The sequence below is a fragment of the Pleurodeles waltl genome, chromosome 10, assembly GCF_031143425.1.
Source record: "Pleurodeles waltl isolate 20211129_DDA chromosome 10, aPleWal1.hap1.20221129, whole genome shotgun sequence".
Taxonomy (NCBI): domain Eukaryota; kingdom Metazoa; phylum Chordata; class Amphibia; order Caudata; family Salamandridae; genus Pleurodeles; species Pleurodeles waltl.
Genome location: NC_090449.1, coordinates 698290625 through 698362713, shown reverse-complemented (window position 1 = coordinate 698362713; position 72089 = coordinate 698290625).

Sequence of the window (72089 nt, the reverse complement as noted above, 5' to 3'; positions counted from 1 at the left end):
TGCCTACGCTACCCCTCATAAATCAGACAATACCACCTACATATAAGGCAGGGCATTTTCAATGCAATCCTATGAGAAGGCAGCACTCTCAGCAGTGAGAAACTAAACAGGCTGTTTGTCACTACCAGGACAGGCTACCTGGCACATGTCCTGCCTTCTACATACATAGCACCCTGCCCATAGGACTAGCTAGGGCCTACCTCGGGGTGACTGACATGTAGTAAAAGGGGAGTTCTGGGCCTGGCAAGTACATTTAGATGCCAGGTCCTTGTGGCAGAAAACTGTGCACGCAGGCCCTGCGCTAGCAGGCCTGGGACAGGTTTGAAAGGCTACTCAGTGGGTTGCGCAAGCAGCACTGCAGGCCCACTAGTAGCATTTAATTTACAGGCCCTGGGTATAGAGATACCATTTTACAGGGCACTTACAGGTAAATTAAATATGCCAAATAGGTTTAAGCCAATCATACCAACTTTAGAAGGGTGAACACTTGCACATTAGCACTGATCAGCAGTGATAAAGTGTGCTAGTGTGCTAGTCCTAGAGCCAATAGCAAGAGGTCAGACAAAAATAGTAGGAAAGAGGCAAAAAGTCAGGGTATAAACCTGCCACAAGGGCCAGGTCCAACAGGAACTATCTACACTGTGATGTAAACACCCCCTACTTAGAGTACGATGGTACAGTTTGTTTTGTCTTGATGTTCAGTGTGCTCTGAAGGATAATATGCACTAATAACGACACAGAGTTGAAAGAAAATGAGTATTTTGGAAAAATCAAAATCATCATTGACACTGGAAATACAAGCACTTATAATCCTTGATGCGCATGCCTATCATATGTGCTGGTATTGATTGGAGTAGTTAATGTCATTTGTAATGTGTTTGCTGATTTAAAAACGGTTCTCTATGAGAGTTTCCTGGCAATCTCTTCCCTTGTGACGCAAGGCCGGTCAAATTCTATGGTATGTATAGGGAGGGACCATTTCTGGTCACCTTTTTTGATGTGAGACACTAGAGTGATAGATAGGAATGTAATACCATTCCACTTGTCATGGATTCTATTTAGTTTTATTGGGAATCAGGAGTTTTGCTTAGCCTTCTGGCTTGCAGGCCTGTGCCCCCATCACCTAGTGGCTTTTAACCTACTTAGCCTGCTCTGTTTTAACGCATTTATTTAATTATTTCTTCCAAGGTGGCTGCTATGTTTATAGCTAGTAAGATGTTTTGATTTTACATTATCAGTACCACTCTGTGAAGACGTCACTGTCAGCATCGAAGACAAGTGATATACGTAGGTATTCACATCATCCCCCTTCCCCACTTACGTGTGACAGGAACATAATGTACTTTTGGAGGGAATTGTTTATATAATTGCTGCCCCAAGCATGTATTCTTAAGTATTGTTTGAGAACATACCTGCATCAGGGGTCCTACAAGATCTGTGCAAATACATCTCACACAGACAATGTTATCAGAGCGCTTCCTACCAGATGCCATCAATGTTTTCTATACTACATGTTGCCGTGATGCAGACCCGGCCTTCGTGTCCCTACGGGGTCTGACCTAGAGGCCTCATTCCAAGGTAATGAGGGTTGGAGGTCGCTTCTCATGGACATGTTACTGGCAGGTTAGGTTTCTAACATCTAGCTCTCCTTAGGTTAGAGATTAGGTTCACCAAACTAGGGTGTTAAGGTATTTTACATCTTATCTTTATTGCAAGATGATGGGGGTCTTTGTATTCACGACTCTCATTTTCACAATCATGCTTCTTGTACTGTGCATTATCCTACTCATTGCAGCTCATGCATTTTATCACAGAGTGCAGTTTTTTAATAAATATATTAAAAACTCTCATGCATCCCTTTCATTGCCTGTGTGTGACTGAGACTTGCTGCCCATGTGAAAAAGGGGACTCTCTGTATAACCACGACTCCCTTGAGATGTTGCACTTCTGAGTCTATGCATAAAGGCTGCCATAAATCACCTTTTACTGCTTTTTTTTTGTACTGTACTGCTTGTGAGCTGGGAGGGTTCGGCAGACAGTTGCGACTTGTTGTTGTTTGTATAGCACAGAATCCATTATATAGTTGAGACTAGAACTACAAATCACAATAGTTTTTTTCCTTTTAGGTCTTCCTCCCTTCTTTTCCTTCCCTCACTTGGTCACCTCAAACCTCTGCGCTATTATAGCATTCAGAATTGAGATATCAAGAGGAGGACTTATTTGAGCTGTGAATTGATCCTGAGGTGTTGTCTGGCTGACTGAATCCCAGTGATCACCTGAAGTCTGTACCTTCTGCAATGGTAGATAACAAGTTGAAAGCATGCAATATCCATAGCAAAGTGCCCCACTCACTAAGTTGCAAATTTATGTCCCCAAATATCACAAGATAAATTACAAATCTTACTTGTTGGGGCTATGCTAAAGATGGGTGTGTTGACTAAAGAAATCTTGAATTTTGTGATGATAGAGCAAATCTGAGCTGTCTTAGAGTGATTATGTAGGACAATGAAAAAAATATCTGGTGTGAATATAAAGTCCAATATGTGACCTGCTATATGTGTAATCATTTTCTTAATCAAGGGCAAGTCTCTAAATCCAGAAAGAGATATATTCAAACCAGTTTATAGAAAAGAGTCCCCGGGATGACCTCTCAAGTTGTGACTTCATTGCATTAGTAGATTCAGAAGGGGCAATCTTTGAAAAAATGCTACAAGGCAACGTATATGAATGGAAATAGAACAACATTTACTAGATTTATCCCAGAAAGGTTTCTGAAGTAAATGCCATTGAACACTGACTTTGAAGTTTCTACATAGTAAAACACAAAAACATTTGAAATAAACATGCTTTGTCAATTATAGTCAAGCTTTTGATCAAATTAAACAGCATAAGCTTTAGTAAAAGTAATTGCCTGGTGAATCGAGCAATTATTGTTAAATCATAAAATGTAACTTCACATTAACACATGGATACAAATTACCATAGACAAAAGATTTGTGCACCAAAACTGCAACCCACAATGCGCTAAAATGGATGCATTTTGGCTCCATTATCGTTTTCTCTTTATGCGCCAAACTGAAATCTACCTTGAATTAAATAGAATTCCATAAATTTTGGAAATCATGCATCTAGTAGGTTAGCCTCACTAGATGTTTTGATATTACTTGCCAGAACCAGAGCTTAGTTTGCAAAAAAAACATAAGACCAGGGCCCTCATCAGAAGGCCACTGCATCCTGCACCACCCATTGGCAAAACCAACAAAACAACTACCCATCATAATCTTACAAGTGTGAGAATTCAGATTATTTTAGGTCACCCAAAGCTATAATTATTTTGGGTGTCAAGTATTAGTTATTTTTCATGTGTATTGAATTACTAAACAACAGCTGTGCTCTTCTCCTAATTGAACAAACGGCGGACTGTAATAAGTGCTGGTGTTGACAACTAAGTGCTGAATGCAGAGCACTGGAAATCGCTGGCTCAAATAAAGCACCGGCTAGGACCCTGGTAGCATTAGAAAGTCTTCTAAATACCCTTCAATAATACAATATTATAAATACATGAAACATTAAGTTAATCAAAACAAACATCATAGCATTTGGCAATCCTATTAAAGCCTTGAATTGGACAATTGACAACATTCCCATGGGCAGGTGGTCTGCTTTTTAATTTAAGAATATTGATGTATAGGAATGGAATTGACCAAAAAAGACCTGCAATGCTTCATGAATAGCTATGTTGGCAAAACAAGTGGAGAGGAGTTAACAGCTAACAAAGATAACATTAACTGTCTATCATCTTATGTGGCTCACACGTTTTTTGACAAATAAATGGAATCTTAAGAGATGTGATCACAGAAAAAGGGTGCATGATTTCCAAAGGAAAAAAAGAAGGATGCAAGAAGTACACAAGTATGCTAATTTAAGTACCAGACCTCTCTCAAGTCCACAAAGCTAAAGAATAGTGAATAGGCACCAAGTTAATTTTGAACTAGTTGAATGTAAGATTAATGAGTACTATAGTACTGTGAATTTTTGCATTACCAAAGACACATTTTGAAACTTTATTATCAGTTTTATATAGCGCAGCAGATACTTCAGAGTTGTCAGAGCACTTTACATTGTATTTTTGACTACCAATAATTATAACAATAAAAATGTTGGTGGTTTCAGAGGCGTCAAACCCAGAAACATAATAACTATATACATAGTTTTAATATAACCTTTTCTTTTATACAGATAATATTAAAGAATAAAGAAAGATTGCTTGTGTAATGGGAAGAGGGTAAGATCCACCAATATAATAGGGTGCTGATAATCCACATAATCATAGGGTTCTGATAAAATTATAAGCTACAAGGCCAGAGGTCACATGGTTTATAAAGCACATTACGTATGTTACCGTTTATATATTGTTGTATAATAATTGCTTATTTTGGGATAGTTCACTTGAAAATATGTTTTGTTCAAATAGGAAAATGTGTATAGAAAATAGTAAGTAAACTTGTGGACTATTCTTCTTGGCTGTCTTTAGTAAAGGAAAAGAACAATAGTCAAATATGTTATTAATAATGTATAATTAAAGAGAAAAAAACACATGTCCGTATTTATGGCCAAGTCCCGCAGTGTAGCGCAAAAAGTCACCTGGCTGTGCTGCACTGCGTGACAGAGAAAGGGCAAAAATGTGCCATATTTAAGGCAATGCACCACATTCTTGAACTGGTGCACAATTGGCTACCAGAGCCAAAGGAGGCACCCTTTCACCATGTGTTACATTACGAAGCCACTCAGGGTAATGCAAGGTAGCTTATCATGGCTTCATGAATATCATTTTCCATTTACTTCGCTGTTGCACCATGTTGCATGGTGTAAGATCGACACAAAGGGGTTCATAAATATACCCTACAGTGTGCCACTACTCTAAAACAGACAAAATATTGAGGCTGTTCTCTTTAAGGTATAGCAAACAAGAGACAATGGTTGAATTTAGACTGTTTTGGTTTTGTTTACCTTTCATGAATAGATATTCAATAAAGCAAAGGACAACTGTCAGGGCCAGCTATTATGAAATTAAATGACTGAGATGTTAGCTGCATACCTACAGATTTATTGCATTTGCCACATAGAAAACCTCATAATACACAGATTTCAATAGAAAGGTTTGTTTTTAGTTTAAGTGGATGAAAATAATACTGAAATAGCAAATGCAGCATAATGCTGCATCATTTTCCATTCTTGCCACACAAGTTTGATAACCCTGTTATATAATATGGACTACCATTTAGCTTATAATCCCAATGGCCCAAACAAGGGTAAAGCTCTGCAGAGCGGGTTGGCGCTGACATTATGATGATGAAATCCATAAACTATTCTCCAAGTGTCACATTTTGCTTGAAAGTATCTTTTTATAGAACTGCATTTTGTGTACCAAAAGCACCTGCACATATATACATATAAACACAAACATACTCATTCTGAAAAGTAGTGCCAAACACATAAATGAAAAAGAAAGATGCTACATTGTTGAAGAAAAGTACTATCGCCAAATCAGGAAGCATCAAGGTGGCCTAATGCATCAATCAATCAATCAATCAATCAAAAATAAATTTGTAGAGCGCGCTACTCACCCGTGAGGGTCTCAAGGCGCTGGGTGGGGGGGGGGGGAACAGGTGGGGTGCAGGGAGGGTCACTGATCGAACAACCATGTCTTGAGGTTCTTTCTGAAAACCAGGAGGTCTTTGGTTTTGCGAAGGTCGGTGGGGAGGGAGTTCCAGGTTTTGGGGGCGAGGTAGGAGAAAGACCTGCCTCCTGTGGTGGTACGTTGGATGCGGGGGACAGTGGCTAGGGCGAGGTTGGCTGATCAGAAGTTGTGTGTGGGAGTGTGGAAGTTAACTCTTTCGTTGAGGTAGGTTGGGCCAGTGGTGTGCGTGGATGAAGATCTTGAATGTGATTCTCTTGTCTATGGGGAGCCAGTGAAGGGATTTGAGGTGTGGTGAGATTTGTTTGTGGCGGGGGAGGCCCAGGACGAGGCGTGCGGCTGTGATCTGGATTCTCTGGAGTTTGCGTTTGAGTTTGAGTGTGGTGCCGGCGTAGATGCGGTTACCGTAGTCCAGTCTGCTGCTGATGAGTGCGTGGGTGACTGTCTTTCTGGTTTCTGGGGGAATCTACTTGAAGGATTTTTTTAGAGTGTGGAGTGTGTGGAAGCAGGAGGAGGTTAGAGCATTGATTTGCTGTGTCATGGAGAAGGAGGCGTCAAGGATGATGCCGAGGTTGCGTCCGTGATTTGCGGGGGTGGGTGGAGGGCCTACGGTGGTGGGCCACCAGTAGTCGTCCCATGTGGTTTTGTTGGAGCTGAAGATGATGATCTCGGTTTTGCTTGAGTTGAGCTTGAGGTGGTTAGTGGTCATCCAGTTGTCGGTGTCGAGGAGAGCGGCGTGTAGGTTGGTTTAGGCATGGTGGGGTTGCGGGTGAGGGTAAGGATGAGTTGGGTGTCATCTGTATAGGAGAGGATAGTGATTCCGTGTGCTCGGAGGATGTTGGCTAGGGGGATCATGTAGATGTTGAAGCGTGTGGGGTTGAGGGAGGACCCTTGGGGGACTCTGCAGGTGATCTTGGTAGTGTTGGAGTGGAAGGGTGGAAGGCGGACTCTCTTGGTCCGGTTGGTGAGGAAGGAGGTGAGCCAGTTTAAGGCTTTGTGGTGCATTCCTATGTTGTGGAGGCGTGTGCGGAGTGTGTGGTGGCAGACGGTGTCAAAGGCTGCAGAGAGGTCTAGGAGGATGAGTGTGACGTTCTCGCCTTTGTCGACTTTGGTCCTGATGTCGTCAGTGCATTCGATGAGGGCGGTTTCCGTGCTGTGGTTTTTGCGGAACCCGGATTGTGAGGGGTCAAGAGTGTTTTTTGCTTTGAGGAAGTGGGATAGGCGGGCGTTGACTAATTTCTCTGCAAACTTGGTGGGGAAAGGGAGGAGGGAGATGGGGTGATAGTTGGGGAGGATCTCCGGGTCGGCTTGTTTTTTTTTTAGGAGAGCAGTGATTTCAGCTTGCTTCCAGGGGTCTGGGTAGGTGGCGGAGTCGAAAGAGGAGTTGATTGTGTTGCAGAGTATGGGGGCGATGGTTGGGCTAGCTTTGTTGTAGATGCAGTGTGGGCAGTGGTCAGAGGGGGAACCGGAGTGGATGGAGTTCATGGTTTTTTCGGCATCAGTTCTAAAAGAGATGCTGGGACATGGAGCATTTTTTAATCAACATGAGGGGTTCGTTCACATGCCAAGAAGGACAGAGTTAAAATTCCTTAATATGCTTCCTGATTGTTAAAGTATTTATTTGGTCAAGATGTGTATTTCTAGTAGGATATTGTTAGAGCTTTGAGGACAACAACAACCCTTGAAACTCATTAATCTTTGTGCTAAGTATTTCAGTACACCGCAGTGCGTACAATAAAGCTCAGCTTCAAATGCACCTAGCAGCAATAGGAAGCAACTGCTTTTGATAAAAACAGGTGTTATATGCTCTTGCATTTTCTTTCTGACACCAGTCTAGCTGCTGCATTTAAGGATCCTCTTATAGATAGCAAGTCAATTTTAGGAAACCCAAAAGAAGACACTTCCGTGGCCAAGTCTAGTTTTGACCAACTTCTGAAGTTTCATTCCGGAATATGCAATTTAAACCGTTCACAAGTATTTAATTTGATGCTGTGCATTTTCAGCTTCGGGTTGATTTGTACTTGAAAATTGAGCTTTAGTCTAAGGTGCAGGCAAGGGGAGGGATTTAGAGTTATTAATAAGTAATGGTTTACAGCAATGGTTCCCAAACTTTTGACTTCTGTGGACCCCCACATTGTCGATACTGGAACCCGGGGACCCCCACTGAATCATTATTGGAATCCTGGGACCCCCCACTGAGTCATTAATGAAAGCTGGGACCTAATCTGTTAATATTATTTAATTTTCTCAGCAGTCACAGACCCCCTGAGGAGGCTTTGCAGACACCTAGGGTTCCCCGGACCACAGGTTGGGCACCACTGGTTTAAAGTCTTTATTTTTTAGAATCTAGACAAGATTTGACTAAAATGTATTAGTGAGGAAGAGGACAGAAGAAACTCTGGGGCATATTTATACTTGTTTTGCACTGAATTTGTATCATTTTTTGGCGTAAATTCGGTGCAAAACTAACTCCATAGTTATTCTTTAGCGCTAGACCCGTCTAGCGCCAAATGTTTGGAGTTAAAGTCATTTTTTGGATGTGGAAACATACTTTGCGTCAATGAGATGCAAAGTAGGCATTCCCGTGGAAAAATTACTCTATGGCCTTGGTGCCATATTTATCTCCCAATGCTAAAATCACACACGGGGGCAGGAGGGGTCAAATAATGGTGCAAAGCTTGCTTTGCACCATTATTTACCGCCTGGGTCAGGGCAGGTGTTAGGGGACCTGTGGGCCTATTTCCATGGTGGAATACTGTGGAATAAGCCCACAGGGTCCCTCCCCAGGACCCAGGGACACCCACACCTCACAAGAGGGACAGCGGAGGATGGGGGACCCCATCCAAGGTAAGTATACGTAAATACAGGTAAGCATATATATATATATATTTTTTTTAAGTGTCATTGGGGGCCCTGAAATCGGCTATTCTACATGGTACTGGGTGCAGCAATGACCATGCCCAGGGAACCCTGGTCCCCTGTGCTGGCCATTGGGGTGCTGGGCATGACTCCTGTCTTTTTTAAGACAGGAGTCATGTGGTATGGATGGTTTTGCATTTCTTTACTCTACCAAGCCTAACATATTTTTTGGTGCAAAACCCCCTTCTTCCATACCGCCAGCCCGGTTAATGTCATTTTTTTTTACGCTAGGCTACCCTTTGTACCAGCTTGCACCATTCCAAAATATGGTGCCCTGCTGGTGCTCAGAAATGGTGCAAGCCGGTGCTAAACTCTTTGGTGCAAAACTGTGTTAGTGCAGTTTTGCACTAAAAAGTATAAATCAGAGCCTCTTTTTTATAGGGATTAGGTTTGAAGTGGTGTAAGGTCATCCATGATTGACTAACATTGAGCACCTCAGTCAGGCCTGAGATATAATTAGGAGAGGAGACTTTCTACTAAATAGTACTATGGACGTATACGCGATAGGACATTTAAAGAGAATGAGAAGAAAGCCAAGGAATTTGATGCAGACATTTCATTTTGTAGAGGGCAGGATGGATCCGTTTGCTACACCTTGTTCAGAAAAAGTGGGTTTGGATATGAAGTTGCTTATTTTAATTTGTTAGTTGCTATTTTCAAAGAAAGATGATAATCATCTTAGACCCAGTCGTCCTTTCCCATGTATTCCTTAAGCATGTTTGAAGGTGAATATATCATCTAAAGGTATGTAGTGAATACGTTGTGTAGCTGTACATCTTTGTAGGATATTTATTGAGAAAGGAAAGCTGAAGCTGTCAGAACGACTAGGGCAGCTCATCAGTGTTTTAGGTGCGAGGATATTTGTCCTAGTTTTCAACATTTCAGTATCTTTCCCGTCTCAAGCATGTATAGATCACATTGGTCAATAGGGTTACTGAATGTGCATCTTTCTTGTGGATAGGGAGCCAGAATATCATGAAAATAATATTGTCTGGCATAAACATTTTGTTCTAAACATTAGTCACACAAACATTACACATTGGAGTTAATAATGGAACCTATTGGGGCAAAACCTTTGTACAAATATTTAGGATGTGATATTTATGTCAGATACATGTTTTGTAAATTATATTTTGACATACATAGAATGGAGAATTGGATCTGAGAAATGTGATGAAGGTTTAACATTGCTTATCATTTTAATCACTTAACTCACAGTACAATGCTTATGAAATTTATTAAAAGGTGACTCATAACCTAGAACCTTGATTGCCTCCTCAAAACACAGAGACAAATTCCCACATTTCTTCTTTCTGATTCTTGAACACTGGAGGAACAGAAGACCCGGTTGAATACTTTGCAGTTTAGAAGGGTTTCTTTGGCTAGATCAAATTGATTACTGAAGAAAGTGGATTTACCTCACATTCCAGCATGTGCCTTTGTCTTCAGATGTGCTTGATGAGTTGAGTAACTTTCTTAGTTCCAGGCATTTTATGCACAAAGGACATTATTTCTTGAATTTCTTTGTTTTATTTTCAGGGGTGCTAGTTAATTCTCTATTACAATAATATAGACAAAGTGCTCTCAAAGGAAAGCACTTTTTTGAAAATGCTTAGAATATTTTCTAGACACTAACCAAACAATAAGACATCCGCCCTTAAACAATAAATTACGATTTAATAAACAACTGCAGTGTATATGAACATTAGATATTGAAAAAATCAGAACATATTGAGAATGGCATACAAGTAATAGCTGTTATGCAAAAAATATATTAATTAATATGTTCTTTCAATATGTAAAAACATGTGAGTACGTCAAACAGCATCAACACATATGTGTACAGGAAATAAAAATAATAGTGTATTGGACACATGTATGGGTACGTAAATGTGCTACTTTGCACGAGTTGTGTTTTTGTTCATAGATGCTAAGAATAATATCAATAGTTATTGCATTGGTAACCCATGGTCTATTGAGCAAGATGTTGAAGAATGCATTGTTGTTTCTCGTTTAGATATAATGAATTAACAAGACCCAGAAAATAATAAGGACTAAATCTACAAGTTTGCCAACTAGACCAGTAACTCACGAAAGGAGAGAAAGGACATTGATTGGTACACCAAGAAGTTAAGAGAGTTCTGATAAATAAGGAATCTCCAGAAGTGGCATGTATACATTTGGGGCCATATTTATGGAACATGATGCACAAATGTGCTCACGTAGTTGAGGGTCAACATTTTTAACGCAAGCTACCACCATTCCCAAGCGCCATCAATGCGCCATATTTAAAAAATGACGCACAATGGTGCTAATGAATAGTTAGCGCAAAATAAAATGATGCTAGCCATTGCGACATTCCATAAGGAGAAATGACGCTAATGCTGCAAAAGTGATGCTAGACTGTTTTGCTGCACGTATTTATCATGCAGGTTAGCGCAATTTTTTACCGACTTAACATCAAAAAAACACACAAGCAAGAAAAAAACAAATTGAAAGACAAGATGGAGATTGAAGGCCAGGAGAGACCCCAAGGAGACCTCAATCACGCAAGTACCAGCCAGGTGGGTCCAGAAAAGTCCCAGGAGAAGGAGAAGAGGAAGCACAAGTGTTGCTTTAGTAAGAAGGAGCATGATTTTCTGGTCAGAGAGGTGAAGGAGCATCAACTCCAGTTCTTTGGCACCTCCAAATTACCAGTCGGTAGGAGAGATGCACTATTGCCGACAGTAACAGTCAACAGCAAGGTAGAAGTGAGGAGGATTGTCACCGATAGCTTGAAGTGCTGGCACAATTGCAAACGCAGGACTAAGGAAAAACTGGCCAGGAACCCAAAGGCAGCAGTGCTGATTGCACCACAGGCGGACCTGGATGAGCTGGGGGAGATGGTTGCAGTGGTCATCCCGGAGGAGCTGGTCACTGGAATCTCAGGACCTCGCAGACTACCAAGAACTACCACAAATGCAACATAAGTTACAGGGGGGGATATCTAGAATTCTACAAATGGCAGAAGGGGGAGGCACATAGGACACAATCAATGCAATCAATGCATGCAGTCAAAGCATTGGGACACATAGGCCGTGAATCAATACGCTCCATCACCACCCAAGCCACACATGTACTGTCGCTTTAGTTGCGCAATGCACCCAAACATATACACAACGTGGACATAAGCCACTCACTATGGCTATACTCCACCATGTAAATTTGCAGCACATTGCCTGGAAGTGGTGTGCAATTAGTGTGGCTGTGGCTGTGCCACAACAGCACACATTGGATATTGTCATAGCCCCTGATCCTACACAACTTTCACATCAGAGACTAGGACTGAAGTCAATACCACCACAGGGGTAGTGTCCCTGTGGTGTTACAGGCCAAAATGCTTCCCTCCCTCCTTGTCTCATTGCCCTTATCATGTGTGCTGCATCTTGCAGCACACATTGAAATGCCACCTTGGCAAAAATAGCTTGTACATGTGCAGGAAGGGACACCTCACTGCACATAAACAATGTATCCCATCAAGACAGGTACCCCTTCATCATGCTGCAACAATGCCTGGGTTGGTGCTGGGAGAACAAATCTGTGCATTTGCAGGGGGAATTTCAGGGGTGTACGATATTCCAGTGCACATGGCACAATCCTGCTTTTCTAAACTGGTGCAGCGTCGTGCAACACATATTGCTGCTGCACTGAGCTGTGCCACTTGAGAAAAAATCAGGCCTAAAGTGTGCAACCTATGAAATGCAAACCACACAGGGTGACCCCACAACATCTCACACACAACTACATGCGCCATTTGGGAATGGCCACAAAATTAAACACATACAACACTTGGAGCATGTCTGTGAACATCATGTGTGCAGCTGTGCAAGTAGCTGCAATCTCAACATCTGACAATATAGATTGTTGTGTGAATGGTTGGTCTACGTAATGGTGCAATCAACATGCATGAGAACTAGCACAAGTGGCATCAATATTACACTACCGGCACAATGTCTCTAGCCCATAACGCAACTGTATCATCATTCAAATATTAGCCCATATGGAACCAATCTGCACATTCCCCTTGTGCCACATCTACAAAGTCACATTGATCCACATTCAACATCTTTACACCTGCACATGCCTGTTACTGATGGTTTGTGTGCAAGGAAATGTTCCAAATTTAGGGATCTAATGGAGCAGACAATCTATAATGGTTGCACTGTCTTTCCCATAAGCACATGTGTGGGGCCTTTTACAGACAGATGGGAATATAACAAAAGCATTGTATGCAATAGACCTACCTGTGCTATGCTGCACTAGTCCCATCATTCATGGTGCCTATGCATCATTGCACCAAAAGAGTGACAGTACACATTACACTACTGTGGCAATGCCCACCATGGTGAATAGGAAGGCTAATTACATGCCACCATGGTGTCAGGGGCAGGAACAATGAGCCTGCAAGGAAATAGGTGGCGTGGGATAAAATCACAAAAACCCAGATGTAATAGGAAATGATGGTGTGCCACGCTACCCCAAATTTGATAGCATTGCATACTGTCATTTTCAAAACTCACTGATGACTCACTAGAATACAGGGCACCCATGTGTTACTCCCTGTGCCGGGGCTAAATTAGCTGACATAGGCCAACGCACCATAGTGCAAGGATGGCTGCGCTGAGGGGAAGATTGTTTTTATGAAGGTAGGAACACCTTTCTGCACAAAAACATTCTTAAAAGTCCTTTAGCTCTGTCTATGTCTGTTGCTAAATGCAGCACACATGGATCAAGTTCAAAATGAGGAGAAAATATGGCATATAACTTCATTGCGCCATGCCAATGCCACCCCTGTGGATGTGATATTTTGGTAAGGTCTCTGGTTTAGAAAAACTCATCAATCTGAGGCACTGCCAAAAAGCATTGGGGAAAAAAGCACGCGGCAAAGTGTTGTGTGTGACGGGGCCCTTCTTACAACATGGCTCTAAGCCACAATAAGTCACTTAGCGACATATTGTAAAACTGTCACAGGGCATGGGGCCACCTGAGCTTCACAAAACGTAATGCTCAGGTGGTGCTAGTGGCACCCAAATATGCCCCAAAGTACCTGGTGACCTTGACCCGTGTCTGATACACAATGCTACACATAATATACAACTACAGCTTTGGGTACGTAACACATCACTGACCCTCCAGTAGCAAGTAAATGATGTGCCATGTCAAGAGCCACCACAATCCAAGATTGACATTTCACTATCTTATTGCAGAGTATGATGCCTTACCTGTTGCCGACCTGCCTGTCCTGGATTTTACAGATGACATGGATGACCAGCTGCCGACCATTGATGAAGAGACTCTTCAAGATGTCTTAGGATCCCTCCAGACACCACCTCCTGTCACAGGGAAGACAAACAGCATTGTGGGGTCCCCACATGAACCACCCAGCTACTAACACACAGCACCAGCCAGTACAGACCATGCCCTGGACTCTGAGGACCCGGACATCACCCTCCAGAGGACAGTGGTAGGAGTCCAGCAGGAGCTAGCCAAGCAGGTGTGGGTGGGGATGGAGACCATGGCAGGCAGCCTAGAGGGACTGCAGAGGTGCCTCATTACAATTAAGGACAACTCAGCAGCCATCAAAGGCACTCACTCCCTGCTACATGGACTCCATCAGTCCCTGGAGCTGCTGTCATGAGGCAGAGACTTCAACAATTGCCCTCCCAAAGTGGCAGCGCATGATAGACAATAGGGCGGGGGCTATACAGAATACCCTGGAGTCCACTTAGCGGGAAGTGGCCTCCCTCAGGGAAAACATGGCTGCCTACCACCGTAATGTTGCTGAGATGTTGAGAAATCAACAGTTCCTCCTTGCTGCAGTGATGCCTTATGTGTTCCCAGAAATGGCAGCTGCCGGGACCTTTGACTGCACATCTCTATCCCCTGATGTATGTGTGGCCCCCTCAACCTCAACAACAGCACCACCTATGGCACAGGAGGCACCACACACATCAGAGGATGAAGATGTGGAAAGAACAACATACTCAAGGAAAACCACCTGGTAGCACCAGTCTGTGCCACTTGGACAGTATCTCCTTAGTTCTGGGCTTTAGATAATGCTAGTGTTGTGACAGCATGAAATGTGTTCTCTTCACTCAACCACTGTTGAATTGTCTGCTATGTACTGTTATTGTCTCAATTTTTACCTGTTAGCAATTTTGAGACCTCCTCACTAATGCACACTTCTAACAATGTCTCATGACATGTCCCTCATCCCTGGACTCTGATTGTACTACAAATGGCTAAGGTTCTCTCATGGGGTCTATGAACTGGGCATTATGCGGGTTATTCCAACTTTGGAGGAAGTGGTAATCCGTCCCAAAAGTGACGGTAAAGTGACGGATATACCACCAGCCGTATTACGAGTCCATTATATCCTATGGAACTCGTAATACGGCTAGTGGTAAATCCGTCACATTTGGGACGGATTACCACCTCCTCCAAAGTTGGAATAACCCCCTACAGTGTATATGCCATTTGAAATTATACTTGCACGTGTAAATAAAGTATCCTGTGCACATATAACATTTCTGCGTTTACTGTGATCCATCAACTCAGCTAAATGATTTCATTGTGTTGATCCATGTCAATGAGTACAGAACATCATTACACAAGTGCATTACTCTCAGACACAAAGCCACACACTAGGATCCTAACATGAGAAAGGTGAATGATTGTGTTGTGGGCTACAACCAACTTACAGAGTATTCAATACATATATTGGACGGAAATCCTTGGAAGTTGACAAACGGCATGTATGGCTCAGAACCAAGTCAATGGTAATTTACCCGGATGGGAGTACCAGTGCAACTAATATATGTGGCACAGAAGAGGCAAACCTTATCAGTGACAGACACATGTCAGTGTTGCAGGATAAAGTCCCAAATTTGCCTGTTGTCATATGTGCCACACATGCCTAAAATTATATTGCAAGATCCCACCAATGACAGTTCAAGTTCCATACTTACCTGTCCAAGATGAAAGGCTTGAACAGTGGGTGACAAATGTATGGAATAGTTGATGTCATTTAGCCGCTAGTCTGACAGCTCCTTGGTCATAGGGGATGAACATGGTAATCCATGGAAATCAAGACACTAAGCATACCATAAGCCACCCCTCCAAATTGGCCAGTGTACGCATGAAAACACCCAGACACTTAATCAACATGGAGAAAAAATAGGATTTATTTAAAAAATATTTAAAACTACATACCTAAACCTATTCTAAAAACTATCCTACACCAAACTAACCTATGCTAACTTAACTTACCTTATAACTACACATATCTAACGTATTCTAAACTTATCTTAAACATGTAACGCCACACTCTAAACATTGTCCCCCCACCTCCCCTAAGAGACAAGATACAAGTAGGACGGCATAAACTAAGGCTACACATGTACTTACTTATCCCATGTCCTAAACAAATATATATTTTTTGTTAATTCTTTTTAAATGTATTTATTGATTTAGTTATTTTTTATACATATATACCCCCAACATAACCCCCCCACCCAAACCCCAATTAAAAAAAATTACAAAAACCCACCCCCCAACTATACTTACTCTAACCTATGCCTACCCGGCACTGTTTCACTAATCTAACACTACCCATTTAAAAATTTAAAACCCAATCTAAAGAAACTATCAACTGTAAAAGGGAGAGGGAAGGAACTGGGTGGTTGAGTCACTGCCACTTCACATTTTCTTCAATTTCTTCCTTATGCACTTCAACAACTTGTGGTTCTTAGCATTCTCCATTGCTAAATGTTCCAATCTGGCCATCATAGCAGCTATGTCCCGTCTCATGTCACTTTCAAAGAAAGGTGTGATGGCTGGGCTGCAGCAGGTGGTGGTATGGGTGCCTGGCTTATGACAGGTGCAGCTGATATGGAGGAGGTCAGACAGCAGAGACCCCCTGTACTCCTGAAGTTTTCCCCAATGTGGCCTGCTGCTTTTGTGTCTGCTGTGGAAGTCCCTCATGTGGGAAAGCATGCCATGCCCCTGTTGCCTTTTCCTTCGAAACCTCCTCTCCATCCTCTGGTAACTGGCATTCACTTCCCAAATGTGCGTGCATCTGTCTACCCTTTTCTGGAATGCATGTTGTTCTGCTGGTGTAATATTGGCAGCTCAAAACTGAGAAGGATAAAGCATTAAATACAGCATTGGGTGGCAGTAGAACAGACATGTAACGTACACTGCAACCGCAAAAGACACATGTAGTCCACCACACATTCCTCAGCAATGACTTATTCCAAATCTATGACTATTTCCTACCAGCCATCTACAGTATCTTGTACATGTCACTGGGATGACGGTTATCCATTGTTGACCATAAGGGCCTAGAGGTGAGTGGACTACTGCGTCCTTACTCAACAGTTGTGTTAACAAACTAGTGAGGATCACGTGGCCCAACAAGTCTAGAATCCCTGTGCCCTTGTCAATAAGGGAGGGAGGCTTTGTAGGCAATCCTCCTCTTTGACACCCCTGGTGCTACATCAAGCCTTACCCAGGCATCATGGGTGCAAGGTGGGGGTCATCTGATAGGGGGAGCTGGAAACTTCCCACTGTCTATTCTAAGGTTTGGTAAAGCTTCATTCATGTGTCCTGGTTTAAGACTTGCTTTGAGCATACGTTACAAGGGGACACACCATTGCTCATGAAGTGCCCACATGTACAAATACTGCAAAGTCCCCTTAAAGTCTGGACAAAGTCTGGACAAAGTCTGACCAGCACATCAAAGTTGTCTACAGAATATGTAACCATTGCAACCCTGCTCTGCTATGTTGTGGAAAAGGTGTAATGCAGCTGTATGGGTGCCCTAAGGGCCACAGTAAGATTAGCACTGCACTGGGTGCTACTACATTATTCTTATATATTGAACATCATGTGCCATGTATGTCAGACTTCACCAAAGTACCAGGTACGCACTCAGCATTCACATCATATGCACACGTGACCAAGATCACTCACAAATATCATGATGGCAAGACAATGTTGGTAAATCTGCTGAGATCTAGCTTGGGGCAGTCCATAGACATTTCCCACAACCATCTGGAGCTGAGTTTTATACTAATTGTGTACTGTACTGATTGTTGACCAGAACAATATCGGTTGTTGCACGACTGCGGCCTCAATTTATATCTGAATGGTACTGAGTCTCCAGTGGTGCAAGTGTCTCCTACGTAAGCCGCCTAGGACCTCTATACATTTCCTTCATCTGTACCATTTCATGAGTAACTGTAAGCTATGTGTGGCACACAGGGCTGTTAAAAGTGCTGTGACAAAGTTGTTGTCAACAGGCATGACAATTATATAAACAGCTGTTCTGAAATCTATCATAATTGACATCAATGTATACGTGGCCATGCTTTCCATTTCCTAATATCCACAATTCAATGCCAGCACATGTTGCCACTTGTGCAACAATCAAGCCATTCTCAATTCTCAACATTGCAACAGACATAGGGGGTCATTCCAACCCTGGCGGTCATGGACCACCAGGGCCGGGGACGGAGGAAGCACCGCCAACAGGCTGGCGGTGCTTCAGGGGCAATTCTGACCGCGGCGGTAAAGCCGCGGTCAGAAAAGGGCAACCGGCGGTTTCCCGCCGGTTTACCCCTGCCCCAAAGAATCCTCCATGGCGGCGCTGCTCGCAGCACTGCCATGGGGATTCCGACCCCCTTCCCGCCATCCTGGTCCTGGTGGTAAAAACCGCCAGGAACAGGATGGCAGGAACGGGTTTCGTGGGGGCCCTGGGGGCCCCTGCACTGCCCATGCCACAGGCCCCCATAATGATTTTCAGTGTCTGCCTAGCAGACACTGAAAATCGCGACGGGTGCCACTGCACCCGTCACACACCAGCAACTCCGCCGGCTCCATTCGGAGCCGGCTTCATCGTTACTGGGGCTTTCCCGCTGGGCGGGCGGGCGGCCTTTTGGCGGTCGCCCGCCCAGCGGGAAAGTCAAAATGACCGCTGCGGTCATTTGACCGCGGTACGGTCTTCTGGCGGACCCCCATAATGTCACCATTCTAACTCCAATGATATAGCATTGGTCACACAAAACTTGTATTCATTACATTGCACACACCGGACTGTCTCACACCAAACCCTAGATTGCCACTCATGACGCACAAGGTGTCACTTACTGGCAGCACTGGGGTCTTCAAATCTGAACACCTCCCCAGTGGTGTAGGGTGGAGGTCTACCTGCAATACATGAAAGGAAAACAGAGCTTTGTGATATTTGGACATTTCTGTGCCTGGACAACTAAAAATCAACTTGCTAGGCTGAGTGAACAAGTCAACTTAGTGGTAGATCAGACCAACTGTCAAACATCTATGATCAGTCAATAACACATAGGGCCTGATTACAACTTTGGAGGAAGGTGTTAATCCGTCCCAAATGTGATGGATATACCACCAGCTGTATTACGAGTCCATTATATCCTATGGAACTCGTAATACGGCTGGTGGTATATCCGTCCCATTTGGGACGGATTAACACCTCCTCCAAAGTTGTAATCAGGCCCATAGTCTCATATAATGAAGACCCTGGCACCTACAAACCATCACTTTCCCTGACACTCCTGTGGTGCATTTCACTGCACCATATGTACATGGAATCGTCATGCAGGTGTTTTGCAACTTTATACCTCCATGAGGCTGCATGACACTGAATTCTGCGTGTGAGGGGCATGCAATAGTTGTTGCAGTGGCCATCCCATTGTGACACCCATAGCTTCTGAGCTTTCCCCAGATGTTGAAGACATCTAACTCATTGTCAGAGCAAACTGATGGACAACTTGCCAGGGGTTGTATGAGTTCATTGTTTCTAGTTACTAATATGTGTGTGCCATTAAAAGGAACACGCACTTGAGCTATTATGCCATGGCAGTTTACTTTATTTAGTTGTTCCTACCTGCACATTAACTGACGGAAATTACGGATGTTTCCCAATATTGTGCAGCTAGCCATTGTTGCCATGGTATTCCATCAAATGTCCAGGAAGGGATACCAGCATGTGTGCTGACATATGCCTCAACACAGACACACTTGCTCTGTAGTCCAAGAATGCCTGTGTTGGTGCAAGTTTCTGAGTAATGTGATAGTGCTGGTGCAGATGCAGGCCTGCTCTATACTGTCAGTAAGATGCTGCAGGCCTTTGGTACAAAATCAGCAGATGTGTGTGGGGTAATGGACAAAGTTTGGGGTGAATGTGATACACAAGGAACAGTAAGATGAAAGTGCTGGTAGTCTGGACACAGTACATAGTCAAGCTCACTTAAATGGCATTGGCCAATGACAAAAAGGGGCAGATTAAAGGAAATTGGTACTGCACCAAAAGCATCAGTACAGTCCTTGTGGCCCTTAGTGCACCCCTTCCCCCCACCATGTGTGCACCTTATGAGAAATATGGCACAGCATGGTGCAGATAGGGGGCAACCACATCTATTATATGGATGCAAATGATGTACCCAGCAGGAGTAGCAACTATAAGATTCTCATTACTTCTGCTGAGTACATAGGGGCCCATCATATACAATTATATGCCCCCTTATTACACCTGCTCTGAGCAGGAACAGGCTTTATGTTGTGCTGTTCTAAACAGAGTGGCATTATGCATGCATCGCACCACTTTGTTATGATTGTGCAGGGATTATGGCACTTCTGCTTCATAAATGTTAATTACAAAGGCAGCCCTAAGGTGGCGCTGGGGCTCTTAATACAGTCACAATACTATGGCCCTCATTATGACCCTAGCTGTCCGAAGCCAAAATGAAGCCAAATCGCCGATACTCCACTCGTCCTGCTGCTTTTCTGTGGTCTGCTGGGCTGGAGGTGAGAACCTCCAGCACGGCTGATGCCGTAATACCAATAGCAGTGTTACGACGTGGGAGACCAACAGCATTTTCCTGGTGGTCGCACCGCCAGAAAAAGCTGGCAGTCTTGTATCCTGGTGACAGGAATAAACACTCGCACACACTTCTGCATACCTGCACGCATGCACTCACACACTTCTACACTCACCCATGGAAATGCGACATACACACACATTTACACTGACATACATACAGAAACACTGCTGACATGCACGCATTCACTCCCCCCTCCAGTGCATACCCACATTCACGCCCCCTCACCCGCATGCATCCATTCACACCCACTTGCCCCTCAGTCCTGCATAGACCTATTCACTCCCCTCTACCACACCACACACACACACTCACCCCATCCATCTGCATTCACCAGCATACACACAACCACCTCCCCCCGCATTCACGAACATGCACTCACACACACACACGCACAAACACTCCTCCCACCCCCCTGCCCTGTTGGATGATCACTTACCTTGTCCATCAAGGAGGTCGTCCATAAGGGGACGGGTGCCGGCGCTTCCACCGCCAGCAGTGCCCCCCCATCAGTACACCAGCACGGCCTACTACAGGCTGTAATATGGCATGCAGTGTCCTTTTGACGTGGCATGGTGTGGCGCTGCTGGCGGTGGAACCGCTTCTTCCCTGCCGGCCACCAGCACGACAGCTGTTGGATTTCCACCCAATTTCTGGCAGAAATCTGACAGCAGTTGTACTGCAGTGGTCTTAAGACCACCACCACTGGCGGTCTTTTGGCACCCTCGGCTCTGGCAGTCCTAATGTGCCAAAGTCGTAATGAGAGCCAATATGTCCAGATACTTTGACAAAACATGCTGCACTGAACCTTATCAGCACCTGTCATACACATGCAAATAACTGTGTTGTTAAGCAAATGGGATACTTAGATCCTGTAGATCTTGCTCCCTTTAGATCAGGTCAGACAATCATGTTTGAGTTGGTAGACATTGTGTCCGGTGCTGAATGTTCTTGTCAGGTGGTGGACCACCTTGCCTCACCACAGCTTCCTGGCCTCTGTGGGGTAGCCCTGGATAATACAGCCACCCAATCCAAGCATCATTGACAGGTAATGCTGCGCAAGCCAAGAAAAGCCCCCCAGCTCATCATCCATCATCTTCGATATCCTCCCTTTGCCAGACATTATGCAGTGTATGTATACTGCAAATGTAATTGCAGGGAAAAAAATAAATATAAAACTACCCCAAATACCCTACAAACTATCCTACCCCTAGACAAACACCCCACAATACACTACATACAGTACAAATACAAATGCACTACAAAATACTGATTGAAAGACACAATAGCTACGGGACACAGCACAAACACATTCCAAAAACCTCAATCACATTGTGCGTGACAAGGCCTGTGGACTTGCGATAGACGCTCAGGGGCCAGGAGTCATTTTTCTTCACAGGAAAGTATGAAGTTAAGGTGTTTGCATCTAAATGTTTGACGGTCATGCGTGGTATTCCTTCCCATACAGACTGGCAAGGCCTGTGGCCGTACGTTTAACGCACAGGGGCCATGCTTCATTTTCCTGAGCTTGCGGGTATGGAATTGAACCGTTCACGTAAAATAATTTTGACACATGATGGGAATGCATGGAAATTGTTTATGTAGGCTTACTGGGCTCCCAAATTCACATACTATGTCACAGGGGCTATGCAATTATTTTGTCAGTATGGTATGTTTGTGCATGTCCATTCATATCTTGAGGATGACATTAGTAAGGTAAACCTACATAATTGTGTGTGATGCATGCAATAACTGATACCGTGTGCATATGTGCATTTGTACCTAGACTGTGTCCACATGCATGTTAGCACATGTGTACTATGAGTGTACATATGTGTTCTAACACATATTTGTGGGTGTACCACAGTGTTATGTTTGCTATACAAATGTACACATACGAACAACACAATAGATATGATGGGCTATATCTCACACATGGTAAGGCATGTGACAGCCATGACAAATTGTACTCAGAGGATGCATTGGACTATGGCTGGGTTGAAATCATGTTACCCCTGGCAATGTGTGTGCATGTGTGTCCACTCTGTGGTGTGTTTTTGGTTTAGCCTTCATGATGCTTTGCAACACGTGTGACATATAGATACCCATGCATCTTATTTATAGGAAATGTGTACACACATGTTTATGTGGCATCTGTGTGTAAAGATTAGTGTAGTGTTATTCAATAACATAAGACCACAGCGGTGTGATCATGGGATATGATACCTCACATATCTATCTTCTTGCATGTACACATATTGGACTTTGACAAATGCCCGTGTAGTCACATTGGTTCCACCTATGTTTATGTGTGTCAGAACACATGTGAAGGTAATTTATTTCTGTCAATCATCTTGTGATACATATGCACTTACATTTGTGGTAAGTTGCCTTTTGCTCAGACTCTGGTACACATTATCAGGCCTGTGCCCTTTAAGTAGTACATGTGTGCTGAGATATCGGCCATATATGTGCATGTCACCAACTAGATACTCACAGACTTCCACATCATGTTTGTTATGACTGTCACATAATATGGAATACCACTGTGTAGCAGTTTAGCAGTCTGGCAAAGATGGCAGCCTACTCTTCATCACTACTGTGGGAGTTTTTATGCCAATACAGAACCATGGTTGCATGTGAAAGCGCAGGTTTATGGAACTCCAGACTACTCAGTCCACTAAGCACATGCATCAGTCCCCTGACAGTGTCAATAGTCTATTTTGCCAGAGCAGTGGTGTTAGGGTGTTTTGGATGGGGATCTAGCCTCTTCATGATTGCTAATCAACAGAGCAATGCACAGTTGTGATCAAACGGACTGGGATATCAATTTTTCCTCTGGGCTACTTGATGTCAGCCTTCTTCTGTCATGCACTGAGGACTGGCTACTTGCATGTGTAGGACATGTTTCATCATTTGGCATGGTCTGACAGACATGATTTGACATCCTTAGTAATTTTCATGGGCAGCTTGGTTAGGGTTTGTATCTCTGTTGTGACTTCTATTATGGGAACGTCCCAGGGGACAGATGTTGTTATCTGTCACTGCCTCCTGTCATATTGGTGCTGCAATGGGCAACTACCAGGTTATAGTAGCGGAAAACATGACTGAGTTATGCACTGACCTAGCCATCCTCTCTGTACATATTTGGGTGATCACATGTAGACGTTGATGTGTTACAAAGTCAGTATTGGTCTATGTGTGTTCCTTCTCCAAGTTTTATCACATTACTTGTCGGGAATATTTTGTGTCCTACATTGCTGGCATTCTTTAGGCTACTTACACTTTGTATACATCTTCTACAGCAACATTGTCTGGTCAACCATGGACAGGATGAAACGTGTGACTAGTGTAAATTGTAGATGTACACATCTTCTACTATTGGCTACATGATAGTTACCATCTAATGCCTGGCTTTGCAAGATTTAATGAGTGACACACACACACATGACATTACACCTGCCACAGCACTTGTGTCATCTCCAAGTGACGTCTCAATTTGTATTTCCAAGTATCTGTGGGTATCTCTCAGCTGTCCATCCACATCCTTCGTTGACATGGGTATACATTTATTCCTGCATTCCACAACCTATGTCACTCTTACCATGACTGTATGTTGTTTGATGTGTGAAATCATCTCAGTGCAGCTTTTTCCATAAGCTGCATACAACATATCTGTCTACTTCTACTCCCATTAATTTTTGAATGGGTCTGTGACATGTTTAGGGAGGCAGAAACATATTTGGGAAATTTGTAACTGTTGGTTCCTTGCTCTTGGTCTGGCATGTGAGTGACAATGTGTGGTGTGTATTGCTATGTGCTGTGTGATGGGGTAATACAGACCATACTAGGTTATCATGCTGACATATGTCAACCATTGTTTGTACTTGCAAACCCTTTGTTACCTAGGCCATACACCCGTACATCAGTCTTCACATGTATTTCTGGATTTGCTGTAGAAATGTGTCAAGACAGTAGATTTGTGTGTCAAGTGTGTATATAATGTACATAGGGAGTGGAACACACTCAGAATTTTTTTTGGGTGGTGCATTGTCCCACTTTATTCTTAGATCCTGACAATGGGCCTTATGTTTGGATAGTGATTCAGCACCCATTGCTGCTTCATTTGTCGGGCAACCCATAGCACACTCCACAGCCAATGTGTGCGTGCCATAAGTGAGGTACAATGCACCATGTGTCAAGGTTGTGGCCAATGTCAGTGCCAGGACATAAGCCCATGGATACACAATGCAGGCTGTGCCTCTAACATTGGTTACAAACCCTGTACAGCAACCGAAGGTCTATAGTTAATATGATTGCCCCTCCTTGTCACACTTGCACAGTGCTGGCATAGCAGTCATCCGCCTGAGATGTGACACTCTTCTGTTCCTACATTACTTAAACACCATTTGATAACAACCTCTACCTTATGTCTGTCTCTTGCATACCTCCTGCCAAGCATGGTGATGATGTGGGGAAAGGGCAAGGAATTTGCACATTGCCCACTTGATCGCACGTTATATGTTGTGGTGCATGGATCTAGAGGCCAGATGTATCAAAGGTTTTTACCCATTCTGTGTCTATGGGAAAAAGTGTTCGTACGTATGGCCCTAGGTCTTCAAGATCCACGTGCTCATGAGTTATGTGACACTGATGTGTGAGATGGAGGCACTAGACCCTCTTATATTACAAACTATATTGCTACCATACTTGGAACTGTTGTGTTTCTTTTCTGTGCTCTAAGGTGTGAGTTACATTCCAGTGGTAATTGTAGTGGAGAATGAGTAGAACATGGAGATTCAGGTGCAAAGTAATTTATTGGTGATATTTAGAAAGTGTTTATATTTGTACAGTGACTATGTGTAGAAGTTCTGTACAATATGTTCTCTCCTGAGAGCTCCTGAAGCAGTGTTTTGTAGTTCCCCCTCCAAATGTGCTGTACCATTGTCATCCTCCTCCTCATTGGGGATGTCTACCTGTTCATCCCAGGGCACACTGTTCTGTATACATATATTATGCAGGATTGCACATACCAGTATCATTTTACATACCAGTGGTGGAGCATACAACAGGCTTCCTTCTGTCAGGGCCAGGCACCGGAACCTTGACTTCAGATGCCCAAATGTCCTCTACACTACATTGCATGTTCTTCTGTGCTCTTCATTATATGCACGCTCTTCAACCATTGTGGGATTGCCAAATGAAGTCATGACTAATGGCTGTATGCCATAACCTTGGTTGGCTGCAAAGGAATGAGAGAAGATGTGTTAGCAAAGCTTGATGGTGGTTTGGTATATATCCTGGCTGTTGTTAGTTTTAAGTGGAGTGGTGACTCAGACTTGCTTCTGGTATAGTGTATGTTTCTGTTTTGTGAAATGGTTTCATGGGTCTGTGTTGATGGATATGGCAATCTTGGGTTGTGGCTCAGGGACCTGAGGTTTGTAATATTCAATCCAAACAGATGGTTCTGCCATTGCAAATATGTGTTGGGTTGTCCATAATTGTGCCAGTGTCCTATTATTGGTGGAACCTTCTGCCTCCTTGCACCATGGTAGCCCTAAAAAGCAATACTCTGGTCTCCATGTTACCATGTGGCACTACACATGCAGTGCAACACATAGGGACCCTTTGTGGCAGGTGATGGCTGTGCCAGCCATCGAGTGTTCTAGGGTGTGAATCACACATTTTGTTGGATGATCAAAAGTTGTTACAGTGGAATCTTCAAAATTCCAATACATGATTTATCACAGACAGTTTCAACACATGCACAGTGCTGGTGTTGGGAGGGGGCACACTATTCTTTTAGATGGGTCCCTGTGCACGGTGCATGAGAAGGCAGGTATGTCCACTGTACTCCTATAGAGTCCTACAATGGCATCCATTATCTTTAAAATATTACACAAACTCTCCACCCTGGTGGACCATTTCTAATATACGGCACACACATGGTGGAGTTAGGGGGCAGTAAGGGGCGCACGTAAGGTGGCAGTGGACTAGGTGCTACACAGCTTCTCTTCATTCTGCCCCCTGGTCTTTCATGGCAGGTAATATTGTATTCCTGTGTGTGCGTCACAATGCAACAGACACGTGAATGTGCACACTAAAGGTATGTCAGGTATGTGTAGGTGATATTTAGTTGGTCATGGCACCACATGGGTTGCATTTGAAATTGGCACTGCCAGATGCTTGAACCCCATGACTGATGTGGGGCTGTGCCTGTTTGTAACTTTCTTTACATTGACATGGCCTATGCCATTCACATTGCTGACCTAAGCATTATTAGGAGTAATGTGTGTGGGAGCTGTATTTAGTTGTCAACCAGTGGACACTTGCAGTGGTTTGTGAGCTTCTGTATGCAAAGGGGGCATAGCTCCACCTGTCCTCATGTGGTGTGCCAGTTGGGTTGTGGCAGTATTATGTACATGTGGGTGTATATGTGTTTGTGATGTGCAGTGATTGAGATGTAGTGTGGCATGTGGCATATGTGTTGTTGCCTGTACATCTGTGTTCCCCTGCCTATGTGTGTTTAGTGTGGTGTATGTCTTGGTTGTCCTACATGGTAGGTGTGCGTCTGTGTACTGTTTGGAATGGTGGCTTTCCTACGAGTAGTCAATTGCCATATTGGCCATTAAGGAACTGCTTGCTGATGGTGAAATGCCAGAATATGTAGCCATCATGGACGCTGCTGGGGTATTTGACAAGGATGTTTGAGAAGAGCCCACGGTAGTCCACAATGGCCTGCACATTTATAGAATGTATGGGCTTGCAGTTCCTGTATAGGTGTTCCGTTGCTGCAGGTGTCACCAGTTGGACATTGATTCAGTCCATTGCACCCAGCACATGCAGGAACCCAGCAATTAGATCAAAATCTCGCTTGGTCTCCTGCTGCAGTTGCTGGGTGTTTGGGAAGCAGATGTGATGGGGTGTGAGGTGTATGATTGCGTTCAGAAGCTTTGGTAGTAAGGCCCGGCCACTTGTGCGCCAGTTATCTGAAAAGATTCTGATGCCAGCATATGGAGGACAGCGAGGAGTTTGGTCATGGGTGGTATGTTTGTTGGACTTGCCACCCTTGCAGTGATGTCTGGCACAATGTGGTGCAGCAGGCGTACCAATGACTCCAGGTTCCGATGGTAAGTCCTGATGACATCGTATTCCCTGAGCCCAAGGAGGGTTGTGCGCTGTTGAAAGATCCTCTCTTGCCTTATGCTCTGATTTTGTGGCTACTATGGTGATGTTTGGGGTTGCTGCAGTGGTGGCGGAGGGACCTGTTATTGTCTCTGATGTCTGTGGCATGTGCCAAGCTGGAGCAGTAACAGTTCCATGTTGTCCAGGAGGTTCCCAATGCTCCTTCTGTGTGTTTTCCTTAAGTGGTGGTATGTGGGACTCTTTTTAACACCTGTTCTAACCAGGCATTAAAATTTGACGCTAATCAGCCTTTGCGTCATTTTTTGGGTCCGCTTCCTTAGTGTCCTTTGTTTTGAACTCAGGAGGTAAATATGGCACTGGAGGGGTAATGTCATTTTGGAAGGTAACGCCTATCTTGCATATCATAGTCACAATACGACCCAAGGTGGGTTTGCACTCCCAAGAAATGATGGTAACTCAGTTATTTTGATGCTAGACGGATATAGCATCAAAATATAAATATGGTTTTAGGTTTGCTCCACTTTTGCATCACAAAAAATTACCCAAAGGTGGCACAAACTTTTCATAAATATGGGCCTGATCTGATGGTTGATGTTGACGTTTTGTAGGAGCCATTACTTCTCCAGCAACTAAGGTGCTATACCAATCCATTAGAAATACTATTATTAGTCATATTCCAATCTTAGAAATGTGTGAGTAAGAACATGGATAAATCATAGCAAGTTGAGGTTGTGGCTGAATTCAATCTAATTGTCTGTCCTTATTACAGCTTGTTACTGAATACGTGTCAATATGATTGGAGTGCACATGGACATGGGGTTTTGACTGAGTGTGGAACTGAATTAAAGGGCATTACATAAACACAGCATACTTCTTAAACTTGTGCAACAGTTATGCAGCAGGATTTTGTACTGACATTGAAGCGGAGTGAAAGACCCCAGTGCATGAGTGCATTTCATCAGAACACACACAGTTTGGGCACACAGTGGTTCATGGAGAGACATAGTGAATGTGAAAAAGAAACAGAAAAACTATACATAGATCATTATAGAAATTGGTAATAAATAATTTTTCCAAAGAATTTATTGTCACACAACTCATGGCAGAAGCAGGCAGCACCAGTGCCAGTGCCATCCACAGCTCCTGTGGGCAACGCAGGCATGAAGGGTGTAGCCCTGCCACATTTTCAGTGAGGCGGAGGTGGCCACACTAATCCTTTGGTTGCAGCACCACCTATATTGCATGTTGGCAGCAGATGGCAGGCCCACTAAGGCTTATGCTCTGCTTGAGTGTTAGCTGCTCTGGAGGAGAGTGTTGCAGAGGGTGTGCTGCAGCATAGCCTTGAGCATACTGAGCTACAGCTGACACACCCCTGGGCCGACATCCTAGACTGGGAGCTTTACCTGCTAGACCTGCTTCATGTCGAGGTTGTGGGGCTCAGGGAATAATATTTTTGTTTCTACAAATTCCAATGTTTATTTTTAAGCATCATGATCACTCTCAAATGTGAGTTATATATTCAATAAGAAACAAAAGTTAAACCGAAGTTACAGTAGGAAAACATATTTTCCTTCTACATAGCAAGTTTATACTACACAAAGTAAATATTCTAAAGTAATAGTTATAACTTTAATTTCCGATTTATCTACCACCTTCAAATCATTATAAGTAGCAGAACTCATTACACACTCTTTTCAGCTTGCTAACCAGACACATTTTATCCCACTATACGCTTGCAGTGAGTAACCCTTAGCAGGCCTGCCGCCTGCTGTCAACATGTGGAAGAGGTGGCACTGTTCCAAAAGGATTAGTAAGGCCACCTTTGCCTCACTGAAAATGGGGCAGGGCTGCACCCTTCATGCCTGTCACCCACAAAGGGTACAGTGAAAAATTGACCTAACTATGAATCACACATACTATTATTTGGAGGACATGATAATTGTCCACTAGGAAATGAAAATAATCTAATTTTTTATAACAATATCAATTAATTCACTTTGACCATCATTTGTAGTACAAACTTACTATAAGTTGCAAGGAAGACCAAGAAATAAAATAAAATGCAAAGATAAAGTTTCAGATTTACCACATGAACAACTGAAATCCCATTTATGATCACATACTAATGCAAACCAATAAACACATGCATAATGAAATGAATGGAATACATCTTCATCAACATAAGTTTTCTTTGTATGCTCTCTGGCTCACAAAATAAAACTGGCTCAACAAGCCAAACAAAAATCATCTTCCTCGCAACAAAATGTAAAAGTGACCTAGCAGTGTGCTACACAAACTGGAGGACATGATCATAGGCCATTAAGAACAAATAATAATCTTAATTTTTAGTGGCTTTCATTCACTTTGGGTTTTATTTGTAGCAGTATCCTACTAAAAGTAGCAAGGAATCCCAAAAAATAAACTGGAATGCATATGTAAATGTTCAGAATTACTATTTGAACAGCTAAAAGACACATTTATGGCCACATGATTATGTAAATTAATAAACAAAACACATAACAAATACAGTAGATAAAAAGAAATCACATGAAATCTGATAGCCAATCTGTAGTTATAGTTAGTATTCCCAATGATAGAAATTCGTCAAATATTAGTTCTTTAACAACTTTGCATCTGTTTAATTAATCAGCACAAAAAAGTTAAGTGTCTGTTTTTAATTGTTAATAAAAATGTGCTTCAAAACGTAGAGTCCAGTGTCGCAAGGGGAGAGTTGTTATGTGGAGAGTTCTACAATACAGTGGAGGAGAGTGTTATAGAGTCATAGCCTGGAGTGCTGTAGATTGGAATTGAGTTGAGTAGAATAGCGTGAAGTAGCATATTGTACAGTGTAGTGTACAGAAGCTGCGAATTGTACAGTGTGAGGTGTCATAGACTGTCACAGAGTGGAGTAGAATGTTTTAAAGTAGAGCATATAAATGTAAATCACACATGTGTGTGTTGATGTGTTTATGTATGTTTAGCTATCTATTAATTTATTATATCTATGGAGCTAGTAGGTAGTTGTAGTTAGGACCATGCTTCCATAGAAAAGCATTTCGGATTTGCCGATATCTTTGGCACTGTTTGACAAATCTTCACAACATTTTGCCAAGAAAGTGTACCTGTAATTCTTGTTGCACGTGGAAAGATTTGAGGTGATCTGTCAGTGGGGGCCGAGGAAAAAAAGGGGGGGCAAAAAATGTGCCTTACGCATGTTAAATTCCTATTGGAGTTTTGAATATGATTAAAGGCTAACCCATGGTCGGAACTGCACCAAATTTGGTAGAAAGCTAGATTTTGTTAATCAGGCTGTGAGTTCTTTATTTCATGTAAATCCACTCAGTAATTTATGCAAAATAAAGGAAATTCAAATTTCTATATCTGGGTGGACCTAAGTACAGATCTCATGGTGAAATCTGATTGCCTGTAAGCACTTTAACCAGGAAGTGCTGGCAGCCATCTTGAGACCAAAATACATGCTAACACCCCATTGAAAATTATTGTAGTGAATGGCAGGTTTTGAGGGCCACATAAAGAAGAGCATATAAAGTGTGATTACTAATTTTAGTAACAATATAAATAATTTGTTAATGGTACCATACTAATTTTAGGAATTGTAGTGTGATCTAAGGTGATTTTACCCTGCTGGGCTTTCTTAAATCATGTTTATGAGAAAACTGTTTTCCTATGATTTTGCTATAGAAGTGATGGAAGGTGTTCTAGAAGCTAAAGTGGGACCATCTTTCCTGTAAATTCACACTATCTTTCCCAGCCATAGGAGAATGAAGTCTGACATTCTCAGTAAAACATGTACTTCCAACAGAAGTATGCTGACAGTTGATTCACTTATGTTCTACTGAGCCTCCCAGAGTGTTCTAAAGAACAACTATAGCACTAACAATCTTACTTATCACAACAGTGTAGCACACTTGAAGCCATCTTGATTGAGTCACACTAGAAAAACTTAAAAATGTAGGCCTGGTTTAAGAAAAGTCACGCAGCACCCATTGCAGAGTCACTTTTCTTGAGCCCCTCAGCGTCCCCTTATGCCACACTGTGTGCACCGTACCAAAGATATGGCGCACCACGGCAGTAGTTAGGGGGACTAGTGTGAAAAATGTTGATGGTACTTCAGAGCTTTGCACAATTAGCGTCAAACATTTTGACTGTAATCCTGCAAAGCTCATTAAGGCCCATTGTACACAATGGCATGTCCCTTTTAATGCCTGCTATGAGCAGGCATAAAAAGTACAGAAGTAAATGACTCAAAAAAATCTTATCGATTTCTTTGCTCCATTTTCTTGGGCCCCTTTGGCTATATTATGCCAGTGGAAGGCATAATGTAGCGCAAAGGGTTGCAAAGTGGCACAATGCATGCATTGCACCACTTTGTAAACTTGGCACAGTGATTTTGGCTTCATTGGGCCACATTAGAATTTTAAAAATGACGCTAAGGTGGTGCAAGGAGGTGCGTTGGGCTCTTAAATCAGCCCCTTAACTTAGAAAGAAAACAATGAGGGGGATTATTTTGTCATAGAAATTATGGTTAGTTTACAACAAAGCCTGAACCCCGCATGCCATTACCACACAGGCTTAACCACACATGCAACATTACCACGCAAACCATTGCCGCACATGCCTTTACAACAAATATGTCTTCATGACACGTGGCATTGCAACAGATTTTGTTGTAAAGGAATGATGGTAAAGGCATATTCGTTGTTAAGGTTTTACAGGTAATTATTATTAAGTATATAAATATATATATATATATATATAAATATATATATATATATACATACATAATATTAGCACAAATTTCGTAGGGAGCATATATACTTGGATATTTTTCAATGTAACTCCACATTTATTACAAAAGTTCACAAAGATACAAATATTAGCTGCAAACACATTATTATCTTAAACAAGGGTTTTTCAGTTTTGCATCCATTGTACATACTACAATTCCACAAAAATATATTTTTTGTCAACTGTTAACTACAAGTGCTTCAAGTCTTATTCTTCAAAGATACAGTTGATTTTGGACAAAGAAGCCCAAGCTTCCAGCCGCCATGTGTTTCACAGCGAAGTGTGTAGCTTCTTCAGGGCTGAAATCAACTATATTGGCCATGCACTCTCTCTTCAAGAAACCTGACAGCATAGAACATTTTCCCATACATTTTTCCTCTATGTTTTACAACCCATCTCCACTTGATTAGAACACAACATTGAGCCAATCCAAAATTCAACATATACAAAATACCTATGTCCTCCTATTCCAGATTAAAGAACAACAATTGTTTAAACATTCTGAAATTTCCCGATATAACATTTTTAACTTACACAAACAAACTTAATCCTGTTACACCACATGATGTTATGTCCCCCTACTGCATATGATTTTGTATTTGTTTAAATGTCTCCATCCCCATGGACCATATTTCTACTTTCATCTCAGTTACCAACATACACCCACCTTACAGATATAACAAAATAATCCAAAGTCTTCTCAGGCATCATTCCATCTATTCCAATTTCAAAATTGTGAGTCCTCTCATAAATACATTCTTCCTATAGAACCAAAAAACAAAAAACATAATAACAAAAAACAAAATAGCACAAAAAAGAGGGTTTTATTGCAGTCCCCAAGTTTCTTTCCTAGCTTGGTTCCTTGTACTGTGTACTGTAACTGCTCAGAATGTATTAGCAGCTATACTTCATGAGACCTTTGGAGAGACATACCTATTCATAGCCTTGAGCACTATCTTCTAAGGAGGACAAACAATCAATTGTATGAGACCCAATCATCCCCCTTCTGCTCCCCAAGGGAAGCCACTTCCCACTTCTCATATCTCACAATCAGTTCCCTTATTACTCCATCATAACACTCCTACACATGTTTTTTCTTTACTGCCCTTCCTACACATATTCTCATTAAGTGGGCTTTGCAGCTCACAAGTATATTGTAAGACTTTACTCTACAATCCAATCTCTACCCCTCCCATTAATCTCCATTTTAAAACTTTGCATCTCCCAAAAAAACGGCCTTACAAAAAAACTTACATAAGAATCCAATCCTACCTTCCATACATTTTTGCAATATCAATCCTTCCGCATAGCTAGATTCTTTTCAACAAATCACAGTGCCCTGTTAAATTTAGTCTACAATCATCTCATTCTACAAAAAGAAAAAAAGAAGACACACATCCAAAAATAAAAACATTACTTATTCATTCCAACTCCTATATTTCTGCCTCTGTCAATATCAAAACCAAGTTTCCCTCCAGGTTGCCACTGCTATTGAATTATTGAGCCAAGTTATTTCGCTGATATTTTCATTACAGTCACATCCTAAAAACAAATTGCACAAATTGTAAGGATATCATCTACTGTGTTATCAAAAGTATCCCTTGCACCCTCTCGGGAATCTACCCATACCTTGAATGCTAGCCCTGCCAGTAGCTAAAACATAACAAATTTCCCTCTGTGTTGTCTCTGCTGCTGAATTTTGACACCAAGTTATCTCGCCAATATCCTTATTGCGATCACATTCTAATAACACTTATGCAGATTATAAAAATATATCTAATCTGTTTACAAAAGTATCCTCAACACTTTCTAAGGAGTATGAGTATACCCGCACTTTAAAAGCTCATATTGCCGCTCTACATCTGTCTTTCAAAATCATCTCTGCATCAGCCCTTCTTTTAAGTGTTACATTGTCAAGTAAGGTCCAACCGTCACTCCTTTGGTCAGTTCCAAATTCATCCATATATATATATATATATATATATATATATATATATATATATATATATATATATATATTTAGATATCTGTGTGTTACCTAGTAGTGGTCGCACTAGGTAGTTATAGTTAGGACCATGTTTCAGTAGAAAAAGCATTTTTGACTTGCCTATATCTTTGCTATCATTTGGCGAATCGTGAGAAAATGTCCAAAAACGTGCCTCAGTGATTCTTGTTGCACACAAAAAGTTTCAGGGTGGTCTATCAAGTGGGGGCCAAGAAAAAGGGGGGGGGCAAAAAAGATGCTTTTCCCATGTTATTTGCCATAGGGCCCTTAAATAAAGCTACAGCCTGAACCACTCGACAGAATAAAACCAAATTTGGCAGAATGCTAGGCTTCAGTACGCAGATTACACTTTTGCAGTTTTGGTGTAAATCAATTCAGTAGTACCTGCACTCAGAGACTCATGCACTCACTCACACACCTACTTAGGCACTCATTCACCCACTCATAGACTCCCACACCCACTTTCAGTCCCACTCAGACACTCATGCACCCACTCACAAATCCACTCAGACACTCATGCACCCACTCACAGACCCACTCAGACAGTGATATACCCACTCACAGACCCACTCAGATACTGATAAACCCACTCACAGACCCACTCAGACCCTCATGTAACCACTCGCAGACCCACTCAGACACTCATGCAGCACTCACAAACCTATTCAGACTCTCATGCACCCACTCACCTACCCACTCAGACACTGATGCACCCACTCACAAACCCACTCAGAGACTGACATATCCACTCACAGACCCATTCAGACCCTCACACACCCAGTCATAGACCCACTCAGACACTCACACACCCTTCACAGACCCACTCAGACCTTCATGCCCCCCCTCACAGACCCACTCAGTCACTGACACACCCACTCACAGACCCACTCAGACACTGACGCACCCACTTACAGACCCACTCAGACCCTCATACACCCACTCACAGACCCACTTAGACACTGATGCTCCCAATCACAAACCCACTCAGATCCTCATGCACCCACTCACAGAACCACCCAGACCCTCACACACCAACTTTCACATTCAGACAAACACTTTCACCCCCAGAGACACCCTCTCACACTTATTCTGACACGAAGAGAGACAGACTACTCTGCTGTGCATGGTGCGGGTGGGTGGTCCCTGCGGCCATCTCCTGCTACACATAGCCAAAGGCCGTGTGCAGCATTGGGTTGAGTTGTTAAAGGGGTTGGCAACAGGGCCTGGCTGTAGGGTTTGGCATTCATGACTCCTTTGATTACATCAATGTAATATTTACAGTACATTGTTTGATGAAAAAACTGTGCATGGTGGGGTTACGAGTTATAGTTACCTTAGGGCACAAGTGATAACTTTACCTATAACAGGTGAATTTCTATGGTTTTGTATGTTTAAAATGTAAGCCTAACTACAATGTCCCTGTAACCTTTTGTATTTTAAGTGAAATATATATATATATATATATATATATATATATATATATATATATATAGGTAACATCATTTGTAGGGTTTAGGGGGTAGGGGTTTTTGTGTGGGAAGTGTTTTTTTTAGGATTTAGGGTGGAAATGGGTTTTTGGGTAGCAAGGGTAATTTTAGGATTGAGGGTGGGTATGGCTTTTGGGTGGCAAGGGTTTTTTAGGATGGTTATGAGTTTTTAGGTGGCAAGGGTATTTTAAGATTTTAGGGTGTATATGGTTTTTTGGGGTTTTAAGGTGTTTTTAGGTTTTAGCGTGAGTATGGGTTTTTGTTTGGGTTTTTGGGTGGTAAGGTGTTTTTAGGGTTTAGGGTGGGTATGCGAGGTGGTTAGATTAACATATAGTAATTAAAATGACTTTACATGAAAAAACATAGACATTCACTGAAAAAAACAAAGGTTACAAATGTGAGCCTAACTATAACGTCCCTCCTGTAAACTTTGTTTTTTAAGTGAATAGATAGATAGATAGATAGATAGATAGATAGATAGATAGATAGATAGATAGATAGATAGATAGATAGATATTCACTGAAAAAAAAAGTTTCTAGGACATTATAGTGAGATTGACATTTTAGCCACACAAATTTATAGATATATAGTATGCATGCCAAAGGGAGACTGACATGACCCATCAAAGAGGGTAGGGAGGCAAAGATTATTTGTTGCAGTGCATGAGTAGTTCAAAACTTACTTTGGGGTATTTTAGTATAATGTTGCAATATTTTTTGTTGAGAGCACCAGTTATCATCTTTTATTCTTTTTCGTTCCTTTCATAAGCATCCAAGAGTAAGAGGGCATCCAAGAGACAAGCGTCTGCCACCACCAGCTAACTTTCGACTTACGGTATAATTGAAGAGGCAGTTGGGGAAAAGCTGGGCCATTGGGGTTAATTATAATAAGATAATAAATTATCATGCCATTACAATTGCTCCAAAAATATGCTACAGAGTAGCAGACTTGCCAGCATGCCACAATTCATGTTGCACATATAGTATAGTCAAGTATACTATTAATTGTTCAGCACATACGCTTTACTTATTAATGAGAGGTATTTCATAACACAAAGGCCCTCATTAGGAGTCTGGCGGTCTTCAGGCCACCAGACTCGCAGTGGCTGTCCCACCGCCGACGTGCCAGCGGTGTGAACCGCCATATTACGAGTGTGTCAGTTTGGCTTGTGCCAAACCTCCACTTTCTTGTTCCTACTGCCAGGGCACTCAGACCACGGGCCGGAGATAAACATATCTGACTCAGCGGTCCACCTAAGACTGCCGGCAGTATTACGAGTCCCCTTTCCGCCAGGGAAAACCCTGATGGAAAGGCTACTGGTGACAGGAATTAGCATTCCTGTTGCTGGTAGATGACTCCCCCACCCCCTCTACATTCTAGAGTCCTCAACACCACCCCCTTCCCTTACAACATTCTCACCCCCACCCCCCACCCGCACCCAAATGCACACACTTCCACACACTGACACACATGCACACCCTGCCACTCACTCATACTCACAACACCCTTACACTTGTGCACGCACACACACACACACATAGCATCCTCCTCCGCCGAATCCATACTCACACTCACACACACACCACACACACAACACCCACCCAGCTCCACTCCCCTTTCGGACGGTCACCTTACCTGGTCATCGAGGTGGTCATTTGGGAGGGAACAGGTCCTGGCGATTGCACTGCTGTCAGCGCCCCGCCAACACAACACCACCACGCCGTTTTACAAATTGAAATACGAGAGGCGGTGTTTTGTTGGTGTGGTGTCGCCGGCAGTGCAACCGCCACTAGACTGCTGACCGCCAGTACGACTGCTGGCGGTTTTCCACCTAGAAAATGGCAGAAAGCCACCAGCAGTCGTAATATGTCGGTCTGAGGACCGCCATGCTGGAGGTCTTTTGGCGGCCACCAGCATGGCGGTCAGACGTGTTTCCCACCAAAGTCATAATGATCACCCAAGTGTCTATTCAGTTTCACTATGAAATTCTTTAACAGAATATCAAGTTTTGATTATGTTGGTAAATTCCTTGCAGTCAGTGCTATTGCATTGTGTAATGTGTGGGACAAATGAGGCCCAGGTGACTAATCATATCAAAAATGTAAAAGGCCGTAAGGGACCAGCAATGTTCTTCTAATGTGCTACTATATTAAAGTGTTTGTATTGAGCATTACAATTTGTGCTTTTTATTTTTTTGTTTCTTTCTTGATATAGCTACTCCTGCTGCTGGAGGTCACTCTTCCTGGTAAGAGATAACCACCCGGCCAGAGGTTAGAGGTTGTCATGGTCTGATACCGCTGGCTGGTGGCCTTGGAGGAAAAGGCACATACCTCCATGTTTTTGGACCATCAGACTGCTCTGCCTCCAACCTGGCCACACTATCACCGGCTCCGCCTGAAGCCAGAGGCCACTGTTGCCTAGAGAAAGACCACCACCACCCTTATAGTTGAAAATAACAGCCCGTCTTCTCAACCACACCCTATGCAAGCTGGCACTGCTCTGGCATGGACAGCAGAACCTGCCTGCCTAGATGCCAGGGCAGATGCCCTCCTAGCCTATTTTTTATTAAACTTTTTTTGGTAGGAGGGACTGTTTGCTTGTGAGTGGAGAGGGTGGGAAGTAGGAAGGGAAGTTGGGAAAAGGGTCAGACTCAGGACTTTGGAGGGGTTTGCTTGAAGAGAGGGGTGGGCCTGTTGTGGGTGGAGAGGGTGGATTTCCTATGTAAAAAAATAAATGGGTTTCTTTTTTCAATGCATATCACTCGCTGTCTGCCTTTTGTCTTTGCATTGCGAGTTAGGATAGGATTGTGTTTTTTTCATTAACAAAAAGCAATCCTCTTAAATTGTCACATATTTTACTGTACATCAACATTTCCCCCTAGACTTTCCCTACCTGAAATCCCTTGCCATGTATTTCTTCAGTATGTTACTTTATTTAACACTTCCTACAGTCCAGTATACCCCAATACCAGAAAAGGAACAGGCTAGTTTTGTTTGACCTATTGTGCCTGCAACTGATCAAAGTGGATACTAGTTACTTAATGCCCTTGTCCTACTATCCTCTATAACCATTGACCCATAAGGGAGTATGCCAACAACAGACACAAAAATCTTAATCTTACTTATCTCTCTCCGCTTCCCAAGAACAACTTCAGTAATAAGTTCCTAACCTAGCCCACTTCTTCGTTCTCACCTAATTAGATGAAGCAATGGCTGCTGCCTCTCTCAGTCTTCTCAAACCTTATTGCAGGGTTTTCCAATGAGCCTTCTTAATGATGGTGGTATTAGTGGGCGAGTGCTAACAAGGAAAACGTCACAAAGCGAGACCTGAATCAGAAAGGTAAGGGATGTTACTCTTTTGGTGGTTAGTTTACTCATGTAGTGTATGCTTACTACTAGTAACACTTCCATCAGTAACTTTACGAGTAGTAAGCAACCCCTATCTTTTTAAAAGGAGTTACTATTATTGCTAGTTGGTTAGTACTCATAAGGTTAATACTTGTAAAGTTGCTGGTAGTTGAGTTACACTTCAAGAGAGAGCTTATACCAAAAGTGTAACTTCACCTTTGTGAATCAGGCCACATAGTGCACACTAGTACCACCTATCATGAGACAGACAGTGTTCTAACTAAGACTCTGCACTATAATGATGTTGTCTCTTTCATGACTGGGTGGGTAGGTACGGCTGGGATGGGTCTGGTGAGAATGCCCTGCAGTGAGTTGCTGTTTCTTTCACCACATCTGACTTGCCATGTGTGTGATCCATTTATAGTGTAAATTCTTAAGTCACACCTCAATAGATCTCACAATCTGAGGGAAGACTATTAGAGGTCAGAAGAATGGAGGGAAACAGGTAGTCGGGAAAAGGTGTGACATAGACAAACACAACATTCATAAGGTCGATGAGCAGCACAGCATCTTTATCTGTTATAGGAGAAAATCAAGGAATGACACAGTTCACTTAATAAATGCATTGCAAACAGTCCTTCAGCTCCGGAGTCCATGGTTATCTATTTGTTCTGTCACCTATGTTTGAAAAATTCAAATTAGAGGGGGCCCACCAGTTCTAAAAATTGTGATTGGTAAGAAAAAAAATTATATGGTATTTAAATGCCAAAATGGATAGTGCATCTGCATTCTTCTTCTCAGAATACCCTTCTTGTGTGCAGGGCTTAACAGGCTTGGAAACTAAGCAGGAGTTTTTTGGAGCATTCATGCAGGCCTGCGGAACGCAAAAAAGTAAATGTTAATATTGTAAATGAGTATGTAAGCCTCATGGTAGATGAGGACCAGGAGGGCAGAACAAGAGCATAGGCTGGTGTAATCATGTGCAATTAGCTGAGAAGTGAGAACAGTTTTACAACCAGTCCCAGACAAGTAGCTGTATATACCTGACCGTTCAATCTCACAACTGTCAAGTGTCATAAAGCCGAGTGAATCCATCATGTGACATGTTCCAATTACAGTCCTCCCCAGACCACAACCACCTAATTAGAGGAGCTTGACATTTTGCATTTTCCAAATCAACACAAATCTCTCCAGTCCACAGGGCTCGGTAGGCACATTGGGTCATGTTGTTTCCCATTGACACAGATAGACATTGTTCATGAAATCCTTCTTGCTGTTAGGGTAGCCCAGTCCTGACTCCGAGTTCCTTCTCAAATGAGATTGAGAGAGATAAACCTATGGTGTTGTGGATGAACAAGAAGAACAAAATAATTTGATAATTTTGTGTCATTTTGTTAACTACACTGGCTGATCTGTTCTCTAAACAACCTGAACAAAAGAAGTACAGTAAAGGAGTGGACCATATCAGTAATACTAGTGAAGTGTGAATGCAAGGTAATCATTCAAGAAGAATCACCCATCAGCCTCAAACATTACAAATCAAGTTTATAAATTAGTTGAACAAGACACTCCCAGGCACCAGATGAATCATCATCACTTACTCAATATAGCACTCATTGATGCAATAGTTACCTGTTTCAAGCGTGGTGATGCATATTTGTCTATTGTATCTTCTCTTTTGCCATGGAAGCAACAAAAATGGCAGTCGTGTATCAAATTAATGAATTGATATCAATTTTCAGATCAATATTTTTGCAAAGCAGTTCTTTGATATATATGAAAGTTCTGTTGTGGCCTACTTAATCAGGGAAGTAGAGTTTATCTTCAAACTCAGGGGGCTTGCCCAGAAGTTCATAAGCTAACATACTTGAGTCTGACTAACCACCTTCATCATCACCTTCATCATCCTACTGTGCTGTGTTCATTTTAATCATGGTCAATCTCTCTACGTTTTGAGGTGAGTGTGAGAAAGTAGCTTCTTTCTAGCTTTTTACTGTGTCACTGGGATCCTGCTAGTCAGGACCTCAGTGCTCATAGGTTGTGGCTTACTTGTCAGTCTGTTTCACTGTTTTTGTCAGTATACTTAACTGTGTCACTGGAATCCTGCTAATCAGAACTCCGGTGCCTATGCTCTCTCTGATTCCAGATTTGTACTTACATACTGGTAACCCAGTATTCCACTCCAAGTTGGTATCCTGGACCTCCTTTATAAGTCCCTAGTGTATGCCACCTAGGTACCGAGGGCATTGGGGTTCAAGGAGATCCTTACGGGCTGCGGCATTTCTTTTGCCACCCATAAGGAGCTCATACAAACACTTCTTCAGGACTGCCATTGTGCCTGAGTGAAATAGTGTAAGCATTATCTCCCAGCCATTTTCACTGCACCAGGTCACTTATAAGTCACCTATATATCTAACCTTCAGACCCTGAAGGCTAGGTGCATAGTACATGTGTGTGAGGGTACCCCTGCACTAGCAGAGGTGCCCCCACATCGTCCAGGCCCATTTTCCCAGACTTCGTGAGTGTGGGGACGTTATTATAAGTGTGTACTATTTATAGAGCAATACATATATGTAGCTTCACAATGATAACTCTGAATATGGCCATGTAAGATGTCCAACAACTGGGAATTGTACCCCAATACTGATTCCAGTATTGGTTGCACAATCCCATGCACTATGGGGGGTCCACCATGGCTCCCCAGTACTGACATACAAGCCTTCTGAGGTTTTCACTGCAGCCCCAGCTGCTGCCACCTCACAGGCAGGCTTCTGTCATCCTGGGGCTTGAGTAGCTCAATCCGAGGAAGGCAGAACAATTAATTTCCTTTAGGAGAGAGGTGTTACACCCTCCCCCATTGGAAATAGGTGTTACAGGCATGGGAGGGGTATCCTCCCAGAGCCTCTGGAAATGCTTTGAATGGCACAGATGGTGCCCTTTTTGCATAATCCAGTCTCTGCCAGTTCAGGGACCCCCAGTCGCTGCTCTGGTGTGAAACAAGACCAAGGAAAGGGGAGTGACCACTCCCATGGCCATCACCGCCACAGGGGTGGTGCCCAGAGCTCCTCCAGAGTGTCCCTGGGTTCTGCCATCTTGTTTTCAGGATGGTCAGGGAACTCTGGGAGCATCTGAGTGGCCAGTACCAGCAGATGATGTCGGAGACGCCTCCTGATAGGTGCTTACCTGGTTAGGTGACCAATGCTCCTCTCAGGGCGATTTAAGGTCTCTCCTCTTCTTCAGATTCGGATTGCAAGACTCCAGCAGGAATTCTCTGCATCCTTGACTTCATCTTCTGCCAACGGATCAATCGCTGACTGCTCCAGGAACTCTACAAAACTGCAACAAAGAAGCTAAGACGACTTCTGCAACCTTGTAACTTCAGCTCCTGCCAGCAACTGCAACAGTTTCCAGGTTGTGTTTCCTCCAAGGACTGCCTGTCTTCAGCCTGCACCAGAAGAACCAAAGGAATCTCCCGTGGAGTGACGGAGTCACTTTCCTGCTTCAGCAGGCACCTCTCTGAAGCAACATGGGTGGTGGACTAAAATGGCTCCAACAGTCCTACTGCCCAGCTGTCCAACTTTGGTGAAATTATGAGCTTGCCTCTCCACACAAGACAGTACCTCCATGCACTGCATGACTTGCAGTTGCTAATTTTTGTGTGCGACCTTCCAAGAAGTTCTTCATGCACAGCACAGCTTAGGCCCCCAGCACTCAATCCTGTGACTCACAGCTTCCTGAGTGGTTCACCGGCGGCGTGGGAATCCTTTTTGTTGTGCTGCATAAGCCTCCATTTGAATCTCTCTTGTCCCCATGCTGTGGGACTTCTGTGCATGCTACCTGGTCTTCTGTGGGCTCCTCTGTCTTCCCCTCCTGGGTAGAGGCCACCAGGTCCCTCTTGGTCCCGGGCAGTGCCATTTTCTGCTAACTGCAAGCTTTGCATTTACCAAGGCTTGATGGTGGAATCCAGCAACGCAAACCAGACTGCATTCCTCCATCAAGGGTGAAACATCTTCTGGACCAACCAGGAACCTGTATCATGATGGAGTCTCTGTGGCAAAAAAAAAAAGAAAATGTGTTTTGCACTGAAAAACTACCTGGGCCATCTGTTTGAGAAGAATATTTACTTAGAAAGGTATTTTCAAGTTGATTTAAGTGCTTCTGGAGTGAAATACCTACTTGTGAAGCAAGCCAGACCACCCTGGACTGACCAGGTTGAAAGAATTTTGTGAGAAGGCTCTCTGGTGACCAGAAATCACACCAGAGGCCACCAAGTCTCGCTCATGCTCGCAAGCTCACTTGACGGACTCTTCTGTGGCTCCCGTTGTCATTGTATTGCACAAACAGGAGCAAAATTCCACCACACACCGTTTGCTAGAATTTGGCAGTAACTCCATGTTACAATAGTAATGCAGAGTTACCAAATCCCACCAATTCCGTTTTCAGAATTAAAGCTCATCGCAGGCCTAGTACCAATGGCAAAAATAATTAGCTATAGAGATTACTCTAACTGCAGGTGTTTCACTTTCAGTATCCAGATGCTTTTTCTCACACCGGATAAAGAACAATACGCTCGGGTATGTTACTTATTGGGTACAATAATTAGCACCTATTACTGGTTTCTGGAGTATAACATGTATGCTTTGGTGCCAAAATCCACATGGTAAAAATAAATACGGTACACTTTTCATCTGTTAAATCGTGGCAGGTTTGACCTGCTCAAGTTTAACATAAGATGAGATATTTAGCACACCCAGTAAACTTCTGATGTGGTAACTACCACACAACTTGTAATTCCGACCCCTGCGCAAACAAGGATTTTATGCAGGCACCAGAAAACACTGATCCAATCATTTTCAGGGCTATAGCGCCTGATTCACAAGCATTGTTTGCACGTGGTCATTTATCTATGTGCATACTGAATTACAATATAAGGATTTCTAAGAAAATGTGGACCCATGCGAGTGGCAGATTATCACTAACTAGTGGATTTTCCTGTTGAGGCGACGACTGGAACAGAGAAAAAAGGATGAAGAAAGGGGTAGAATGTGGGAAAGAAATGAGGTGTGCCAATTAAATGTTTTCAAGAATTTCCACAGTCAGAACTCTGTGGGATTCACAGACATTTTAGACCCTGCAAAAAATCGTACATTTTACCACCAAAAAGCCAGTGCAAGAATGCTTGCAGGATGAGAAAATGGGACTAATCACCTTCAAATACTATGGGTGTATAGAGAAAGCGAATTTTATTTTCTAAAAATATATGTTAGAGAAAAAATAATAAATAAAAATGACTCTTACAAGTTACACGTGCACCCCTTTTTCATTTAAAACAAACAGAAGTGTACGAATAGTGCAGACATGAATAATCACACTTAAATTTTTGTTTGTGTGATTGAGTAGTCCATAGTTACATCATTTAGTTTTGCTACCGTGGTGTCCATTTAAAGCAATAAAACAAGGGTTCAAAACCTGTAAGTAAGTTTAACACTGATTTAAAAGTTCTGCAAATTAATTGTACATCTTTGTTCTGACTCCCAATCAGTTTCATCACATAAACAAAAAAAATTAGAAGAGCCAATAGATAGGCTTTTTTGTTAGAGGAAGTGTTATGTAATGGTTGGGTGACTATGTGTGCTCCCCAACAGCTGTCTTAGAAAGAAATTATCTTAACAAAGAAACATCTAGTGCTACAATAATACGGAATCTTGGAGTAAGGCTTCTTTCCTGAATAGTCTTAATTTGCAGATTTAAGTGTGAAAAGGATTCAGAAGAGGATGTTTGCATCATAAGTGGTGAACATAAAACCCATGAGCAGCAAACTATTTAATACTAAATACTTTGGGTAACATGATAGTGTTTATGTTGCATCTTAAGAAAACCCATAGGCATCACACATTATTACTTTGTGCTGTTAATCCAACAACATGGTATCATGATAGCGAAGTAAAACAAGCAAATGGGCAAAGGGATTGCATGTCAGAAAATAGATAACAATAATATTGACCAACATCAATATTGAGTCCTAACTACAGTGTATGAAAATATTGCTCCACTGGGTGTATAGATTCTATTATTAAATCCAACAGGGTGATATTTCTGTAAACGATATTTAGAACACAATTTTTTTGCCTGATGATATTTAAGACACTATGGCTAATATTTATAGTTGGTTTGCACTTAATTAGCATCATTTTTTTTTGTTTACACTAATTCAGCACAAACCTAACTCCATATTTATACTTTGGCTCTAGACACGTCTAGCGCCAAAGGTATGGAGTTTACATTGTTTTCTGGAGGGCAAAACCAACCTTGCATCAATGAAATGCAAGGTCGGAGTTCCCGCCCAGAAAAGGACAATATGGCCTTTGTGCCATATTTATCCCCCGTGCTAAAATCCAGAACAGAGGGATGAGGGCCTTAAATAATGGCACTAAGCCTGCTTAGCGCCATTATTTAATGCCTGGATCTGGGCTGGTGTAAGGGGACCTGCAGGCAGATTTCCATGGTTGGAGACCATGGGATTTGCCCACAGGTGCCCTTCCCTGGCCCCAGGGACATCCTCACCCACCCCTACCCACACCAGGAGGTCACTTAAGGATGGGAGACCCATCCAAGGTAAGTCCGTGTGAGTATTTTATTTTTTTTCAAACACCGCTCGGCCCTGACCTGGGGCCCCCTGCATGGGGCTGGCCCCAATAGCTATGCCCAGGGGAAATTCATTGCCTAGCCTTGGCCATAGGGTGGTGGGCATGGCTCCTGTCTTTATGAAAACAGGAGCCATGTCCATGGGGGTTGTGCACCAGAAAATGGCACTACACTGCTTAGAGGCAATTGTTTTGCCTCTAAACAGAGTAGCGCCATAATGTGGTGAACAGGCCCCGGTTCCCCCTATGCCCCTACAGCCCTGTTAGCGTCCTTTACAAGGATGCTAACAGGGCCTTAGCGCTGGCTGGTGCCATTCCATAAATATGGTGCCCATCTGGCGTCTAGGAATGGTGCTAGCCGTCGCTATACTTTTTGGCACACATCTGCGTTAGTGCAGATTTGCACCTAAAAGTATAAATATGGGCCTATATTCTATAACGGTACAGTTTGAGAAAGTTAAAGGTTTCCTTTGTTATAGCTAATGAATACCTAAGCAGCTTTTTAATTTCCACATTACTTAAGTTAAAGCAAAGCTCTAGGAATACTTCTCAATTGCCTTTTTCTTTCACAACCACTGGGGAATGAACTCTGTTCAGACTCAATCAATTCATCTCATGCAGTTATTTCATTAATGATTAAATAAAAGTTATTTCCAATATGTGGAACACATCCCCAGTGAACAATTCTTAATGCATAACTACAGATCAGAAGCACGAAAGACCTGATAACTAATATTCCCCAGTTCTTCTAAGACATCTTAGCTTAATAGTCCTAGTTTCTTCAAGCAATGTCTAATGGTATGTGTTTAAATCCTCATTTGTAATATTGTGTACTAATGAAGCACTTTTAGAATCATAACATTTAAAGCAGAGCTTACTGAATGTATGACCATGAACATAAAGAGTTATCAAATGCATTAGCATCATATAGATAGCCTCATTTCAAGTTTCATTCAAGCAGAAGAGCCGACATAAACAGTTTTGCACCACGTTTTCACTTAGTACTTGCTGGACCCCATTCGGGAGGCCATTAGAGAGCAGGCGCAACTGGAACTTAACTTTGGGACACAGAGGTCAATGTCCTGGGGTACATCCTACTTTGACTGGGGCAAGTGTGGAGGTTCACATGCTCAGACCTCAACAAACATTCAGCAGTACAGTAACGGATTGCCTTACCCAGTGCTTTAATGTAGATAAGAATGGTGTTTTATTGCAAATGTGTAATTCGACAATTACTAACAGACACAACTAAAGGAACTGGTGCTATGACAATTGTGCCCTGAGATACTTCTCACCTCTTCTTTTAACCCAGGTGTCTCTCCTCTTGTAAGGCAAGGGACTTTCTCCTTAGGGTTAAAGTGTCTATGCAATACAAATTAAGGCTTTGATGTAGATTACCCCTGTCTCATAATAGGTAGTGTTCAATGCAGTTCCCTTTAGAGTTTCACCAAACGCAAGTCACCATGTTCATATCAGAATCACCAACACTTGTCTTTACTTGTTCCCAAATCCAGGAGCAGAAGCAGTGCTCGCAGGAGCAGCTTCTGTCAGCCCAGGCAGACAGCCGAGAGAGCTGAAAGAGGTGGCTGCCATCCCAAGTCCTCTGTCAAACGCACAAGTACTTTGAGAAACATGGGAACCACAAGATGGGGCAAATGTTTCTTGGCTTCTGACCTACTTTCCGACTAAAAAAGGGGGGGGCAAAACCGCATGATGGGCAGCTGCAGGTGCCTGTCTCGTTCATCACAGTGAGTACTACATGGGAGCACTTCTCAATGACAGCGACATGGATGGCCATAGTTGCATTTCTTGACAAAGCAGTAAGGTCGACAACAGTCACACTTCTTGAAACATTGGTGAGGTTGGCGGCAAATCCAAGATTCTAGCAAAAACCGCAGCAACGGAGAGACTGCCGTTCCCCGCTGATAGAGCTTGCACATAGTATTCCTTCTTTTCCCTTCTTCTGGCAGACCCAACAGCACTGAGGTCTCACTGCTTTGGGCTCACCTTCAATAGTCACACCTCCTGGACGATTGGCAGGCTCTTTCCATCTTCCAGAAGGCAAGAAGAACAGCTTCTTTCAGCAAAGGAAGGATGTCCCCTCACCTCCACGAAGTTGGTATTCAAGAAGACACCAACTTTAGTTGCACAGCAATTGTCTGAGTACTTTGTGGAGCACTGCCTTCCTTGGACAATGAAAATGTGGCACTGAAACAAGTGAATTAGAGGCTCCCACTTTTTTACAGTCAAATCAGACAGGGAACGTGAATCCACTGTGTGCACTTTCACAACTGGTTTGCATGATTCTTCTTTCTAGTTTCCAACCTAGGCTGCTCCAAGGTTCAGCCTTTTGTGTAGAGTGATGATCATCACAGCAGTGTTGACCCCTTTCTGGGGCACACTTGCACCATATTCCAAATGGCAGTGGTACAGAGAGATTAATTATCAGCAAAAGGACTAATTAAATTTCTAAAGGAGCCTTGTCTCCTATCTCCTTACTTGCTTCTCTAGATCTTCTCCCTTCTGCATCAAACATGTCAGTCATACACTTCCACTGTCTGGGAAAACAACCTCAACTCTGTCTTGTGCAGAGGAACAGGTTGGATACCCAAAAAATATCCCACAGGCCTCCATTACTCTGAATCATACAGGATACATATGCAAACACACACAACATAGAAGCAGAACTTTATACAAGTGTGCCAGTGGGCCAACAATACACTAACAAAACTATTGATTCAGAAGACACAGTATGCTTCCACCAATGCTCTACATGCTCAACCTAGTTCAGGGCCAGTAGTCCACTGTCAGAAAAATGAGGGCATGCTGGGTGCACACTTCCAGGTCATAGGACAGAACTAGGACATCACTCTTGTCAGGGTAGAGGCCTAAGCCTCTGTGCACACACTAGGTTAGTTTGCCACCAGGGTCAAAGTAAACAAAAAAAAACATATCAGATACTTTCAGTTGGGAACCCAGGCTAGTGGAACACAATTGTCCACTGTAGGAAAGTGGAACATTATGTGGTATGACTGGGTAGCCTTACCATGCACTATTATCACTATCCCCAAAAGATGGTCCTTGGATTCACATTAATAAATTCTTAGCTCAGTCCTAGTAGAGTTGCAAACAGCAGTTAGACTTTACTAGAGGAACAGATGTTAAGCATTTCAGAGTACCAACGTTGAAGATAAGTAATTGACACAACGCAAAAGAAATCCGGCACCAATTTATAAAAATAAAGATACTAAATGAACGGAATAGCATGCGTATAACTGGTGTTATATATTGTAGAAGCAATATCAAATCAGTGCAAAACTATACATGAAAAATATAACATTGTGGGCATTGGGAAAAACCAGTAGTGACAATTGACCACCTTGAGGTCAAGGTATGTGGAACCCTGGCAAGGTTTAGGTTTGTGGGCTCTAGGACCAGCACACGACAGTCAGTTCAATTTTACCTAGCCCTTGGAGTCCAGGTGCATAGTTGTCCAGGCTGTCCATGGTCCTGAACGAGAGCTGCGGATGGTGAAAATGTTATCACTTGCACAGTGCTGTAAAAAACAAGATGTAAAAGCAAAAGAGAAGCACAGTTGCCAAGGTCTGATGCGATTTGCACAGTGTTCCCTGTAGTTGCAGTATCGAGTGGGGGGGGGGCAGTTCTTGGACTGGTGACCAAAAAGCCTTGGCGGCGGTAAGCACAATGAAATGCTTCTGGAACTTCACTGGGACCAGGGGAGTGACATAGCAGCCTGCAACTTCCCACAGATGGCCCGATGGGCCAGCGATTCTTTGGATCCAGTGAGCATTTTTACCTGAACGTTGCAAAGGAGTAGTGCCACTAGTCTGGGGAAACTGAGGATGATTCTGGCTTCCACAGGGGTCTCTCATGTTGGGAGTGCTGCATATGAGCCAAGGAGGAGGCTCATTCAAGCAGTTCCAAGTTTGTTGCAACAGAGACAGAGTATCCCTCTTTTCCTTTAGTGTTGTGGGCAAAGTCAAGTTGTCCCCTCTTGGTCCTTCCTTGAAGTAAGTTCCTCAGATCTGAGGTTCTGGTGTCAGGGTGTCCCTTAAATTCTAGATTTAAGAGGATTAGGGAAGTTAAGGCTAGTAACCAATCTGCAGCTAGCTGAGGTGACCATATCCAATGGTTAAGGTCACTTTTTCATCCCCAGATCCCTCTATTCTGCCATTCCTGAATATTGCAAAAACCTAAATTTTGTGTACAGACCAAGCTGTTCACCTTGGATGTGTGGTCAGCCATCTGGGGGGGGTGTACACCACTTTGCATATCTAATTTCCTGCTGGATCAAGAGCAAATATTCCTGGGGCACGGGGAGAGTTGTTTCCTCCATTGGGAGTCAGCCCTTATCCAATTTGGGATTACCAATTCAAACATAACAGTTTTGGGAAAGAGCACGAGCACTGGGGTCTTGACACCAGACTCCAGTGCACTACCAGAGTTATATCCATCAGCATTTTGGGGGAAAAAGTGGGGGGCAGACCATACAAAAAGGGGCACTTTCCAACATCCACCATGAAAGGAAAAGTCCCGCACTAACAGTGCCTGTTGTGAAATGAGCACAAATACCATCCGCTTAATTTTTTGTGCTGGCAATTTCCTCCAATTTGGACCTGGAGGAAATTTTACTATATATTGTGTGTGAAAAATGTCTGAAAACATGTTTTCTCATGCAAATCCCCATTGTGCACTGCAAAAGTAATAATCAAGAGCAAAAACATTCAGGCCCATATTTATACTTTTTGTGTGCCACATTTGCGTCCTTTTTTGATGCAAAAGTGGTGCAAACTTATAAAATATAATTGTATTTTCTAAATTTGCAGCACTTTTGCGTCAAAAAATTATGCAAATGCGGCGCAAAAAAGTATAAATATGAGCTACAGTGTTTAAACAGGTTTCGTACTAGCGTGTTTTGATGTCTATGATTACCACACAACTTCTAATAGAGCCGAGAGACAGGTAATGGCCATGGAATAGATTGATTCTTATTTTGAAATGTGGATCCATTTCTTGGTGCTCAGACCTGAAACGTGTTACATGGTATTTTTTTTTCTATTTTGTAGAAATTGTGAGTGATTTTGAAGCTATCTAGTAAATCAATCTGTCAATCTATCAATCGATACACTATCGGTATGTGATAGTTTTGTGATATATATATATATATATATATATATATATATATATATATTATTAATATTGAATGTGCAATTTGCTTTGAATAAATGAAAATAAAGCCTGTAAGCTTAATTATAAAATAATATAATGTATATTTTGGTAAGTTATAGTAGCCTAATAAGACGTGTCCTCGCGCGGGACGTGGACTTGCTTTTTTTCAACGGCCTGGGGTGGGACTACATCCCCCAGGCACTCAGGCTTGCGGCTGCTCTTTAAATTGACGCATCCTAGCGCGGGACGCGGACTATCTTTTTTATTATCGGCCCGGGGTGGGACTACATCCCACAGGCACTCAGGCTCCTGGCTGCTTTTTAAATTGAAGCGTCCTCGTGCGGGACGTGGACTTGCTTTTTTTCATCGGCCAGGGGTGGGACTACATCCCCCAGGCACGTAGGCTCCCGGCTGCTCTTTAAATTGATGCGTTCTCACGCGGGACGCGGGCTCGCTTTTTTCCATTGGCCCGGGTTGGGACTACATCCCCCAGGCACTCAGGCTCCCGGCTGCTCTGTAAATTGATGCATCCTCGCGTGGGACACGCGTGGGTCATGTCCGGGTCGCACCCTGGTGCGTGCCCGGGCGAAGACTGGGCCAAGACGGGCCTGTCTTTGCCCTTCATCGCCCAACAGAGGCCGGGCAGGGCCCACCAACTTGGCTGGAGAAGCAAGCATCAAGTAAGAGCAAGTGGTTATTCTCCTTCATTTGGGCTGTTTAATCCATCATTTAGTAAGCATTATGGGGAAAAGGAAGGCTGAAGATTTTCCTGTGCCTTTAAATGACACAAAAAAAATTAAAAACTGAGCTAGGAAACAAGCAAGTTTGGCCACTGGACGTGGTCCAAACCCCCTAGATGAAATCGATCTACTGTTTGAGGAAGTATAGGTTATTTTGAAATGTGACACTCATTCAGTCGGCGGCTTGCCCATTAAAAGGATTTGACCCAAAATGGGAAAATTCCTGACATTTTTACAAGGAAGAAAAAAAGGCAATTATTGGACCCTCCCACAGAGGTTGTTGGAAGGGAAGAATTGCACAATTCAAGGAATACTGCTATCTCCCCATCACAGGCAATGTCCCCAATTTTCCACCTTGTCAGGAGGACACTCTTTCTGAGGGAGCTATGCCCATTCCCCATCCGTTAAGTCCTGTGGTTAGGGTGGTTCTAAATATATTATGCACCAATCGGTTCGATCCACTGGTAGAGGAAGGGGACCTATTTATGGGTACACTACAATCTCTGTCTGGAGCAGTCACTGACGATAATACCTTGCCAACCCTGTGTCTATCTCTAAAGGATTGGAACCGTTAGATAGCGGAATTAACATGGCTCTTATTTTACAGAGGGTGGATGAAGTTAGGAGCTTGGTCATATTATTAACAAAGTCAATGAAGGAAAACATTTCTCATCAATATGGGTGTAAATGCCAAAAGGGTGATGTGGAAATAAGGAGGTACAAAAAACCTGCTATGACTAAATCAACCTTATCCAATAATAACCCCCTAGGGGGGCCAGCAAATTTCCCTCTTTGCAAAAAATTGCCTATATTTGGTGTAGAGGGGCACCAACCAGATCCTATAGGTAATTCCATGAGCAATGGCTGGGGACCCAATAGAATATTAAAATGTGGGGATTCTACGGCGATTCTGATATGCCACACTGTCCACCCTGAGGTTCCTAAAGATAGGCGAAGACCAAGGGGGCATGATACTTATAAAACAGCGGTAAGGAGGTCGATCCCACCCCATGAACAAATCATTGGAACTCCCCCCATTACTATTGACTCTCCCTCTCACAACGATCCTAGTGATTGAGCAACAATGGCCCAGGATTTAGGTATAAAAAGTGGAGATAATATTATTTATATGATTTATGTTCCAAAGTTGCCACCGGGCCTTGTTGAGAATCATGAGTCCCTGATTAATAAGGTAATACATTGGCTATGCATCCGATGGAACTGTCTTTCAGTTATCCGCTCGGATATTCTTGCAGTGGAAAGATGCAGTCCCCTGGGTTCAAATTTCGATCTAATTTCTATTCACCTTCTCGACAAGGTATTGGTGGAACAATTTATGGCCTTTGATTTAAGTACTCACCAGTATTGGGAGTCGTGAAGGGGGGCATCAGCCTTGCATTTAAGACATATAGGCCCATATTTATACTTTTTGACGCACAACTGCGCCAACGCAGTTGTGCGTCAAAAATGTTACCGCCGGCTAACGCCATTCCAAAGCGCCATGCGGGCGCCTTATTTATTGAATGACGTTAGCCGGTGCTGCGGACTGGTGTGCGTCAAAAAAAAAGACTCACACCAGGCAGCGCCGGCGTAGGGGAAAATGGAGGTTGGGCACCAAAAAATGGGGCAAGTCAGGTCTGAGGCAAAATTCAGGCCTCAACCCGATTTGCGCCATTTTTTTTGATGCCCAACCCCCATTGAAATGACTCCTGTCTTAGCAAAGACAGGAGTCATGCCCCCTTGCCCAATGGCCATGCCCAGGGGACTTATGTCCCCTGGGCATGGTCATTGGGCATAGTGGCATGTAGGGGGGCCCAAATCAGGCCCCCCTATGCCACAAACAAAATACCCAAAAAAATACTTACCCCAACTTACCTTTACTTCCCTGGGAAGGGTCCCTGCATCCTTGGGTGTCCTCCTGGGGTGGGCAAGGGTGGCACGGGGTGTCCCTGGGGGCATGGGAGGGCACCTCTGGGCTCCTTCCGAGCCCACAGGTCCCTTAACGCCTGCCCTGACCCAGGTGTTAAAAAACAGCGCCCATCAGACTGGGCACCGTTTTTTAAGGCCTGCCCCCTCCTGTGCGTCAAAATGGCGTCACAGTATAAATATGGGGCACAGGCCTTAAAGTCATTTTTTGGAAGGGAACGCCTACCTTGCATATAATTAACGCAAGGCTGGTTCCCCCTTCCAAAAAATGACGCACTTGGTGGAAGTTTGACGCCCGCGGGGTCGGACGTCAAAGTATAAATATGGGGCAGGGTTTGCGCCGATTGTGCGTCAAAAATGTTGACGCACATTCGGCGCAAACAGAGTATAAATATGCCCCATAGTGCCTGGTTGATTCCTGCTCATGGAAGCCTAAGTTATTCTCAGGAGAGGGGTTCTTCTGTGGCAGTTAAAACCCCTTGTTTGCAGTTAAAACCTGTATGACTAACTACTGCTCAGGAAGCACCTATTGGGATTTGCTCGGCTGATTGGTACATGAATGAAATTATTAGGATGGTGTCATCCGGGTTTTGCAACGAGGAGATGGATATGGAGGAGGCCGGCTCCCTGATTCAAGGAATAGAGTCAGATAACCATGAATTAATAATAATGACTTGGAACCTAGCTGGACTTGATAGGAAATTGGCCGATCCAGATTGGATTACGTACATTAATAATCAGGACATCTGTTTGTTCCAGGAAACCTGGGCAGAGTATAAAATCAATATAGATGGGTTTCTTTCATTTAGTATTTCTGCCCAATCATCGGAGAAGGGGATAGGCCGTGCTAAAGGAGGGTTATTAGTTCTTTTAAATAAGAAATTGTAATGTGATTATAAGATTTTAGACATTGATTCTGTTGATTTAATGGGCATGCAAATTTCGTATCAGCAGAATTTCAACATCATTTTTATTAATGTTTACGCCCGATCTGTCTCACAAGGTTCTGAGTCCCAGACTCTAGTATTATTATCTGAATTTTTAGATACTTTACAACCTTCGTCTTTTCTAATTTTAGCAGTGGATTTGAATTGTATCTTTGCATCCTCTGTTCTGCTCAGTGGATTAACGATTAACGGTTGAAGAGGATAGTAGCCTAATTATTGGAATGGAAATAGATATGTTTACGTGGTCATCAATTTTTATATAACTCTTATGATTATTGGTGTATCGGTCTTCATCGCACTTTTTTCTTCTCTGACTTTGTATGCAGAATTATGTCTTTTCTTAACTGAATAATTGTAGTAGATCTACTAGACCAAGAAACTGAATAATAATAATGCAAGAAGGAAAGGTTAATTTTCATCAACCTCAAAATGTTGTCTTATTTTTTAGTTACTATGGTGGATGCCCAAAAACCTTTGGATTAGAAATCACAGCCAAAGGTCTCAACGGATAGTCGCAAATCCACACACATGCAAATACTCTTAAGCACAGGTGTGTAACTTTAGGCTACTCACCAATATGACAAGTAATACAACCCTGAGAACCCCCATCTTGATTTGTGTGCATAGCATATTCCAATGTGGGACTGTGTACACAGCACAGTTCCACATTCTAAAAAAGCAACGTCCCTGCACAAATACACCTCGTTTTCATGGTTTCTTTTTATCCATGGGAAAAACATTTCTTTCTTGTGCAGCACCACCTACCCCTACACTTCTAAACCGTTTGGGAATGTTCTGTTCTCTTCCTAATCTGAAAAGGTATTTATTTATGCCACTGGCAGGGATAAATCACTGACCATTTCTCGGTAGGAAAGATTCAGAGACGAGTCTCGGAATGCTTACAAGACAAACATTTGTGACAATGCACAAACATTAAATTCTGACCATGCCTTGAACCTCTGCCTTCCCAAACATGCATGGGGTTTACTCCCAGAATATTACGCTTCGTGTAGTCAGTCTTTGTGAATACCTACCAATAATAACTCATCCGTTTTTTGATCGAAAAAGCACTTTCACGACCGAAAATGGCTTTGGAGAAAGTGCATTATGTGAGAAATTAACAATTTATAAACACTGTGATACACAATTTAAATGGAGGAGAAACAAAGGTGGGCCAGATTTACTAATGCTTTGCAACAGGTTTATTGATGGCCACAGCTTTTGTATTGGAAGGAGTATTTTCTAGTACATGCATTATGCATTAAGGCTTTCCCCACTTTGTGTGTGGGTGCTGTACAATGCAGTACACCTTCAAAATGGGAAAAGCAAGGTGAAATGAAAACATTTCTGCTCATTATGCCTGCCTTGAGCAGGCACAGGATTTTGGCGCACATTCCTTTCCACAATTATTTTGAGAAAAGGATTTGGGTCAAAACTCGTGGGCTGTTGCATATGAATGCCCAAGCAAAACACATGGAATGCACCATTAATGCGAAATAAGGTAAGGCAGGGCAAATGGGAACTTTGTGTTACTTTGGGGTGCAATCCAATACAACTCACGATTTGCGTTGGATTGCAAATCCCATCAGAACATTTTGAATCAGGCTTGTGTTAAAAAAGTAACACATTAACCTGATGAAAAGTGTTTGTAAATGTGGGTCTTAGTTTCATGACTTTCTGTTACAGCGTATAATAAGAGCGTACCAACAATGTATATTTTAAAAAAAACATGCCTACGAGCAGAGATCCTGTCCTCACTATTCACGAAAGACCACAGTCCCTTCATAAGCATAAAACAAGCAAATAAAATAGGTGACAGGAGAGCATCCTGCGGTTAAACTGATGGTTACAAATTGGCTTCCACCAGTCCGGGATGCCTTCAATTGCTTTAGAATCTCAATAGTTCTTCATTAAGAAACAGCATGATATGAAGAAAAAAGACTGTTTGGCCTCTTTCTTCAACTTGATGTTTTATGTTCTATCATTTTCTGAGGAATCGTTTTCCCCCCCACCGGCCTGAATTCAAGCAACGTATAAATCCATGTTGCCCACAACAAAACATGTCAAATGAACTTATAACAAAATGTGTGATGCAATCTTTTCTTCTGCTCAGAGAAAGCAGGAAGTTAACGTACTATAAATAGAGTGAACCCCTTTCCTGTGTTTTGTCCAAATGCTTTTTGACTATAGCTGTTCCCTAGCAATAAACCCATCATTGTGCCAAATTGATCTTATTTTCGATGTCGATATTTCACATCAAGATTACATTATATTACCTCCTGTGCAAGGTATGTGCATTTACACACAAACTGTCTTTGTTAGTAGTAAACGGGGATACCTTTACTCGTCATTAAAAAGGTGACAGTTGTCCCGCCCCCTCGGAAGTGATGTCACATTCGTTAACAGGACTTCCGGTGACCCCTGGGAGCCGGCCCCCGGAACTGATGTAGGTGAATCACTTGTGTTGGATATGGTGTGATAACGTGTTAGTCACGTGCCCTGAGGGTGTTCCTAGCGTCTAGGTCTAAGTGTTGTGTAAAATGTCAGCTGTGCAGGTGTGCGCTGTGTTTCTGCACCTAAGGGGACAGGTCTGGGCCTGTTCCTGCCGGCATGGTGGTTGGGTGCAGTGTGCCTCTTGAGGGAGGTGCGGAGGAACTACAGAGCCTCCACCCACTCTCCTCGAGCACTGCATAACCTAAAGGGAATGTATGATGGTGACTTAAAAAAAAAATAAGAAAATCTTCAAGCCGAGTAAAGCAGGATGTATGTGGACATGGAGCACGGCCACTAAAAAACATGTCATAGTTACCTAAGAGGGTAGCTGTGTGTAAGGGGAAGATGAGTGAGGTCTAACAGGCCCGTGGGGGTCTTCAGACCGATACGTCGTTTCTAGAGGAGCTGCTGCCCACTGCCCCTATTATCTTATCAGGCCTGCTTGTTACTGCTTACGTCAAGCAATGAACTTTCAACCTATGTTTTTGTAAATCAGAGTGACCATACATGCTTAATAGATGTAAACGTAGAAAGTGGTAGCCCCCAAGGTGACACGTTATGAAATTGCAACCATAAAACATAATATATTTCTGAGCCCAACCCTCCAAAAGCCTATGCATAATTAGCCAGTCGTGGCAAGTATAAAAGCCCCCCATAGGTATCATATACTCAAACATATCACAAGACACTTTTTGTGAGTGGCATATTGAAGCTTGTGAAGAGCAGGGCTACCTCAGACCATCAAGGAGAAAAATATGAAGGGCAGAGCGCAAATTGGTACTGCAAACCAGCTTCTACTTAAGGACAATAAATATGGTCTGATTATATAATTTTGTAATGTAATTTTAACTTAATGTTGTCTCTAGCCCCTTTCCCTAGGACACACAGAGCATAATATGTGCCATGTACTTTGAATACTATTATCTAAGGCCTTGTTTTATTTTTAATTTATTTATTATTATTATGTTCAATTTATCTGATCTGCATAATGTGTTTTTAATTATGACAACTATGTGCTTTCACCCCAACTGACCATTACCTTACAGGTGGGGTATAGGGGTGTCCATTGTTCTGAACACTTTGGGACTCCTCAGCACCCCCCAAGGGACATGGGCAGCCTTTAGGTCAGTGCAAGGGGTTAAGTGAGGAAGCTTACCATTTAAAAGCACATGCTGAAAAGTTCTTAGTGCAAAATTGTCAAGATATCTCTTATAATTAATGTGCCTACTAGAGAGCAGTAGTTCTGACTCTCAATAAAGTAGCACTGAGGGTTAATATGCCTGATACAAAATACAAAGAACAGGACTATATTTTATGTGGATAGATGCCAGCATAGGTAAAGCCCGTCTTTACAAGTGCTTTAAAAGCATATGAATGTAGGTTAAGTGGGGTCTATGGAGAGATGAGGGACACATTGTTTTATTGGTGGGGTAGGGGATGCCAAAAAGATTGTTGCACAGGGCCGCAGGCTATGAGCCTGCGGCCCTCTGAGAGCAAGCCTGCAAAGTTATGGGCTGGGGGGCACTGAGCATGTGAGGATAAGTGCCCTCCATTATTATCCTAACAATGCCTGCTCTCAGCGACCCCAGGCACATAGTCTGCGATCCCTGAGAGCAAGCCTGCAAAGTTAAGGGCTGTGGGACGCTGAGTGTAGGAGGCTGGACTGGCTTGTAGTGAGTACCAAGGGGTACTTACACCTTGCACCAGGCCCAGGTATCCCTTATTAGTGTAGAGGGGTGTCTAGCAGCTTAGGCTGATAGAAAAGGTAGCTTAGCAGAGCAGCTTAGGCTGAACTAGGAGACGAGTGAAGCTCATACAGTACCACTAGTGTCATATGCACAATATCATAAGAAAACACAATACACAGATATACTAAAAATAAAGGTACTTTATTTTTATGACAATATGCCAAAGTATCTCAGTGAGTACCCTCAGTATGAGGATAGCAAATATACACAAGATATATGTACACAATACCAAAATATGCAGTAATAGCAATAGAAAACAGTGCAAACAATGTATAGTCACAATAGAATGCAATGGGGGCACATAGGGATAGGGGCAACACAAACCATATACTCTAGAAGTGGAATGCGAACCACGAATGGACCCCAAACCTATGTGACCTTGTAGAGGGTCGCTGGGACTGTAAGAAAACAGTGAGGGTTAGAAAAATAGACCACCCCAAGACCCTGAAAAGTGGGTGCCAAGTGCACCTAAGTTCCCCAAAGAGCACAGAAGTCGTGATAGGGGAATTCTGCAGGAAAGACCAACACCAGCAATGCAACAACGATGGATTTCCGGACGAGAGTACCTGTGGAACAAGGGGACCAAGTCCAAAAGTCACGATCAAGTCGGGAGTGGGCAGATGCCCAGGAAATGCCAGCTGTGGATGCAAAGGAGCTGCCACCGGATGGTAGAAGCTGAGGATTCTGCATGAACGACAAGGGCTAGAAACTTCCTATTTTGAGGATGGATGTCCCACGTCGAGAAGAGTCGTACAGAAGTGTTTTCCCGCAGAAAGACTGCAAACAAGCCTTGCTAGCTGCAAGGGTTGCAGTTAGGGTTTTTGGATGCTGCTGTGGCCCAGGAGGGACCAGGATGTCACCAATTGAGAGAGGGGACAGAGGGGGCGTCCAGCAAGAGAAGGAGTCCACTCAGAAGCAAGCAGCACCCGCAGAAGTGCCGGAACAGGCACTACGAAGCGGAGTGAATCGGTGCTCACCCGAAGTTGCACAAGAGAGTCCCACGCCGCCGGAGGACAACTCAGGAGGTCGTGCAATGCAGGTTAGAGTGCCGGGGACCAGGCTTGGCTGTGCACGAAGGAAATCCTCGGTGAGTGCTCAGGAGCCGGAGTAGCTGCAAAACACGCGGTTCCCAGCAATGCAGTCTGGCGTGGGGAGGCAAGGACTTACCTCCGCCAAACTTGGACTGAAGAGTCACTGGACTGTGGGAGTCACTGGGACAGAGTTGCTGAGTTCAAGGGACCTCGCTCGTCGTGCTGAGAGGAGACCCAGAGGACTGGTGATGCAGGTCTTTGGTGCCTGCGGTTGCAGGGGGAAGATTCCGTCGACCCACGGGAGATTTCTTCTGAGCTTCTAGTGCAGAGAGGAGGCAGACTACCCCCACAGCATGCACCACCAGGAAAACAGTCGAGAAGGCGACAGGATCAGCGTTACAATGTCACAGTAGTCGTCTTTGCTACTTTGTTGCAGTTTTGCAGGCTTCCAGCGCGGTCAGCAGTCGATTCCTTGGCAGAAGGTGAAGAGAGAGATGCAGAGGAACTCGGATGAGCTCTTGCATTCCTTATCTAAGGAATTCCCCAAAGCAGAGACCCTAAATAGCCAGAAAAGGAGGTTTGGCTACCTAGGAGAGAGGATAGGCTAGCAACACCTGAAGGAGCCTATCAGAAGGAGTCTCTGACGTCACCTGCTGGCCCTGGCCACTCAGAGCAGTCCAGTGTGCCAGCAGCACCTCTGTTTCCAAGATGGCAGAGGTCTGGAGCACACTGGAGGAGCTCTGGGCACCTCCCAGGGGAGATGCAGGTCAGGGGAGTGGTCACTCCCCTTTCCTTTGTCCAGTTTCGCGCCAGAGCAGGGCTGAGGGATCCCTGAACCGGTGTAGACTGGCTTATGCAGAGATGGGCACCATCTGTGCCCATCAAAGCATTTCCAGAGGCTAGGGGAGGCTACTCCTCCCCAGCCCTGACACCTTATTCCAAAGGGACAGGGTGTAACACCCTCTCTCTGAGGAAGTCTTTTGTTCTGCGTTCCTGGGCCAAGCCTGGCTGGACCCCAGGAGGGCAGAAACCTGTCTGAGGGGTTGGCAGCAGCAGCAGCTGCAGTGAAACCCCGGGAAAGGCAGTTTGGCAGTACCCGGGTCTGTGCTAGGGACCTGGGGAATCATGGGATTGTCTCCCCAATACCAGGATGGCATTGGTGGGGCAATTCCATGATCTTAGACATGTTACATGGCCATATTCGGAGTTACCATTGTGAAGCTATACATAGGTAGTGACCTATGTATAGTGCAAGCATGTAATGGTGTCCCCGCACTCACAAAGTCTGGGGAATTGGCCCTGAACAATGTGGGGGCACCTTGGCTAGTGCCAGGGTGCCCACACACTAAGGGGATCATTCTGACCTTGGCGGTCCATGACCGCCATGGCGGAGTGCAGCGGAAGCACCGCCAACAGGCTGGTGGTGCTTCCTGGGCGATTCTGACTGCGGCGGCAAAGCCGCGGTCAGAAAAGGGGAGCCGGCGGTTTCCCGCCGGTTTCCCGCTGGCCCAGGGAACCCGCCATGGCGGCGCTGCTTGCAGCACCGCCATGGGGATTCCGACCCCCTTACCGCCAGCCTGTTTCTGGCGGTGTCCACCGCCGGAACCAGGATGGCGGGAACGGGTGCCGTGGGGCAGTGCAGGGGCCCTCTAACAGGGCCCCACAAAGATTTTCACTGTCTGCTTAGCAGACAGTGAAAATCGCGACGGGTGCCACTGCACCCGTCGCACCCCTTCAACTCCGCCGGCTCCATTCCGAGCCGGCTTCATTGTTGAAGGGGCTGTCCCGCTGGCCCGGCCGGCGGTCTTCTGGCGGTCGCCCGCTGGCCCAGCGGGAAAGCCGGAATGACCGCGGTGCGGTCTTTCGGCGGGAACCGCTTGGCGGGCGCCGACCGCTGACCGCCGCGGTCAGAATGACCGCCTAAGTAACTTAGCACCCAACCTTTACCAGGTAAAGGTTAGACATATAGGTGACTTATAAGTTACTTAAGTGCAGTGTAAAATGGCTGTGAAATAACATGGACGCTATTTCACCCAGGCTGCAGTGGCAAGCCTGTGTAAGAATTGTCAGAGCTCTCTATGGGTGGCAAAAGAAATGCTGCAGCCCATAGGGATCTCCTGGAACCCCAATACCCTGGGTACCTCAGTACCATATACTAGGGAATTATAAGGATGTTCCAGTATGCCAATGTAAATTGGTAAAATTGGTCACTAGTCTGTTAGTGACAATTTGGAAAGAAATGAGAGAGCCTAACCACTGAGGTTCTGATTAGCAGAGCCTCAGTGAGACAGTTAGTCATAACACAGGTAACACATACAGGGCACACTTATGAGCACTGGGGCCCTGGCTGGCAGGGTCCCAGTGACACATACAACTAAAACAACATATATACAGTGAAATATGGTGGTAACATGCCAGGCAAGATGGTACTTCCCTACACAACCTCCCCCCCCCCAAACGAAGGACAATAAGACTAGCCATGACCTGATGAGTCTTCATTGTCTAAGTGGAAATATCTGGAGAGTCCATCTGCATTGGAGTGGGTACTCCCAGGTCTATGTTCCACTGTATAATCCATTCCCTGTAGGGATATGGACCACCTCAATAATTTTGGGTTTTCACCGTTCATTTGTTTTAGCCAAAGTAGAGGTCTGTAGTCTGTCTGAACAATGAAGTGAGTGCCAAACAGGTATGGCCTCAACTTCTCCAGTGCCCAGACCACAGCAAAGGCCTCCCTCTCTATGGCAGACCAACGCTTTTCTCTAGGGGTCAACCTCCTGCTGATAAAAGCAACAGGTTGATCCTGGCCCTCAGAATTAAGTTGTGATAAGACTGCCCCTACCCCTAATTCAGATGCATCAGTTTGGACAATGAATTTTTGGGAGTAACAGGGGCTTTTCAGGACAGGTGCAGAGCACATGGCCTGCTTCAGCTCCTCAAAAGCTTTCTGACAGCTAGCTGTCCACAATACCTTTTTAGGCATTTTCTTAGATGTGAGGTCATTAAGAGGGGCTGCAATGGAGCCATAGTTCTTTATGAACCTCCTGTAATACCCAGTGAGGCCTAAGAAGGCTCTCACCTGGGTCTGAGTTGTAGGGGGAACCCAATCTATAATAGTTTGGATTTTCCCCTGAAGTGGTGCAATCTGTTCTCCACCTACCAGGTGTCCCAGATAAACCACTTTCCCCTGCCCTATCTGGCACTTTGAAGCCTTGATAGTGAGGCCTGCCTTCTGCAGGGCCTCTAAAACTTTCCATAGGTGGACCAGGTGATCATCCCAGCTGGAGCTAAAGACAGCTATATCATCTAGATATGCTGCACTAAAAGCTTCCAGCCCTTACAGGACTGTATTCACCAACCTTTGAAAAGTGGCAGGTGCATTTTTCAATCCAAAAGGCATTACTGTGAATTGGTATTGGCCTCCAATGGTCGAAAATGCAGTTTTTGCTTTTGCATCTTCTTATAACTTGATCTGCCAATACCGTGCAGTCAAATCAAAAGTGATTAGATACTTGGCAGATGCCAGTGTATCTATTAGCTCATCTGCCCTGGATATAGGGTGAGCATCAGTTTTGGTTACCTGGTTGAGACCTCTATAGTCTACACAAAACCACATTTCCTTCTTTCCATCCTTGGAATGAGGTTTTGGTACAAGTACCACAGGAGAGGCCCATGGACTTTCAGAGTGCTCAACCACTCCCAGTTCAAGCATTTTCTGCACTTCTTGCTTTATGCAGTCTCTGACATGGTCAGGCTGCCTATAGATCTTACTTTTGACAGGCAAGCTGTCTCCAGTATCTATAGTGTGCTCACACCAAGAAGTGGTGCCTGGCACAGTAGAGAAGAGTTCAGAAAACTGACCCAGGAGATTTATGCAGTGGTCTTTCTGCTCAGCAGTAAGACAATCTGCCAAAACTACACCTTCCACTAGAGCATCTTGTTCTGTGGAAGAGAAGAGATCAGGGAGAGGGTCACTCTCTTCTTCCTGTCCCTCATCTGTTGCCATGAGCAGGGTGAGATCAGCCCTGTCATAGTAGGGTTTCAGGCGATTGACATGGAGCACCCAAAGGGGACTCCTGGCAGTGCCTAAGTCAACTAAGTAGGTGACTTCACCCTTCTTTTCAACAATTATGTGGGGTCCACTCCATTTGTCTTGGAGTGCTCTTGGTGCCACAGGCTCCAAGACCCACACTTTCTGCCCTGGTTGGTACTGAACCAAAACAGCCTTCTGGTCATGCCATTGCTTTTGGAGCTCTTGGCTGGCCTGAAGGTTTTTACTAGCCTTTTTCATGTACTCAGCCTTCCTAGATCTTAGGCCAAGTACATAGTCCACTATGTCTTGCTTTGGAGCTTTTAAAGGTTGTTCCCAACCCTCCTTAACAAGTGTTAGAGGACCTCTTACAGGGTGTCCAAATAGGAGTTCAAAGGGGCTGAAGCCCACTCCTTTTTGGGGTACCTCCCTGTAAGCAAAAACGAGGCAGGGTAACAGGATATCCCATCTTCTGCGGATGTTTTCAGGGAGTCCCATTATCATACCTTTGAGAGTTTTGTTAAATCTCTCCACCATTCCATTTGTTTGTGGATGATAGGGTGTGGTGAACTTGTATGTCACACCACATTCCTTCCACATGGCCTTTAAGTAAGCAGACATGAAATTGCTTCCCCTGTCTGATACCACCTCTTTTGGGAAGCCCATCCTGTAAAAGATTTCCAGGAGGGCCTTTGCCACTGCAGGAGCTGTAGTGGTCCTTAGAGGAATTGCTTCAGGATATCTGGTGGCATGGTCCACTACCACCAAGATAAACCTATTGCCTGAAGCAGTAGGAGGGTCAAGGGGGCCAACTATCTCAACCCCTACCCTTTCAAAGGGAACCCCAACCACAGGCAGTGGGATAAGGGGTGCCTTTGGGGTGCCACCTGTCTTGCCACTGGCTTGACAGGTTTCACAGGACTTACAAAATTCCTTTGTGTCCTCTGACATTCTAGGCCAATGAAACAAGGGGACAAGCCTGTCCCAAGTTTTCATTTGCCCCAAATGTCCAGCTAAGGGAATGTCGTGGGCTAGAGTTAGGAGGAACTTTCTGTACTCCTGAGGAATCACCAATCTCCTGGCAGCTCCAGGTTTTGGATCCTTTGCTTCAGTGTACAAGAGGTTGTCCTCCCAGTAAACTCTGTGAGAGTCACTGACATCCCCATTTGCTTGTTCGACAGCTTCCTGCCTTAGACCCTCTAGTTTGGGACAGGTATGCTGTGCCACACTCAGCTCCTCCCTGGCAGGCCCCCCTTCACCCAAATACTCAGCAGTGTCTGCTTCCAGCTCCTCTGGTGTAGGTTCTGCACAGGGTGGAAATTCTTCTTCTCAGAAGTAGAATCCACTGTAGAGGGAGGGATAGTAGGTAGTGATTTACCTTTACTAACACTAGCTTTAGGGAGCACTTGGTCCATTCTTCCAGGATCCAAGTCACCCTGTCCTTTTTGCTTTTGGGCCTGAGCCCTGGTTAAAGCAAAAATATGCCTTGGAATGCCCAGCATTGCTGCATGAGCCTCCAACTCCACATCTGACCAAGCTGATGTCTCTAAATAATTTCCTAGTAGACAGTCTACAGGTAAATCTGAGGCAACCACAACTTTCTTTGGACCAGTAACCCCCCCCAAGTTGAGATTTACAACAGCCATGGGGTGGCTAAGTGTGTTGTTATGAGCATCGGTTACTTGGTACTGGTGACCAAGTAGGTGTTGTTCAGGGTGGACCAGTTTCTCTATTACCATGGTAACACTGGCACCTGTGTCCCTGTAGGCCTGAACCTCAACACCATTTATTAGGGGTAGTTGCTTGTACTTATCCATGTTAAGTGGGACAATCAACCAAGGGGGCTAAATCAATAGCCCCCTCAGTGACTAACACAGCCTCTGTGGTCTCCCTAACAAGACCAACCCCAACTAAATTACCAAAAGTGAGCCCAGCTACTCCCTTGGATTGGCTATTAGTAGGTTTGCTCCCACCACCACTGCTATTACTAGGGGTACTAGGTGTAGCAGCAGGGGTTGTAGTGGTAGGAGGCTTGGTGCTTTTCTTTGGACAACTGGGATCTGTTGTCCAATGGCCTTTTATTTTACATAAATAGCACCATGGTTTCTTTTCTTTGTTTTGATTTGAAGAGGACTCTGGCCCACCACCCCCACCAGAGTGTTTTTGTGGGCCTGATGAAGACTCATTTTTAGATTTGTCCCCACCCTTGACAGAAGTCTCACCATTCTTCTTCTTGCCATCTTTGTCACCCCCTGTATGAACTTTTCTGTTCACCCTTGTTCTGACCCATTTGTCTGCCTTCTTTCCCAATTCTTGGGGAGAGGTCAGATCAGAGTCTACCAGGTACTGGTGTAACAAATCAGACACACAATTATTAAGAATATGCTCTCTCAGGATTAAGTTATACAGGCTTTCATAGTCAGCAACTTTACTGCCATGTAACCACCCCTCCAAGGCCTTCACTGAATGGTCAACAAAGTCTACCCAGTCTTGTGAAGACTCCTTTTTGGTTTCTCTGAACTTCATCCTGTACTGTTCAGTGGTTAAGCCATAACCATCTAGGAGTGCATTCTTAAGAACTTTAACATTATTGGCATCACTTTCCTTAACAGTAAGGAGCCTATCCCTACCCTTTCCACTGAAAGATAGCCATAGGATAGCAGCCCACTGCCTTTGAGGGACCTCCTGTACAACACAGGCCCTCTCAAGTGCAGAAATCCACTTGTTAATGTCATCCCCCTCCTTGTAAGGGGGAACTATCTTTTGCAGATTCCTAGAATCATGTTCTTTTGCAGGATGACTATTTGGAATACTGCTGCTGCCACCATGGGTTTCTAAACCCAATTTCTGTCTTTCTCTTTCTATTTCTAAGGACTGGCTATCTAAATCCAGCTGTTGCTTCTTGAGCTTCAGCCTGGATTGTTCCACTCTCAATCTATTGAGCTCTCTTTCTAACACTCTGTCATCAGGGTGGGTGGGTTGGGCATGTCTTGAAACAGAAGAATGGTGAGAATGAACAGAAGGAGACCTGGCCCTAACAGATGGCACACTAACATTCTGGCCTACAGAAGTGACACTTCTACTGTGATGAGAAGCAACACTATTACTGTGATGTGAAGCAACACTTTTACTGTGATGTGAATTCACATCAGTACCAGCTATGCTAGGTGGCCTGCTAAGGGGCCGGTTGGAAAGATTACCTCCCAAATCTTTTGCTGGGGTGCCCCAGAATCAGAGTGGGAACCATCAGGTAATTTCTCACCAGAAGTGCCAACAAAAGTGTTGTCTTGTTCAACTAGCATGTTAACTAATAGTTCTCTAGAGGGATTCTTTCCTACACCTAAACCTCTTTGTATACAGAGACTCCTTGCTGCCTTCCAGCTAAGGTGGTCATAAGCAGTCTTGGACAGATCAACAGTTTGGCCTGTGCCAGACATTTTAGAAAGTGTTTAAGGGATAGAAAAAGAAAGAAAATGTTTTTTAGAACTTTTTAAAGGACAGAAAAAAAACTTTTAAAACTTTTTAAGAACTTTTTGAAAGTTTAGAGGTACTTTTCAGCATGTAGTAAAGAAGTGAGAGAAGAAAAGCAAAACTTTTTGGTTAGGTGTACATACACTGAACTTGTTTTGTATATTTTTCTCTTATGAAAAGTACAATGACAAAAGTGGTAAGTAGTTGCAAAGTACTTATCCCACCGGTGCACAACCAATGTAGGAGGCTGGACTGGCTTGTAGTGAGTACCAAGGGGTACTTACACCTTGCACCAGGCCCAGGTATCCCATATTAGTGTAGAGGGGTGTCTAGCAGCTTAGGCTGATAGAAAAAGTAGCTTAGCAGAGCAGCTTAGGCTGAATTAGGAGACGAGTGAAGCTCCTACACTACCACTAGTGTCATATGCACAATATCATAAGAAAACACAATACACAGATATACTAAAAATAAAGGTACTTTATTTTTATGACAATATGCCAAAGTATCTCAGTGAGTACCCTCAGTATGAGGATAGCAAATATACACAAGATATATGTACACAATACCAAAATATGCAGTAATAGCAATAGAAAACAGTGCAAACAATGTATAGTCACAATAGAATGCAATGGGGGCACATAGGGATAGGGGCAACACAAACCATATATTCTAGAATTAGAATGCGAACCACGAATGGACCCCAAACCTATTTGACCTTGTAGAGGGTCGCTGGGACTGTAAGAAAACAGTGAGGGTTAGAAAAATAGCCCACCCCAAGACCCTGAAAAGTGGGTGCCAAGTGCACCTAAGTTCCCCAAAGAGCACAGAAGTCGTGATAGGGGAATTCTGCAGGAAAGACCAAGACCAGCAATGCAACAACAATGGATTTCGAGACAAGAGTACCTGTGGAACAAGGGTACCAAGTCCAAAAGTCACGATCAAGTCGGGAGTGGGCAGATGCCCAGGAAATGCCAGCTGTGGATGCAAAGAAGTTGCTACCGGATGGTAGAAGCTGAGGATTCTGCATGAACGACAAGGGCTAGAAACTTCCCCTTTGGAGGATGGATGTCCCACGTCGTGAAGAGTCGTACAGAAGTGTTTTCCCGCAGAAAGACCGCAAACAAGCCTTGCTAGCTGCAAGGGTTGTGGTTAGAGTTTTTGGATGCTGCTGTAGCCCAGGAGGGACCAGGATGTCACCAACTGCATGAGAGGACAGAGGGGGCGTCCAGCAAGAGAAGGAGCCCACTCAGAAACAAGCAGCACCCGCAGAAGTGCCAGAACAGGCACTACGAAGTGGAGTGAATCGGTGCTCACCCGAAGTTGCATAAGAGAGTCCCACACCGCCGGAGGACAACTCAGGAGGTCGTGCAATGCAGGTTAGAGTGCCAGGGACGCAGGCTTGGCTGTGCACAAAGGAAATCCTCGGTGAGTGCACAGGAGCCAGAGTAGCTGCAAAACACGCAGTTCCCAGCAATGCAGTCTGGCGTGGGGAGGCAAGGACTTACCTCCACCAAACTTGGACTGAAGAGTCACTGGACTGTGGGAGTCACTTGGACAGAGTTTCTGAGTTCAAGGGACCTCGCTCGTCATGCTGAGAGGAGACCCAGAGGACCGGTGATGCAGTTCTTTGGTGCCTGCGGTTGCAGGGGGAAGATTCCGTCGACCCACAGGAGATTTCTTCGGAGCTTCTAGTGCAGAGAGGAGGCAGACTACCCCCACAGCATGCACCACCAGGAAAACAGTTGAGAAGGCGGCAGGATCAGCGTTACAATGTCGCAGTAGTCGTCTTTGCTACTTTGTTGCAGTTTTGCAGGCTTCCAGCGCGGTCAGCAGTCGATTCCTTGGCAGAAGGTGAAGAGAGAGATGCAGAGGAACTCGGATGAGCTCTTGCATTCCTTATCTAAGGAATTCCCCAAAGCAGAGACCCTAAATAGCCAGAAAAGGAGGTTTGGCTACCTAGGAGAGAGGATAGGCTAGCAACACCTGAAGGAGCCTATCAGAAGGAGTCTCTGACGTCACCTGCTGGCCCTGGCCACTCAGAGCAGTCCAGTGTGCCAGCAGCACCTCTGTTTCCAAGATGGCAGAGGTCTGGAGCACACTGGAGGAGCTTTGGGCACCTCCCAGGGGAGGTGCAGGTCAGGGGAGTAGTCACTCCCCTTTTCCATTGTCCAGTTTCGCGCCAGAGCAGGGCTGAGGGATCCCTGAACCGGTGTAGACTGGCTTATGCAGAGATGGGCACCATCTGTGCCCATCAAAGCATTTCCAGAGGCTAGGGGAGGCTACTCCTCCCCAGCCCTGACACCTTATTCCAAAGGGAGAGGGTGTAACACCCTCTCTCTGAGGAAGTCCTTTGTTCTGCCTTCCTGGGCCAAGCCTGGCTGGACCCCAGGAGGGCAGAAACCTGTCTGAGGGGTTGGCAGCAGCAGCAGCTGCAGTGAAACCCCGGGAAAGGCAGTTTGGCAGTACCCGGGTCTGTGCTAGAGACACGGGGAATCATGGGATTGTCTCCCCAATACCAGGATGGCATTGGTGGGGCAATTCCATGATCTTAGACATGTTACATGGCCATATTCGGACTTACCATTGTGAAGCTATACATAGGTAGTGACCTATGTATAGTGCACGCGTGTAATGGTGTCCCCGCACTCACAAAGTCCGGGGAATTGGCCCTGAACAATGTGGGGGCACCTTGGCTAGTGCCAGGGTGCCCACACACTAAGTAACTTAGCACCCAACCTTTACCAGGTAAAGGTTAGACATATAGGTGAATTATAAGTTACTTAAGTGCAGTGTAAAATGGCTGTGAAATAACTTGGATGTTATTTCACTCAGGCTGCAGTGGCAGCCCTGTGTAAGAATTGTCAGAGCTCCCTATGGGTGGCAAAAGAAATGCTGCAGCCCATAAGGATCTCCTGGAACCCCAATACCCTGGGTACCTCAGTAACATATACTAGGGAATTATAAGGGTGTTCCAGTATGCCAATGTAAATTGGTAAAATTGGTAAAATTGGTCACTAGCCTGTTAGTGACAATTTGGAAAGAAATGAGAAAGCCTAACCACTGAGGTTCTGATTAGCAGAGCCTCAGCGAGACAGTTAGTTATAACACAGGTAACACATACAGGGCACACTTATGAGCACTGGGGCCCTGGCTGGCAGGGTCCCAGTGACACATACAACTAAAACAACATATACACAGTGAAATATGGGGGTAACATGCCAGGCAAGATGGTACTTTCCTACACTGAGCGTGTGTGGCTCGGTGACCCCTATTATTAGCCTAACAATGCTGGCTCTCGGAGGATGCAGGCTCATGTCACAAGGCCTCTGAGAACTGACCTGGTAAATTAATAACGCGGGTCGCCGATTGCATGTGGCTCAACGACCTCCGGTTAATAGCCTAACAAACCTGTTCTCAGAGGACGCGCAGCGTGAGCCTGCGGCCCCTGAGAGCAGGTCAGTTAGGTTAATGACTGGGTCACTGAGCCACAAAGTGCTTGGCGACCCGCGTTATTAGCCTAACAAGCCTGCTCTCAAAGATTGCAGGCTCATGACGTGCGGCCTCAGGGAGCAAGTCTGCTAAGCTAATGGCTGAGATCACTGAGAGCTTTGTGGCTCTTTGATCTCCGTTGTTAACCTAACAGGCCTGATCCCAGGAACCGCACGGCGTGAGCCTGTGGCCCCTGAGACCCGGCCTGTTAAGTTAGTGGCAGAGGCCACGCACCTCGTGCTAGACACCCTTTAGCCCTTCGAGGGAGTGTCTAGCGCGAGGTGCGCAACCCTATGGAGGAGGACGTGCATGGCACGAGGTACAGGCCTGATGTCCTTAGCCTTGTGCTCTTGGGCCCTCAGACCCCTCATGAGAGCATATGGTCGCCAAAACAGGGGGGCCCTTGGGCCCTGAGCACAAGGCTCGGGACCCAAGGGGCCATCCTAGCAAAGTTTTTTTTTTTTTTTAACATAAGTAAATTAAAAATAAAAACAATAACAAATAAATAAATAAAAATAAATAAATAAATAACAATAAATACATTTTTTAAAACGCACATCAAGAGTTGGGTAGCATTCCACTCACCTATGGTTGGGGTCCTGCTATCCTGGGGAAACGTTGACCAAGGTGCAGGGGACCCGCATGCTCCCTCCGCAGCAGACAATTTTCAAAAGACTGTGACTAGGGTGTTGGAGCTGGCTCTGCCTACCTGCTCCACCCTCTAGACTGGAGCTTAGAGTGAGCTCTGCCCACACACATGGCCCAGAGCATGGGGAGCTATGGAAAAAACACTGAAATTGTTTTGAGTTATATATTTTTATAAGTATTGTAATTATGTGGCATTATAAGACCTCGAGGCAGTATTTTATTATGCATAAAATAAGGCTGCAAAGGCCGTGGAACCATCAAATAATGCCTTATTGAGAGATTCCAAACAGTGTATGGTTTTTGAGAAATCTGAACAAGAGGCTTTGTGTATTGAACCTTCACAACTCTGTAGGGGCTGATAGTGTA